The following is a 60948-nucleotide window of genomic DNA, read 5'->3' as shown; positions in this document are numbered from 1 at the left end:
TACCGGTTGACTTCTCACACAAGCTTTTATCTAGAAATCATTAATATTCTTCTTCAAAACCACTAATAACAATATGTCAAGACTCAAAACAGCATCTTCTAAAAGCATCTGACATTATACTATGGATCAAGATCCAGATGGCTGGACTAGTCCAAACTCCAAACATTAGCCAAGCTGAATATGGCCTGATTTGCCGCTTGTGGAGGGGCTGAGCTGCATCATTAATTCGCTCTCTTCCTTCACTGAATCACCAGATCAGGTTAGTTTGGAGATTATTACACCAATGCAGCTAGCCTGATCTGGTCATTCAGTGAAGGAAGAGAGCGAATTAATGATGCAGCTCAAACCAGATTTCCCATGTAGAGAGCGAAGTAATGATGGGACCAAGTACATAGTGAACGAGACGAAGGAAGCCGGAGTACGCCAGGTGGTGATGGCATCATTGATCGGGGCGGTTGGGGTTGCAAAGGAGGAAGAAGAAGAAGGAGGAGGAGGAGGAGAAGGGACGGTGATGGGGTGAGTGCCATTTAGTTTATTTGCCATCAGGGTTTTTTACAATTGCCACTCCGAAAGGGCATTTTTGTCCTAAAAATTTTGTGACAACAGCATAGTATCACTACTAATCCCCTCAGTTACGGGTCTGTAACGGTGCGGGTCACTTAGTGATTAGTATGCAACAGGGGAGAGTAGCAGTTATTTGAAAGTTTTTGAGAGGGTACTAGTAGATATGAAAGTTTTTGGAATGGTAATTATTAAAAACCCAAAATTTATTGGTGAGGGATCGTTGGTTGACACACGATTTCAAATTAGGGCTTGCTTTTGGGGGCATTTTGGACACAAGGGCACGAGTTTAAGGTCATCTCAGACATTCCTTTAGTTGCACCGTCAACCAACAAAATTTTCTACGATTTTATTTGTCAAAAAAATCATTGGTCGACAATGCAAAATGGAATATTTTTTAGTTGTAACTTGTAGCACAATAAACCGTGTAGGTAGAAACTTAGAATAATTACCCTCGCCTTTATTTATGAATGTCCAAAATACCCTCAAACTTGTGACTTTGATCTAAATTGCCATTAAAAGTAAGATGAGATGCTCAACGTGGATTCATGGTTGTGGTCATGTATTAAAATCCTCTGTAGTACCGACAGGGTGGTGGTGCATATTTGGCGGCACAGCAGAGGCCATGTGTACCATCACCTGGCCTTTGCTGTACCGTCGAATGTGCACCGCTGCCCCACCGGTATTGCAGAGGATCCTGGTCCCTTGGTCGTGATTGTGCCGGTCAACAATTATAAAACTTTCTATGTTGCTTTTGTTCAAATTAATTCACCTCACTACATACCTAACCAAACAGACTCTTAGGGACCAAAGTATCTTTTTTTTCCTCGATTGTTAGACCTCATTTTTCAGAAAAAAAAATAAAATAAAAATTAGGACCTCATATCTAAAACATTGGACCAAATGTATCCATAGGGAAAATCTATCCTGTGAAGCGTTACAAATTTACTTAATGAGGCAACCGGTGACCGGGCCCACCCAAAGAGAATCCAACGACCCTTAGAATCCCATCTCTACATCCGTTGCTTCAAATAAACTACGACATTCTTATGTGCTCTACACAGTTATTTCCCCTCCAAATGGTCCAATGAAACAAAACGTTTCAGCTTCATGAACCCTCCATAAGAATTTTCGCCTGGAGCTTCTGTGTCTCCCCTCTCTCAATGGCTTTCTCTGCGAACTTTCACATTCACTGCCCATCGCTTTGTCGTCTGCCCACGAATTCTTCTTCTGCTTTGCCTCGATCGTCGTCTTCAATTTCGTTTAGATCTTCACCCGTACATCTCAATCGTGGGAAACCCATCTCGATTCGATCAAGTTCTGTCACAGGTAGTGATTGGTCCTTTTTTTTTTCCCATCCCCTTCTCTTTTCTTGGTTGATTCTTAAACATGTTTTCATCATTTATTTGTTATATTATGGGAGAGTTTCCTTTGGCAACCTTCTTTTTAGTGTTTGTGGCGCCTGATGATATGCTCATGTTCTGTTTGATATTATACCCGTGTTATAGCTCTTGATTCTGCTCAGACTAGTTGTTTCCAAAATCAAAACCCGGTTTAACTTTTTATATTTGTGCTTTCTCTGCTATTATGACGTACTAATTGGCTTGCAGTATTTTTTTATAGTATTGGTTGCTTATTCAGGAGAATTGGCAATCTTATTATGTAGTCATATATAAGGGGTTGAAGGCTCTTGAGTGTACTTAGATGCGTTAGATTCCATCGTTTCATAATTTGTTTGACTTTTGATTGCTATTCTATCTATTGTTAAAGATCAGATTCATAGGCTGTTCGCAAAAACCAGTATATAATCAGTCAAGAGTTTCTAAATTAGCCTTAGTTCTGTGATGATCCTCGTTCTTATATGTTCATTCTGTATCTTTGTATAAAGTTTTGGAAGTAAGAAATTATCATGGCAGAAGTTGCCTGCTGTGTTTCTGTTGGGCAGATAGCACGCATAAAGAGGGTTGGAACCTGGAACTTGATTTGTGCATCGTTTTGAATCAGTGTAGGTTAAACTAGATTCTCGTGTCTAGTTTGAGCATGAATCCCCCTCCCGTATGGCATAAAAAAAGCTCTCTTGTGTGGCCATTTATTAATAAAAGACCTGAAACTTTAGCAATTGACATTGCTGGAGTAAACAACTCCTACAAGGTAAGGTCCAGAATCTCATCACTGATGACAGTAACTGGTCAATTATCTAAGCGATATTGATTGGCCACTGCATCCTTAAGGCCTGAACATGGTTGAAGGGGAGGGTTTCATATGCAATGGGAAATAGAGCATGCTAGAAAATATTTTTCCTTTGCTTGTAATAGCCATCCTTTTTTTTTTTTTTTCATCTATCACCAATTCCTTTGCCAAATTTAGTCATCATTGCACAAATGGACTCCGTCGTGTTCTTTCTTCCTAGTGTTTGTCTGTGTTTCTCTTGCTTTTTTGTCTCTGTGCTTGTTTACTACTGCTTGAGCTTTAAATTTCCTGCTACATTTTGAGGAAAACCAGAAGTCATAGTTTTCTGAGAATTTTCCCTCAACTTTCCTGAGAAAAGAACCTTTAGCATACTCACAATTACCTATTTGAATGTTTCAGCCCCATCAACCGCTGGGGGGCTAACACCTGCAGTTTCCCTGACAGACAAAGCGCTGAAGCATTTGAATAAGATGAGGTCTGAGCGGAATGAAGATTTATGCTTAAGAGTTGGAGTCAAACAGGGTGGATGTTCTGGCATGTCTTACACAATGGAGTTTGAGAAGAGAGAAAATGCAAGACCAGATGACTCAGTCATCGAATACGACGGATTTGTTATTGGTAGGGATCTATGTTTGTTTCATTATCTTTTCCTCTTGATGGATCTTAAGTAGTAAAATCGGTACTGAAATCAATAAATTTCCATAGCCACTTAAATTTCATAGCCTCCATGTACTGATTTTATTTGCTTTTGTGGTTCAGTACATATAACACACAGGAGCTTTCGAATTTAAAGCTAGATATGTACTGCTCAAGTATCAAGAAACAAGCATGTCAGTCCAAATGTTCAAGAGTGTTCTGTTTTTTTTTTTTTTTTTTGGGGTTGTCTAAGGGAGACAGAGACCTCCAAGTATAAATTGTTTACACAGAAATTGTCATTGCTCACTAATTATATCTATCAAGCACACAAGAGATTCATTTAGGTCCACTAAAAACACTGGTTGAATTTCACTTCTAATATCTGAATCTAAATTTGGTATTCCATTCTAGTGCAAGATAGACCTACCAAATGGTGCACTTGAAAGAAGTTTAGCTTTATCAATTTTTGTTAAGAACATATAATTGCCTCAACAATATCATAATTAATTGATAAGAGAAATCTAAGCTGTAAAAATTGCCTAAAAAATATAATAATATTGATAAGAGAAATCTAAGCTATTGCTTCTGGTGGCCTTAACATCATAGGACTCCCCTCTTATGTTGATTACTGTGCTATAGGGTAGTAGCATCACAGTCCATGTACTCCTTTTGTTCTTCAAAGATTGTCCACTTTGAAAAAACATATTTTAAGGTATTGTAGTTAATAGTTAATACTTGAATTCCCCACTTTCTTTAAGTTATTTTCCTTGTTTGCACCTCTTATACAATTTTTTTTTTCATGAATCATGCTTGTAGAGGTCAAACCAGGTGTTCCCCAAGTGCCATGCTCTAGTCCTATTCACCATTTAAGGATAGGGCATCATATTGTGATGGGGGAAATATGTGGCTTTGGTATGTGTTGAGAACTGGAAGAAGTCACTTGGGATTAACTTTATTGTTTACAAATGAGAATTTACATAGAATATTTTAGGAGATTTTGATTGAAGGGGATGGGAAGATGCTTCCAAATGCAATAAAATTCTCTTAATTTGGTTCGTAAACTGAAAAGGCTGTAGGTGTAGGCCTTAGACTGGTTACTACCATAAACAACACCACTCAGGAAATGGTATCAGCATGCATTAAGGTAATTTGCGGCCTATGAGGGGTCACTGAAAGCAAGTACAACATGCTAATGTTTGAACTCTGATGATGCAAATGTCATCTATGGTAAATCCATTGGAGAGCTATGAAATTCAAGATTAGTTTCTTTTGAGCAGTCAACTCTGAGTGTTTCATGGGAAGAATGTGCAATTTTGGTATTGGCTACATTGCATGAACACTTCATTGTACTAGATTTTTATGATCCTAATCACTCTCTGACACTTATGTTGTCTCTTATTCTTCACAGTGAAATACTTAAAAACAATACATGATAGTGGAACAGCAGATATTTGTCTGTAAAATTCTTAAACTGGTCCTTTGATTGGTTTATATTGACCGATATGAAAATAGTAAAAATATATATAGTTCACTGTTGCAAGTTTAAGATTTAATCTGTGATTTTCGATGCGATTTATTTATTCTCCCCCCCCCCCCCGGCCCAAATTCTTTTTGATATTACGTTGTTATTAATTAGGGTCCCCTGTCGTTTGAATAAAAACTCTCCATTGCTTGTATGGTGGTAGTGCAGTCTCTGATTCTACCTGTTAAATGTGCAGTCCATTTTTCTGAGTTGGAAGGTTTACATAAGCCTCATTATCTTTAATTTGTGATTTTTCTACTTTGCAGTTTGTGATCCCAAGAGCCTCCTTTTCATGTATGGAATGCAACTGGACTTCAGTGATGCACTTATTGGCGGAGGATTCTTATTTAAGAACCCCAATGCCACACAAACTTGTGGTTGTGGTATTTCGTTTGCCGCAGAGATGTAAAATCGTATACACTGAACCTAATTATCATACAGTGGTTATGCTTTTGTAAATTAGATTTCAATGATATATCCTTGTTTCATATGTTAAATTTGGAATTAAGATATGGAATGATATTTGTGAAACTCTTTTCACAAATCCACTTATGAATCAAAATGTATGGTTGTCTTTGGTGATTTTGTGGCTCAGTTTTCCCCCTCCCCCCTCCCCCCTCCCCCCTTTTATTAAGCAGCTCATGGTAAGGATTAAACCTAAAATGTCCATTCCATTAGGGCTTGAAGCGGTTGCAAATGATCAAATGTATGAAATTTTTACTACGGCACGGGCTGCTATACCAGAGATCAAACAAAAAAGAATGGTGATTGGATTGATGATAAAATAGAATCTTGGGTCACAAATTGTGATCCAATTGATGATGAATAATGAGAATTTTTGGTTCGTTTCTCCACCTTACTAACAGGAAAAAGAATGGTTCAAATCCTATCAAGTTTGGCTCATAGTTGATGGGCCTATTTCCTGCCATGTGATCATTTAATACCGCTACGGATCGACCGATTCTGTTGATCCGATACTGATTCTTAAAGCCATACTATGGATTGCTCACGTTTTGGGATTATAGTCTAAGGTCATGTTGTGTTGGTTATTCAGTGTAAATGCCGTTCCATCCCAAAGTATTCATCCTGATATATGTGAGATATGTCGGTTCTAAGGAAGAGTATTGGCTTGACCTCAGAGCTGGACCTTCAACCAGTGACCATTGAAGGGGATGAGACAACTTGATTTCTTCCTCCAATGGTGATAATGTAGAGTGGTTGAAATTTGCAAAAGACCAATGGACCATGCCCCATTTCTCAGTCCACAATGTACATCATCTCTTGTCAAATGAGGCTATTTCCTCAAGGATTAAGTTGTCCTTCACCTATGGGAACATAGAATTCCTTTGACATTAGTGATGTGATCCTATGATTGGATTCCTATCCACCCCACATTGTATGAGGTTGAAATTATCTTTCCCATGCTAATCAAAGGGTTAGACCTCCATGATGAGAAGATATTCTCCTCACCATTGGTGAATAATAACTGAATCCTTTCCTCCAAGTCTCTTAGGGGACTGCCCTTTCTCTCCTATTTCTGATGAAATCTTCCTTGAGTTATACCTATTTCGGCAACCCGTCATCCCTTGCACCTCTATCAACTATCTATATTCTTTTAATGATCTATTTTGCAACATCGCCAATTCTGTTAAAACTAAAACTTTAACATGTAGGAACCTTAGGCTCCGTTTGTTTGCAAGGGAAATTAAAGGGAAGGGAAGAAAAAAATATTAAATCTAAAATAGAAACTTTTATAATCATTACCTCATGTGATTGTAAATTTTTTAAATTTCTCATCATTTTTAATAATGATACATTTTACATGTAATTTTTATTTTACATTTTAAATCAAAGAGATTTTTTTTTTGTTTTTTGGGTTTACAACCAAAGAAAATTGGATGCAAAGTAAGGTGGAATTTAATAACCAAATATGAAATAATTTGGAGTTAGTGATAATGTCACATGGAATAATTATTATAAAAATTTCTTTTTAAGTATGAAAATTTTACTTCCCTTCTCTTTAATTTCCCTTAGAATCAAATGGAGCCCGCGGGTTTACTTGTCCATAAAATTGTAATCCAATCCAATTTATCACATGATAGAAGTAGGCATTAGATGGATTTTTGAATTTTAGCACCAATAAAAAAGAAATAAAAAATATAATTGTGGCAATAAGGTCAGGGTTAGGGTGAAACATAGTATTCGAGATAGGAGGTTGGAGCCTACTTGTGGGCAAATTTGGGCTCCACGCCTCCACCAGGCTTGCCAAGTGTCTTCTATAAAGGCATGGTGCAGACAACAGTTTACAACCTGATACAAGGTTAGGGTTAGATGATATAGTGGATTTAACCACTTTGGACATAGAGTATTTTACCAGTTGCGTTGGTGGCACTTTTAAAGGTAAACATCATTTGATGGGCAACACCGCAGCAACAGGCACAAATTTCTCATTTCCCCGAATCATTGACTTGATTTAATAATCTTGTCCCTTCGTTTTATCTTCTTTATCTCTATCGTAGATTAAGAAATTGAAATCAAAATTAATCGTTTAAAATCAAATCGAATTAACAGTTTTGTTTTGGTTTCAAAATCTGGTATCTTTCATCGGTTAGTTTGGTTTCGGTTTCATAATTGAAACTGTTAGTCGAACCGTCGAATTACCCATTTTTTGAATTGTATAAAAAATCTAATAAATTATATTATTTTTTTAATAATGTTTTAATTATCATAGATGATAAATATTATTTTATTTTAATATTTGAAAAAAAAATTTAAAGGATTATGACTATAACAAACAAAGGGTTCTTAATTTCTTATGTTGTACAGATGTAAAAGTTTTGCACAAACACCTAAAATATGACGTAACTTGAGTATAAATTGGAGTTAAAAATCAAATCAAAATGTTGGTTCGATTTTGATTAAAAATACATGCTCTTATTCGATTTTCACATGTTGTATCTAAATCAAAATCAAACCAAAAACCAAAACTGAACCAATTGACACCCTTATCGTACATGCATTGTGATTAGGGTTTGGTTGATAAAGAGGATCTAACTACTCTAGCTACATTTTTTTTCTTCACACCTTCAAAGTTAAACCATCAAAAAGCTAAATCATCTCAGGATGGATAAACATTTGGTCTCTTGGATATTTGGTGTGATTTTAATTACCTGTTATTTTATTTGGACGGCAAGGAATCATGGTGTTTATGGTGTACATTTGCCTGATCCCTTTTGGGTGCTCCAATGCACTCAAAAATGGATCGTTGATCAGAATTTACTCCCCCCCTCTCTTTCTTCTCCGGTTGTAATAGATGACATTGGACCTATCTCCATTAGTGCTTATGACTTTAAATTACCCTTGCTCAATTTCCCTGTTCTGATTTGTGCAGGATACTGTCTTACGGGGCTAAACCTAGCAGGATGGTCCTATTTCTTTTTGATAAATGGCAGAATTAAGTTTTTTGATACAGGAACTCTGCAAGCCATGGACGAGTTAACAACAATCATTTTTGCGAGCCGTAGAGGTATCGACCACGCTGCCAGCATTGGGTTGAATATTAAGAAAGTTTGGAGTAACAACCAGTTCGTTATTGATGCTCTTCCATCTCCTACCAAATGCTTATGACCGTGGACCCTATTTATAGACTGTTTATATATATCTGACCACACACAGGATGTGAATATTGTTAAGGATGACAACTAGTTTTGTATTACTCTAGCTAGGAATATGGCTAAGAATGCTGTATATGTACACTCTGGTAACTTGTAGTTTTATTTTTCTCTCATAAAACGAAAAAGCTAAATCATTTTCGACCCCCCCCCCCCCCAAAAAAAAGGCTAAATCATTGACCCGATTAAGTGATCTTGTCCGTTCATTTATTTTCTTATTCTTGATCGTTGATCTGATTGTCAAAGTCAACAACTTCTCCAAGTCGTAGGGGCATAACGGGACTTTTGTATGGAGTGGTGATTCTATGTTTCGTCGGGTACATCAAGGGCGGAAGCACTACGCTTACAATACAAGCCCTCTCAGTAACTATCACAGGCAAAAACTCATCGGACCAAAACCTATCTCGTCTCAAAGATCGAAGCAGAGAAGTTCCGATCATGGCGTTAGCTTCTCGTCTCTTATCGAGATCCAGACAGGTACCTTCTTATTTTCAGATCGACTGAGTGAGCATCCCTCTACTTCTTCGTTGTTGTTATTGCTTCCGAGTTCTTGTTCGTGATTCTATTTTATTCTTTCCTTTTGCGTGTTCCTTGGCGTGAATTTTCAAAACCTCGTATCACAAAATAAAGTGCAATTTTGAAGTTTGGATTTTTTATCCGTCATGAGATTGTATCTCTCTCGGAAAGCATTTTGAAACTTGAAAATGTGGGTGATCAGAACTTTCTTTTCCCTTTTTCTCTTGCGGTAGGGTTTGTGGTCTCTCTGTTTTTTATTTTTCAATAGTTTGGATGGAAAATACAGTATTTATCTTTTCATTTTTTAATTGTTTTGTAAAAATTGTTAGGTGACCAATTGGATCTTGTTAACATTGTTCACCAGAAAATGATGAACTTGTTGGGACACGAACACAAGGAGTTAGAATTTTATTTTTTTTTTAAATTTTATAATATAGATATTTGTGGCACCTGAAAATCACAATTCTAATAGCATTCTTATGCTATAGAAATAAAACAAAAACCCAAATTTCTGGTAAGAATGATAGCAGGAGACGAGATTTTCATGTTGCCGCTTAAAAGTGAAATGTGTTGTCTGTGGGAAACTTGAGTACTGTTTTACCATATATTTAGAAGGAATAAGTGGTACGATACACTTATTTGAAACATAATATCTGCCCCTTGCCATCTCACCAGCTAGTTCAGTCCTTCCGGATTATCACACTTCTCACCTGAGATTCTTGGGTTGTTTTTACGTTAAAAAAAAACCAACAAAATGATTGGAAAAACAAACATCCACATTATTCATCTTTTGGCTCCCCATTCACAGTACCTTGAGGATTCCCAGTAGTGTCATGACATGCTTTTGTCTGAGATGCTTCCAGCTGTCATGGTTTTCTCCTCCCAACATGGTGAGACCCATAGATTCATGGGCAGCAGGTGCCTTTCGTGAGAGAGGCCATGCCTTTTGGAGTTTGCTGCACTTCACATTGTGTTGGATGTTTGGAAGGAGAGAACGTCTGAAAGGTTTTAAGAGAGGTATATGAAGTGGGTTTGTTGAGACAGGAGAGTATCCTTTTTTTTTTTTGGCCTTTTGCCTACCTTTTTAACTGGTTTTGAAGATCGGATTGATATATTTTTCTATGTATAACCTATCTCTATGATTCTATCTATAGTGCTCTCTTGTGATCCTCTCCATTTGTTTTTACCTGCTTTGATGATGTTTAAATTCTTCATCTTTCTTGATTCCACTTTGATGATGCGTAACTCTTCTTCTTTTTTAGTTCTTTGAGGACTTGTTTCTTTTTCTCTTTTGGCATCACTGGTTATGTCTCTTATGATTTTGTAATGTTACAGCTCTATGCTGGTCAGATAATATTACAACAGGAGCATGGTGTTCCAGTTCGCTTCTTTGCTAAGGAAGCTGCGCCCGCAGCACTCAAGGGAGATGGTGAGTGAGTTGATGGATTCCTTTTTGTTTTAGCATCTCAGAACTTCATTGTAAGATAGTAGTTTATGCCCCCATAAATCTGCCACTATAACTTGGTCTGACTTGTTCAATCATTGTTTCTAAAGTCAGCAAGGATTAAGTCTGCAATGCCCATGTCATTCACCCTGAAAATAATGTTTGTTTCAAGTTTGAATTTCCAAATTTTTTTCTGCGTAAGATTATTCTCAGGGAGGTGAAAATGTGTTTTTGTGCGCTCTCTCTCTCTCTCTCTCTGTGGCAAGCCAACTGCAAAAGTTTCGACAATATACTACTGATTAAATTTACTAATTTTATTTAATTCAAACCTTTTTTTTTTATAAAATTTTTCAGCTGGATTTAGCTGGCTATGATTACATTTTCTGTCTCAGCATTGAATGGTAAAGGCGGCGGTCTTTCTCTGAGTGTCTCGTCTCTTTTTCTAATTATTCTCATATATGTTTGGGGTTTTTTGAAAAATAGATAATGATTCATTTTAGATCAATAGATGGTAGTGATGCCTGTATTCATGATGTCATTACATTTCATACATTCACCATGATCTTTATTTGTTCTTTGGAAAGTTTCACTTGTAATTTTATCTTCTTTTCATTCGGGTGCATTCATTGATTTAATTTGTGGTCGTACTTTATTAGCAAATTTATGGTTGCTTGTTTATTTATCTGCTGTCAAAGAAATTGAATTTTTAGGTTTTTTCCCCTATTCAATAATAGATGTTTGTTTGTCATCCCCCCTCCCCCTTTTTGATGATTTATTGTACTGACAACTGGGTCTGCATTTGTGTTGATAGAGATGTTGAAGAACATATTTCTTGAGGTAAAGAACAAATTTGAGACAGCCCTTGGGATTCTTCGTAAAGAGAAGATCACCATAGATCCAGATGATCCTGCTGCAGTGTCTCACTATGCAAAAGTCATGAAGACCATTAGAGAAAAGTAAGCATTTCAGTATTTTTCTAGTAGTTATGTTGCTTGAACATATTATTTTTTGGGTCCAAAGAGATGATCTGTCTCTCTCTCTCTCTCTCTCTCGTGCGAGTGTGCTTCCCTTCCTCCCTCCCTCTCCCTGCCAAGCATACTCACATTGAGGATCAACTTTAACTAAGGATCAATTTTAACTATAAAAGGCTAGTCATATGATTTCCATTTCAAGCGGTATGGGATTGATTGAGATTACCTATAAAAGATTAGTTTCATGATAGAGAGGAGCAAAACCAAGGCGATTGGGCTTTGTTAGGAAACTAAGAGACCAGATGGTCATTGTATTCAAGCCTCTACATGATAGTTCCTAATGTCCCTCGGTAATGCTTTAGATAACATGCTAGAGAATGTGAGAAAATTTTAGTCTGGAGACTAGAACCTAATGCATTTGGGAGTAAAGAACGGAGCCTGTTTTGATGTTATGAGAAAACTGAACCAAACCCAAAAAAACAGGCTCTTCTTCTCTTGCTGGAATTCTGCATCAAGTTTACTCCTATTTTATTATGGACATTGTGAGATTCAGATTTTTAGTGTAAGTGCCCATTATCTCGCGTTCGAATTCATTTCCCTATTGCCAGAAAAGTGCCCATCTGCCATTAAATTTTTTGTTCAATTTGATGGAAGTTACGTTCTCTTACTTGGATTAATCAAGTTCTTAAATATTAGTACAAAAAGTCAGATTTATGTTAGTGTCTTTCAGCTTTCTGGAGCAACCAAACAGCCCAGGGGCAACTCACTTTCACAAAGTGTACTTTTCTCATTTTATTCGCCACCAGGTAGTGCCTTAGGTAGGTATTAGTATCTAGTTAGCATTTAGTGTTATTTTTGGGTACTGATTTTTGTCTAATGTTATGAATGTTATCATATGGAGAACAAAGTATCAGTTTGGTTCTTCTATGTAATGAAGCTGTTGTGTGATCCGCCTATTTCACTTGTTATCCTTATCTGAATTACCACCTTTGCATTATATTACATGGCAATATGGAATTGATGCATTTTGGTGTTTTATCTTATTTGCACATGCAGGGCAGACTTGTTCTCAGAATCTCAACGGATTCAGTACACCGTTCAGACACTGACTAAAGATATTCCAGATGCTCGAACATATCTCCTGACATTGAAGAATATAAGAATCAAGTATGTGCTGATCCTATTTTATCTATTAAAAAATTATAATCCTATTTGCCTTTTGATTTTCATAGAGCATAATTGGATGTCAATAGTTGTAATATATTTGATCCCCGTAATCTGTATGCCAAAGGATATTTGAAAGATATCCGATTGGCTTGAGTTATTTCTACATTATGCTTTTCTTCTGCCTGAAGAATTATTGGGCAGCCCTTTTTAAATCAGTTTCCATTTTTTTGACGGGAATGTGTACCAATGTCCACTTACCCTTCCATGCTGGATTGTAGCAGCTGTGGAATCATATTTTGCTCCTTTGTGGAGCCCAATTCACTACTCCTCAGTAATATTCATGGATATGCATTTTTTACAGGAGAGGCCTCACTGATGAACTTGGTGCAGAGGCTATGATGATGGATGCCCTGGAGAAAGTAGAGAATGAAATAAAGAAACCACTTATGAGGTCTGACAAGAAGGGAATGGCTCTTCTTATGGCCGAGTTCGATAAGGTCAATAAGAAGTAAGTTTCATTCCAGTAGTTGAATCTTAATTTTCTACCTCGTTTGGTGATTCTTGTGTCACCCGAGAAGTTAAATCCTAATTTTGATTTTAGTGATTACTCAATTTATGAACTTAAATGCAGCAATTCCATCCCTGAGCATGGTGCATAATCTCGGATTGGATTGGCCGATATTGGCCAGATCGGTATCTGCCGAGGTCTCCTGAATCTCGACCGATCTGATACTGATCCACTTGTAAGAATAGAGGGTAACAAAGTAATAAAAACTGATTTTTGAGCAGGGGTAAATCTGTCCAATCTGGCCTGATTCTGGGTGATCCGGATCGTTATCGATTACCAACAACGACAACCATGTCCCTGAGTGGATTGTGGGATATTGAACACCAATATCCAAAAGAATACATCATCCTGTGGTTAGAGTTCACACCTATAGAAAATTTGGTTATGTTGGGGGACTTTTTGCATCAAATGCTGGAGTGGGATATTCCATGTGGATTAACAAGGATGTGGTAGAATAGAGCGATTTATCAAGATGTGCATTGAAGTTGGAGTGAAGGTTTTATTGATTTGTGTAATTTGAGAAAGTTTAGAAGTGGTGGTTGGGTGGGAGGGGAGAGGCAGTTGGAATCCTGTGCCACTCACAAATATCTTCTAGACCTTTTGTCATGTCCAAGTGTTTTGTTATGGGCATTTTTTTATTTTGATAGTATAATTAAGTCCTTTGTTTTTTGACATAGCTTAGCTGGCACTGGATTCCATTTAATTGATGGGTCAAGTAAGATCAAGTGTTGCCAAATTCCCTAGTGATGTAAATTCTACCATCCCCAAATAGGCCGTTCTGGTGGTTGAGAAAAACCAGTCTAATTGTTAGGGGCCCACTTCGAAGTTACCTTCATATTTTAGATCTTATACAACATTTGCATTGTGTATTTGAACTTTCGCGATGATGACTTTGGTGCTGTCGTTGTTGCCTTGTACATCATCTAGGACTTGGGAATGAATACTGATGCATTCTTCGTGATACCCTTTCATTAATTACTTATTTAATTAATCAGGCTCGGCATTCGAAGGGAAGAGTTGCCTAAATATGAGGAACAATTGGAACTCAAAATTTCAAAAGCTCAGTTGGAGGAGCTGAAGAAGGATGCTCTTGAAGCGATGGAAACTCAGAAAAAACGGTATGTTTCTGGTGCCTCCACGCCTCATTATTCTTTCTTTATGCATATTTCTTTCCTGACATTGTGCTAATAGCTGTGAAGTAATTGAAGCAGTGATGGGTCTAGTAATTAAATTTCATTCCCACCTCACAATGCTAGTTCCCTTTAACCACTAGCTGCGCAATATTATGTACTTCAATGTGAATCCATATGACACGGAAACTCTTTTGTTTCTTGTATGCTATTGTTTCCAAATTAGCAACATGTGCTCTCTCTTTCTCCAACAATTACTGTGAGTTCGTTAGATATGTTCTTATGTTATGACTCACATGTCTTTGTTTATTTCAGGGAGGAGTTCAAAGACGAGAAGATGGCTGATGTGAAGTCGTTAGACATCCGAAACTTCATCTGAAAATAAACTACTCCCCACATTGTTTCCATAATATCCTCAAAATTTCTTGTCCTACTTTGTTGGGAGGTTTTTGCTGCATGTTTGTTCAGCTAGAAAGTCTGATACAGCGGACTACTTGGGTCTCCACATTTAAGACTTAACATGGTTTCCCCTTGAATAAGTATCAATTTGGCAAAGCTGAGAATAGGGAATTCATAGAATTGCTTTGTTTTTATTTCCAGATTTCTGGTTTGACATGTTTATTGAGGCAGGCAAGAGTGGGAATAACACTTAAAACTTGCACATCTTTGTTTTTTTTTCTTCTTCTTAATCCCTGTGGTCGGGTGATGGTTAAAATGAATAGATTGAAAGCAGCATGAAGTGAAATGCAGATTATTTTATAATGTAAGCAGAGACTAGATAGTCTGTGGGGCCTGTGTTAATCTCGAAGCAGGGTAATGTGTCGTTGTGTATTTATGTAAACGATTGAGAAAGTATGATAATTGAAATAATCCCAGGAGGATGTTTATGCTTATGAAATCAATCAGGGATCAACTCTGAAGAAACTTGAAAAGATTTTAGTGTTAAGTGGGGTTGTGGATGAAATATGATTGATATCACCTCTGCCCAGTAGTGTATAGTATGTAAAGAATAAGTGCAGTTCAATACCATAAACCAAAGAGAGTAGGTATGAGGCAAACGGTCATTCTGACCTATACTGTATCGGTACAGGGTAAGAATTTTGAGGGGTAAAATGGTCCGATCTGGCCCAAAGCAGTTGATTTGTATCACTATTGGTATGGGCTTAGACTAATACAGAAACCAATACTGATACAACCGACTGGAGGAGGAAAGGCAGAATTACTCTTGCTTCAGATGGAGTTTCATGTCAAAGAAGGTTCTGATGATACAATAGTGAAGGCAAATTCAGTTATGACTTGCTTAGGTGGTATGAAATGACAATGACCCATGGAGATATGCGCGCCCATAGGCACATATGACTGAACTTATAGTTTTGCCACTGACAAATTTTATTGGATTGGTCTAAAATTTGACATGTGAGCAACAGACATTGATATTTTCCTCACTTCTTGCGTACAAAGTTTCGGTCCAGTGAAACCATCTGAGCTCTTCCGTGGTGAAATCAGAAGATAATTGAGAAAAACCAGGAGGAATATGTAGAAAACTGTGTTTTGTGACTAGTAGAATGATCATTCTTTAACGTAGTGAGGTTATATAAATAAAAAAAATGCGTTACACGGGGTAGGGGGGGAAAGGCTTCGTGTAACCGGGGTTTTCCCTTGGGCTTCAACCGTAAACCTGGGCGAGTTAGCTAATCGTGTAATTTTCCCAAAAAAAAATATATCCTCCATTTCTTAAAATCCCAAACCGAAAATATAGGAAATCTCACCTTTCCAGTCCGCGTGATGAGCAATCTTCTTCTCTCTCTAAAAGCTTGAATCAGCTGTCCATTTTGAACTCAAACTCCCCACCTTCAAGTGGCCCTGTCTGACCCCACCTCAACTCAGTTAGGCCGGCCCATCACATATCTATTTCTACCCCTCCCATCCCTAATAGGCAAACCCAAGCTCAACCCGAACCCATATCCTCACAACGCACCCCTACTCACCCGTACCAAATGGTCCAAATCCACATCATTCCTATCTCATCAAACCCTGTTAATGCAACTCACTCTCAACACATTACAAGCTCTCTAACTCCTCTCCATTTGCCTCAACAATCATCTTCTCATTTGAACCCGTCCCATTTACCTCAACTTATATGTAGTAGCATTAGCACAGTTTTTGGATTTTTAGCGATGGTAAAATATACTGTGGCTAAAGCCTTTTTTTTTTCTAGTAGTGAATTGTTAGACAATAGAAGAAGGGGGAAGGGGGAAGGGGGGAGGGGGAGGGGGGAGGGGGGAGGGGGGGGGGGAATCAAATAAACTGATGAAAATCATGAAACCGTGAAACACTCGGAACTAATTATAAAGTACTACAACAGAAATATATTAGCAAAATCCAATACAGGAATAATTACATTGATCTGAAAGCATAGGCAAGGAAAAGCAATGCCAGAATGAAATTATCCCGATCCCCAAACACCATTGTTCCAAAACTGGATCTCGTATCTTTCGCTAATTCAATTATAACCTAAATATTTTGCATCAGACAATAACACTAATAGTGCCTCTGCGCCTCTCCTTTATCCTAAGGTGTTTGGCTGTAGCAGGCCAACGTGGCACAAATGAAGGCCAACACTGGTGTATCTGCTCTTATCAATCAACTCATTAGCGGAACAGTCCAAAGATTTAAGGTTTCTTCTTTTTGTTTGATCTGAACCCACTGTCATTCTTCCCTCTCTTCTTTCCACTATCACTTTCTTTCTGCTTTACATGCTTCTCCATTTTATTTCTACTGGATTTGATGCTAATAAGACCACTTGAGGGTATCTTCCCTGCCCCATTTGGCAGAGCATTCTCAAAATCAGTATCTCTGTCCGCAATAGCATACTGTTGTAGAAACTCCGGATTCAATAAATTCTCGGTTTCAGCTTGCATCTTGGCCTACATATGGTCTTAAAATAAGATTGACACAAAAGAGAAGACGGAACAAAAGAACAGATAAAAGCATGCAAAATGGTGTAAGAAACATAAAACACACCTTTACTTGCTTCGCTGCATCATTAAGATCATCATCGACTGACACATCATGAGGTAACATAACAACCTGAACATAAAATTGAATAATTATACTTGGAATTAAATAAAAATTTCCACACCTAGCCCTCCCAACCTACCAAAATGTTTCAATACGAGCAAACAATGAGAACGCAATCTGCCTAAAATAAGGAATCAGCTAAGTAGGTCAGCATGTATGGATGAACAAATTTGAAAAACGATACAATCCATCATCTGTTGTACTAGAACATCATTGCAGCATTATAGGACTCCAAAGAACTGTGACAATGGATAACCTGAAATGCAACTTCCAAGACTCTCAAGTGACAAGCCTTTTCAGTGTCCATAGGATTGACATAGATTGGAGATGAACAAATTGGCTTGCAGAAATCTGTGATCATGATGGCTTTGGAAATCACACAACCCCCACCCCAAAAAAGATTGGTTGCCCATCTTTATTTATTTATTTTGTGGGGATTAGGGGAAGGGGACTAACAATTGTGGTAAAATAATGATTCATTATCAATTGATTAGTGTCAAGTGAAAGCATTAGTGAAGTATTACACAAACAAATATTAGGATGCGCTAACACTTCAAAAGGAGAACTAGCAGGGGTGAGTTTAGCAACTTTTTCTTGATTAGTGTTCTCCAGTAACTACTCTGGGATATTTAACATCAAATAGCTTGGACTGCAGGCTTGACTGGTAGTCGAAGAAACATAGCTTTCACTGCAATTTATAAGCTTTAGAGAAAAAAAGTGACACAAGCAAGCAATGGCATCATCCATGGCAATGTTAGTCAGTGCTCCCATTTTTCGTATACTTAAAGGGATAGAAAAAATAGTACAGATGCATATAAGAACACCAATGGAATTGTTACAATTCTGAAAAATGCATTCAGTTAAAGTAGGAGATGTATCCTAATTTTAGAAAAAAAAGTTACCCAAGATGTCTAAATCACGATGTTGGACAACTGAGGTAATGGGATGGCTTATCATACTCAATTAGCCTCAGTTCAATAATTTCAATCCACTTATTATATTCATACAGTAATTCCAGGAAGATAACAAATGGGTTTCATGGTCACCACTTCTTTACTTACTTCTTTAATTCGAGGCAGAGTTGACTTAATCTCCTCAGATGCAATACTGTCTAGATACTTGTGTAACTTTTTCATTGCTTTTATGAACAGTGATAATATCTGCTGCCTTTCCAACTTCATCTGTCCCTGAAAAAACAAATTAGAAATATGTGTTAAGAGTACTTCAGATGCGGATATGGGGTTCCAAAACCCGACTCGGATCGCTTATGGGCCCACCAAATTAACATAAGTCCAAATAATAAAAGGGCAATGGCAATCTGGTAGTAACCAGAATTTTCTAAGGGTTAAATTGGTAGGTAGAGAAGAGAGGACTTGATAGGGATTAGTATTTATTTGTCAAGGACATACTTGGAAGCAAATATAAAACATGGGACAGAACAGAATTATCTTAAAAAAAGGGTGAAACGTGGGAAACAAAGTTAGAAATAAAGTTTATTAGAATCGTGGAGTAGAGAACAGGGGAGCTGAAGCTTGAAATACACCAATGCAACCAAATCTGGCACAAGTTGCAGAACTAGATTTGGTGAGTCGATTTTTTACAACAGGAGAAGATCAAAGACCTGAAACTTGGGGGCTAGGATCGATTCTGGTGTAGTAATCTACGCCCAAAATATGAAAAGGAACAGAAGGAAGGTAGGGGAGATCAATGACGGTCTCCCTCAGCCTTTAGGTGTCAGTAGTTGCAGGATTTTGGTAGAACAGAGAATAACAGGGAGGGAGAGGAGAGAAATAAGAGAAGAAGAAGAGAGAAGATCAGAGGAGAGAGATAAGCACAGCTCACAGCAGCCCAAAATTACTTTCATTCAAAAACCTGTCTATAAGATGGTTACACAAGAATATATAAAGACTCAACAACCACAATCCTTTTCAAAGTCTAACTCAGAATTTGACTCTATCTTGGACTCAACTGAAACAAGCTCTAACTCTATCTAAAACAGAAAACAAATTCAAATCTAATTGGACTTTACCTACCTACTACATCTCTTGACACGAACAAAATAAAGGAAAGAAAAATTACTAACAATCCCTAATTAATCCAACGTCTAACTGCGTCAACTTCACTGGCTGGTTTGCATGACACCCACAAGTTTGCTTAGTAAACTTGCAAAGAAATCTATATGATCAAGGAATCTTCCACATGGCTTACTTGGCAGCCTCAAAAAGGCCCATATGTTCGATGATTTACCTTGTACTCATGGTCAATTTCAGTATAAAGGTTCTTCACCATATTGAAAAATAAAGCCCATCTTCTTTGGCAACTTTAATTAACAAAATTGTTACAGGACAAAGTGAAGTGGACGAGCCTTGGCACAATGGTTAAGTTGCGCTATTGCAACCTGTTGGTTGCAGGTTCCCAACTTGGAAACAGCCTCTCCTGTGAAGCAGGGGGTAAGGCTGCATACAATTGCCCCTTGCAAACCCTGCAGTAGCAGGAGCGGGAGCCTTGTGCACTGGGTAGCTCTTTTTTTTTTTTACAGTACAAAGTGAAACATGCAATGACTGGTAGGCCATATAACTAATGTAGACTATGAAACTTGAAAATGTGACTTATCAGATGGTCCCCTATCTAATAGCAAATCATCTGGAAAATACTTTTTTTTTTTTTTTTGGTATAGATCATCTGGACAATCAATTAGATAGGGGAACCTTGATTTGGCACATGTCAAGCTTTTGAGTCCACATCAAATTGTTCACCCACGAGGTAGTCTGGAACTTGGTTTTCCTCATAATTTCTGCCCTCAACTTTAAATTTTAATTGAAGAAATGGCTTGAGAACGGGACTTTATTTTACCACAAAGCATAATGCTTCGGCGCTTACCACACAAAGAGAAAGTGGCACAGCAAAAATTATGGTCTCATTTGGGCTGCCAACAAAGCAGCCATGTAGAAGACTCATCTACTTGAGTTTTTAGTTATGTGTACCATCTAGCAAACCCAATCCCTATATACTTTCTAAGAAGGAATCAAATCATGATAATTTACTAACAGAGTATTTCAATCAAACATTAGTAGGATGCAAACAGACCTCCAAATAAGTTACATTTTGACTCTGCAATCCCATGCATAGTAAAACAGAAGCCTGAGCATACGATAAAGTAACTGGAAGCTTCTCTTGGAAATACTGATGAGCAACAAGTGGTAAAAGGTCTAGGATCTACAAAATACAAAACCTCTGTCATTCTTAAGAAATCAATAAAAGTCATTAAAAAATGACATGCAACACCTTTCCGTTCTTTCTTTCTTCCTTTCTTTTGTCTCAGTGTATTTCAATCAAATATCTTGAACATACTGAATATTAGATCTCTCAAGTATGCATACTTATCAGTATTTCTAAACTTCATGTGTCTTAAAAATGAGAAAAGGAAAAATAAGAAAGCAGAATTTACTCCAGAAATCACATTAGGATGCATCTCAATAAGCAAGGGAAACTTACCCAAAAAACCACATTCGGAGTATATCTCCATGATCTTGCTACTATACTTATACACAAACCTCACGCATCATATATTGCACAAGCACACCAAGAGGATGAAATAAATTAGCCTCAAATTAATTTCAGATCCATCAAGATCCAAATTTGATGTTAGAAACAAGTTATCTGTAGTCCCCTTCTGGTGTGCTGACTTTCCTAGGAATAGGCTTATTGTTGTTTCCTAGGGCCTCCCCCTCTGTCTTTTGTGAGGGTGGGGCTTTGTTTTTGCTGTTTTGTTTGTTTGTTTTTCTCCCCCCCCTTTCTTGGGGAGTCTCTGTTTTTCTCTCCTTTTTGGCTATGAATTTTTTATTCAAACCCCCCCCCAAAAAAAAAGATCCATATTTCTTCAAAGAAATCAATACCATGTTTGCCCCGCTGTCCTCTTTAAACACAATAACCTTAGGCCAAATGAATCTTTTGTACATGAGGTATTTATTTAATTTCTTTTTTGAAAACATGACTAGCATGTTAATGGCTGAACATCCCTTGAATAGAGTGTTTTGTTTGCCTAAGGTATGCCTATTACCCTGGAAAAGTGGTCTGAGACACAGACAAACTACAGCAACTGCCACTCTGCCTTTTAAGTTGGGGAAGGATGCTAATGACTCAGGTGCTAATTGGAAGATGCAGTTATGGGCAGAACATAGTTGTCAACAAGGTTCGAAAACTCGTTTCATTTTGTCGTTTCTGTCAAACTAAAACGAGAGAAATACCAAATATTCGCCGAAAGTGTTTTTTTTTTCCCATGATTTTAGCTTGGTCATTTCAGGGGGCAAACCAAAATGAGAGATATTTTGGCGAAACAAAGCTTATTTCGTTTCGCCCCTTGTTTCGTCTCGGAAATGTTGAAACTACCGAATTATAAACGAAATTCGGACAGTTTTCGAACCATGGTTGTCAAGGCGGCTAGGGCTGTGTATGGCAACATTTCTATTCCAAATTAGTATTTCTGAGTCAGTAATACTTTTTTGTGTTTCTGTTCATTTGGAATAGTTCTGTATCCAAAAAATGTTGTATGGTAAAACTGAAAAAAAAAATCTTTGCCACTAAAAAAGAACAAAAACACGTACAGAATTCATATTAACAGAAGTATATCTTCTGTTCTGTGGTGGTGGTGGCAGTAGAGAGAGTAGGGTTTATTGGGTTGGTTTTTGTTACTAATTTGTGCTTCAGTTTTTCATAAACAACATCAAATCAATTTCTCCAATAACCAACAAACACACCTGACGTCACATACATGTTCTGCTCCAAATTTATTCAAAAAACAAAAACAAAAACAAAAAATCAACAGAACTGTTTCTTTTCAGCGGCCATACAGACCCAATGCGGTGGAGGTGGGGAAAACCAAGGCAACACCAACAAGGTGCCTAGGCACTGCCTTGACAACTATGGGCCAGAAACAGTCAGTACCTTCGTAGAAGGGGAAAGGTTCACTTGTGTTTTCCACAACTATAGCTTCAAGTACACAAAAAATAAATAAAAAAGGCCCTGAAAAAAATAGCAGAACCAGATAATGTGGTCTTTAGAAGAGCAAAGGTGGAAGTCTTTTTATGGGCTTCCAATTGCAAACATTTTTGAGATACCTCACCTCCAGTCATTTGACGAAACTGGGAAGCATACTCTTTGTTAATAGAGCTTAACTTAATCATTTCCCTATGTGTACACTCTATAAGGGCTTTTATAAAGCATAGTGAACCTTTCTTAGTCATTTCAGGTCTGTATGGCAACGTACACAACCTTATTTGACTTTTTTTTTTGAAAACTCAATGAGAATAATTAATAACATTGCAACACTATTTACCATTTATGATTTTATGAACGTATGTTCCACCAATTTTTCAGTAATTAAAATTATCTTTACATTCAAAAGAAAGAAGCATTAGCATCTCAAGTTCTCAACTTACATTCAGATAGATGAAAAAAATCAAGTGTCAATCTTACCATATGGAAATCTACGAGATTGTTTGTATAAGCTTCCAGTCGTTTCATATCATGAGGGGACATAATTTCACCCAGCGACCTTACAAATTCAATTGAAGTGGATACCCCAGGATCCTTCTCTGTGAAGTTGATCTTTGGATCCAAGATGCTAAAACATTACACTCAAAATTAGTAGGTACGATACAAATAACATCTGAAGAAGGGAAAGTTCCAGACACTGACCTCATTGCAAGTTTGTACTCCATCGTTCTAAAACTAGAACCCAGTAGTCTGGTAAACCTTCGACGGAAATCTGGAAATAGTCCATGAAACAAATTAGTTTAAGCAACCCAATGGCAAAAACTGGCAATAGAAACCAAATTTGTTCCTCTCCAGAATGGACTCACCCTGATAAAATGGACCAAAAAAGCCCCACTGATCTGAGCCACTAACTTCTATGTCATCATTGTTCAAAGGCTTCAAAATCATGCAGGAGTGCTCACCAGTCACAGTACTCTGTTACATCAGAATAGAACATCTCAATCACAACTTTTAAAGAGAATATCACCAAAACCACTATCTAGTGAAAGACAAACTAATTCTTTCCCCTTGACAAAACAAGTATGATTATCTTAACTGGGATCTGGCCAATGTAGAAAGGTGCAAACTTGTGTTTTCTCCAAAAACGAAAAAGATCCATGGTAAGTCCAAAAGAGACACCAATATAATGGAGCTTTTCAGGTTGTCGTTCACGAAGATGGACGAGCAGAGGCGGAAGATTCACTCTTGGCTTTATATTTTCTTCTAGCAATGAAACCTGGAAAGAAATAATTCCTTGTGGTAAGAATTCAACCAGAAGTTCTAAAAAAATAGATCTACTTTGTAGAACAATAAAGATCCAATTAACCAGCATTGGTCTTAGATCCCCCCAACCCCCCCCCCCCCCCAAAAAAAAAGGGGGGGGGAATTAAGGCAAAAAAGGAAGGGGATTTGGATACCAAAATCAAGATCTTTGACAGTTTTCCAAGCCCTATGAAGGCCCATAGTTGTTGAAGTTCGGAAGGTGCCTAATCGTGCAATAGCAAACAGATATGAATTCAAAACATATACTGGCCATACTATAATCATAGTTGTGTAGGCATCCAGGCGCCTTGGTCAACTTGGGCGCCTAGGCGGGCGGCTTATTGGTGTCGCCTTGCTTTTGGACCCTCTCCAATGCCTTGGGTCGCCTATACACTGTGACAACTATGACTATAATTGATTTACTAATTTTGCAACAGCTTCTTCTGCACAAAACACATCTAAAAGCAAACTTTTACAGTCTAAGTAGACCAATGTTCTAGAACCAGTGTTCTTGAAGTGTCATGCAAGCTTAGCGTAGGCATTAGCAGCATAGACTGACTGATTCATGCATAAGTCCAGGACTACCAGCAAGTTGGTCAGAGGTGAGCACTCAATGACTTTAGTTGCTAGCCAACCTAGTCGACTGACATCATCAGGTCTACCAAAGGGAATAAAAGCTCGCTTCCATTAACGCTCTTTTGGCATCACAAGTCAGCTGAAGCCTGAAGGGAATATAAATGAAATCTCATCAGAATTACGGTTTTGGTTTTACAGTCAATGTGGAGAAGGGGTACATGTTCAGGCTCCAGTCATTTGACAATAATATTTCTTTTGTTGTCAAGAGGTCATCACCTAGGCATTGACTAGTCAATACATTGCATCAAGAGGCTGATGCAGCCAGATATTGGCTTGACAATTTGATAACCTTGTTCAGAACCTGATCTGATGGTCAACTCAGACTACACAGTCAACATGGCAGGTTGATCCAGTCCAGTTGAACTGCAGCTAGGCAAGTCGACTTAGTGATATCACCTAGCTACAAATGCAGAATGAAACTGGAAGATATAATTCTCCAAGTCAAGACTAAATGGTTGCATCAAGTTGACCAGTCAGTTCAGTGGTTTGATTGGGTTTTGACACATATCTGGGTCAGCAATCAGATTAATTTGTTAGGGTCGCAGCCAGCAGGTTACCCAACACTCAGGCCTCTTCAAGATGTAGAAATTTCTGTGAACTAAACTTCACTGGAATGATGTAAACTAGAAAATTTCATGTTCCATTGATTCTTATTCATAAAATTCACAACACTCAGGCCTCTTCAAGATGCAGAACTTTTTGTGAACTAAACTTCACTGGAAAGATGTAAACTAGAAATTTTCACATTCCATCAATTCTTATTCATAAAATGCACCTTCTCTGCTGCTTCTGTAACTCTGACATGAAACTTGTCAACAACACTTTCAGCATCGTTCTCAGATATAGGAGTAAACTGTCCTTCATAGTACCTGTAGATAGTAAAACTATGAATGCCCTCTTTTCCAAAACAATGCAAGGTAAAGGTGTAATATGTATGTAAGAGGAGAAAAAACACATCTGTTATTTTAATTTATCCTTGCTTCTCTGGTGCAGGAAACTTCAACAAATTTAATTGTTAGAAATGGATAGTAAATGCATACATAAATTATTTTAACCTCCTCCTACAAATTTGTACTTTGACATGAACTAGCAGATATGTGAACTGTGTTCTGTAGCCCAAAGAGCAAATATGAGATCACTATCACCCATCCAAAAAAAATGTGATCATCATATGCAAAGTGAGGGTTATAAACATCCCTAGACCTAATTGAATCCATCATAAGTCCTTAACTGTGCCTATTGGATATAATAATAAAAGGATCTGGAGTTGAGAAGGCACCTTGTCAGAAGTTCCACAGCGGTTGAACCATATCCAAGCTACAAGAAATCAGAAAAGGTTTACAAGCTTGAAAAAGGATATTTAAGAACACAATAGAGAAAACAGAAAATCTACCCGCATTGCACTTGGGTGGACAGCAATACGCACAATCCGAGCACCTGAAAGGCTTGGAAAAACTGTGTCCTGAAACTGTTCACTAAATTTCCATGGTATTTGATCACCGAAGGGTTGATGACCATCACTTAAACTTTTCATCGCGGACTTACGAGATATCTGCCCTTCAAGGCAGACCTGCATAAAAGATGATAAAAACACTATATAAATACTACACAAATATAAATAAATAAATTGAAAAATCTGAAGGTCTCTTATAGTGTTCATGTCTCATAAGCAGTTGAAACATTATATAAATTGCAAAATAATAATACGAAAAGAAAAAAAAAATGTAACACAAGCAAGGGTGGGTGAGGGAAGAAAAAGGAATAGCACAATAGATAGGTACTAGATCTGAATAGTAAGGTTAATCACCTATTGAGATTTACAAGATATAACTGTTCTCCCTTACATCTGACTTAAATTGCTTTACATTTTTAGTAGTCACGATGGGCATAAGGTGAAGCAGCTTCCATATCTATAATCAAGTCGTGTGCAAAACAAAAGAGGTGACCTCCATACATACTATGATACAAGGTTCTAAATCTCAGTTTCAAGGCCGGTTTCAACCAGCCAGGAAACCGAGATTTCCCAGGTTCCGGTCAAAACCTGGTATTTGTTTTTGGCAAAACTCGACATGTCATGGACTGGTCCAAACTGGTCCAAACTACCGGAAATGGGCTGGTAGAAACTGGTCCAAATTTCTGAAATATTTTCGAAACCTGGTCGATGCAGTAGTACATATAGGTTTCGTCTCGGAAACTTGGGAAACCAAGATCTTGAACCATTCTATGATACATGGATGGATGTCCAGGTCCAAAGTGTAGTGTCATTTATCATTCTCTGTAATGAATCCAAAATACGGTTTCACTTGCGCTCGCTTTTTGTGGGTTCCTAAAAGCCTTGATGATAGGTTTCAGAACTCCAGAAATATCTAGAACCACAGTGAAGTACAGAACCAGATTTTATGAGAAAATAAACTTTCAAACCAAGATTCTGATCTAGACAGGAATAACTCCTCAAAATATGTCAGACATCTGATGGTCAGATCTGGAGTTATAGGATTAGCCTATTAACAACAGGATTCAAGAATTAGGGTTCCAACACAACAGTGAAGTTGGAGTTTAAAGATCTAAACCAGCAACTAACAAAGGATCAGAACAGCAATCAGGTATCAGTAAAGGGTGTACCCAGTCACGGGAGGGTCATAATGTACGCAGCCTTACCCCTGTTTCGCAGAGAGGCTGTTTCCAGAAACTCGAACTCATGACCACTTGGTCACAATGGAGCAACCTAACCGTTGCACCAAGGTCCACCCTCAATCAGGTATCAGTAATAAGAGCAAAGTATCAATCTGAAACAAGAACAAAATCTGATATTCAAAGAAAGATAGAACCAAGAATCCAACCTAAAGTTGAATCAGCAACAAATCAAATTTTGAAACAGTGAATTAGTAAAGCATGAGATGCAGTTACTGTATGTGTAACCAGATCTGAATTCTATGGAGTATTGATGAAGGAAAGTTCAGATTTAACCAGGTATGACATACATATAAACTGAGAAGAAATTCTGTTTATTAACCTGATTGAGGAAGAAGTATATGGACCAAGCTTCTCACCTGAAACTAGATTGGAATCTCACCAACCTACCTTAGCATCTCATTAAGGGTTGCTTCTGCATCTCACAGAAGCTATCCTGAATCACAGTTGAGGATGGCTGATCAGCGAGGCGTAGCCTCTGAGAGGATTTTGAAAGACATAAGAATTTTGATCCAAACAGAATATGGAGGCAAAAAGCCAACTTTGATTCATCAAATTCCTGTGCCTTAATGGCTGGTTACTTAAATATATATATACTCTCAAAATATGACTAGAAATAAGACTAGAAATAGCCTAAACCAACTAGTCATAGTTATCAAGGCAGCAAGGTGACCATGGCATTGGAGAGGGTCTAAAACCAAGGCGGCAAGGCGCCCGCCTAGGCACCCAAGGAGCCTGGATGTCTTGGCGTTGCCTAGGCGACGCCTTGGCGACACCTTGATAACTATGCAACTAGTAATCAAACCACCTACTTAATTGACCAATAAAAGGCTTAAAACAACTCAAAAACCTCCAGCTATGTTTGGAGTTTGTAAAACAATTTATAACAGGATTTGGCTTGTAGATTCCTAATCCAGCCTGAACTAAGGCACATAAAATAATCAAAATAGGGGGAAAAACTGAATACAGAAATCTACTTGAATAGAAATCCACAGTAGACTAGGATTTGGATTCCCAGTGAGACTAGGAATTCTGAAATTCTTGAAACCGCAAGCTATTATTCATCTCCTAGCATTGCTACTGGAGCCTAGATACTGCATCACTTTGGTTGTAGATCCTGGATTTTATTCTAGCACCACCCTTAATAAAAGTCTCTCATATATAAGACCCAAATTGTGGAGAGAAGAAAGTGATGAAAATTCAAACAGCAAGATTTCATGAAGAGCACGAAGTGCCAAGAGCGGCAACAAAACAGGCATGCTACCCACTACTCTTTTGTCTCTGTTAACTTCCTGCTGCAACACAAAAGGATGTTGCCTGCACTTTTTTTCACTTTTTCGTTCATTTTCTTTCCCCCAGCCAATGGATAATCCCATTCATTGATAAATGATAACAACAAATTTTGTAAGAGTACTCGTGGAGGGACAAATCTCCTTGATTTAATGGTTCATCTCAAAATTCGGAGGCAATCCAATGGCCAGATGGTGAGTTATAGTAAATTTCCAAAATAGTGATCCTCAGTCCTAAAATTCCTTGTGCAGAACAATAGGTTGATTATGCTGTGATCAGAAGTCTAATATGCTGAAGAGTCCAGAAACTGATTTGGTAGCTTCTAATAATAGAAGGTGAGGAAGAAGGCAACAATTCTGCAGTCAAAACAAGCCTAAGTAACCCATGGCAGCAAGGTGTTCTCCTTCAATTAGGGACCATTGAATCTCCTAGAAAAGGTGTCTGTGATGCTGGTCTGCAACTTTGAATGATGACTGAACTCAAATGGGAATATTAGCAACCAGAATAGACCGTATTAATAAAGAAACTGAAGTAGTAAAAATTTTACAAATCACAAGATGTCTGAACCAGGGCTGGAATGAAGACTGAACTTGAAGATGAAGAACTGGGAAAGAATAAAAGATATGTTGTCTCCCACCAACTAGAAGATGGCCTCTCACCAATCTCCACCTTAGAATCTCAACAAGAGCTGCTGTCTCTAACAGCATGAATCCATCTCACACTCGCATACAATCACACATGCACATAGCAATATTCTGTAGGCTGTAAATTCATGGGCAATTATGGAGGCCTCCTCTTTATTTATATAAGTGTAGCACTACTACAAAATTAGTAACTCTCTATTTTTTAGGGAGAGTTACTAAAACAGAAGATGGAAAGAAAATAGAAACTTCAACATAATAACCTTCAACATAATAACCACATTACTAGCTAAGAGAATAGAAATAGAAACTATAGGATCACAATAAAAAATAGAAACTATGGCTAGAATCTCCTAGTCAAAATTCTCCAGGCCGCTGTACTGCTGGGGCCTTCTAGAAACCCCTCCACACAGTTGGCTGGTTCTAAAATAGACCCATATGAAACCCCCCAAAAAAAACAAACCAAGTTAACTCAGGTCTGGACCTGGTTTAGCCTTTGTTCCTGCAGAAATATTTCTGCTGGAACCTCTGCTTCACATCATATAGTCTATATTCTATGTAGAATTAGTAAATCATATATACACTCAAAAATTGTAGTGGTGCTACTAACTAAAGTTGATATCCCGTAGCTATCATATGCTGTATCAGAGAGTCTATGATATAGCTCAAGAATATTCTCAATTCTTTTGCCCACTGGAAAGGTGTTCTACCAATTGATTTCTGGACAACTAATAGGAGAAGAAAGGCCTTGTAGAATCTTTCATATCATTAAAGAGGTTACAGTTTGGCTTTCTTCCGGGATCTCTCTCATTCTCAAAGCTGCATGATCTAACAACTATATAGCACTATGGCAGATCCACATGCGAACGATGTGGTTTTTAATGTTTTCTTGTACTAAGAGTATAGGTGCTAAATTACAATGGGATTATAAGTCTGTCCAATTGCCACTTTACACGGATCAGATGAAGTCATAATATCAAGAATATTACAAAAAGCAATTCAGGAGTTCTACAGTGATTACAGATTGCAACACATGCGAGATTGGTAGCTGTTAAGGTTTAAGACTTAAGAGAAGGAAGAATTATCTGAAAAGAGAATTGTTTGAGAGGAAATATAGATTATAGATACAGACCTGGATAACACATAAAATATCAGGAAGGTGATTCTTCGACTCATCAACAGGGCCTGCACATAAGGTGACAATTAGAGTTCATTCAAGTGAAACACTGTTTATACAAAGCAAATAAATTTTGGAACAAACATACCAAGTAACACAAATAAGTGATGTGCAGGAGCATCAGCCATTAATTGTAAATCATTCGGAGAATTTTTGTAATGAGAAGCAACATAAAGGGCCATCATTCTCTGCAGGGATTAAAAAGCAGAAGAGGCAACTATAAGTTAATGAATGAAAAAAAATTGAATATATAAAAGGCTCAACAACAAATGACTACAATATTACCTGCAAAAATAACTCACTGTCTTTGTGATAGGAGAAGAGTGTATCTCTCTTTACATAATACAGATCACACTCACTTGGAGGCGGCAACCTACAAGAAATAGAGGAAATATAAAGATAACAGTAATAGCACAATCTTCTATCAGATTTCTACAAATTGGACAGGAGTTGACAGTTGGATCATTGGGGTTTTATGGCTGTATCGACCTTTATAGATCAGCATTTCAACAAGAATTACCAACAGGCAGTTGAACCACTGTCAGGCCAAGTGCATGGCTCTCAAAAAGAGGGGGTGGAGGAAAGAAAAGAAAACCTAAATATGCTCCTAAATAGATTGTAATATAGACGTCAATACTGGGCAACAGCTATACTTGTGAATCCTAAATTTACAGCCATGGTCTCGATTGTTTTGGACTGTGCAGGAAAAATGTTCACAGAAGCATGGAGCTTGTCAAAATGTGCACAGAAGCATGAAGCATTGTCTGGTCAGCCATGGTGGTTGACTTCAGACCACCATGTCAAAATGTTCACCTTATGGTCCAGTTTTAAAATATTGCTTCTACAAATCCTCAATATTTGAATTCTAACCTGCTGATATTAGGGATGGAGCTTGTAACATCCAAACAAAGTAAACCATGTAGCCAAGATTCAATTGGATCACCAGAAGCATATCTGATTGCCTCACTCAGTTCAACCTTCTTGAAAACCCTCCCTACATCCAAACATAATAAGATAACTGTGTAAAATTTAAGGACAATGTTACAAAAGAAATACATAATTCGGTTAGACATAATATTAAAAAAAAGGGTCCAAAACTGTAAATATTGATTTTGAGCTAATGCAGTGACATAAAGATGATTGATCTGATATGCTCCCAATGTTGAATAATTTTATTAAGGGAAACAACGGGAAGAGGCAGCTAAAAATATAAGATATCTTAGACAAGACCCTTCTATGACTGCCTTATACTACTACAATGACTACTACAAATGTGTGGACATGGAGCCTGTTGCGACAGTGAAAAGAATTAGTTGGCAACCACAGGCTGCTAAGAAGAAGCAGCAAAATTGCACCAATAATAGAATTTAAGTCAATCTAGGCCTTATTTACAGTTGTGGATCTCTTAATCAAAATGGTTCTCAAAACAAAGCAAGCTGAAAATAACTTTCATACCAGATTGAGTACCATCAATACTCTTAGTATTCATCTGGCTCTGCTCTTCCAATTGTTGTAGAAGCTTCAATGATAAGGAGCGACCGGTACCTTCATAGCTTTGAACATAAAACACATTCAACGGTTAATAGAAATGAAGATCAAAATAGACGATCAAGACATCCGCAATAGAAGATAACTGGAAACATATTAATATGATTACAAGTACAATGCAAGTTATCTATGGGGAAAGAGATGTTTTTCTACATATCACATATACTAGATGAAAGAAATCAGTGAGATCAAATCATACCCATTCACAGTGGATGAGAGGAAGACCAAATATGGGCCAAGTAAAGACTTTACAACTGGCAATGGAATAGCTGCTGCTTCATCAACAACTAACAGTTCAACTTGGGAAAGCTTTTCATGTTCATGTGGCTGCAGATACTGTTAGGAGAAAGATAGTGATTAAACAAGAAAGAAGGGACAGGAAAGAACATTAACCAAAAAATAGACCTATAATGTTCACCCCACCCCACCCCAAAAAAAAATAGATAAAAGGAAAAAGTGTTAACAAGAATATGTTTCTCATGCAGTCAGCCAACCTAGATCCCAAATTAGGAATCAAAGATCAGATCAGCAGCTCCAAAAAGCCAGATCTGAACTATTTTCTGATAAAACAGGTTAAAAATGCTTGCTGATTTGTTGATTTCAGCAGCCTGTATGGGGAAAGAAATAAAGAATGAAGAAAGAGAAGAGATAAGGGGCTGTTCTGGGACTGAACGGTACCCTTGAATAGTGACTTGGAGAAAACAGAAGGAGGAGAAGAGTTCACAGCTCACACACGCTTAGATAAATAACTCATACTCAGTCGTGCGAGATAAGCCATAGCCTATTTGTAGATAGATTTCAATTATTGTATGTGACATTATGATATTAAATCATGAAATATGTAGAACAATCATAATCATGTTAAGCGAAATTAAGTAATTTCTGTTTACCTGGATTGTTTGCCTGTGCTGTTTGTAGATGTTTATCCTCACAGTTGCCTTCTTGAACTCAGGATTGGTGCTTTTCACCACATCATAATCTAGATGCTCCTGCAAATAAATAAAATTTGAAATAAGAAGGATGAGAAGCAAACCGGCTAGTGAACAAAAATATAATATTTCTTCTTGAAACATAGACATTAAACACACAAACTATTCATTGACCATACTTCGGAAATTTTCTTGTTTTGAAATATCTTTGACTATTATTTTGTATATTTTTTAAATCAAATAATTTTAAACTCAAATTTTTGTTATCAAGTTATAACGCAATTCTTCCTATAACACTTGTGTTTCTACATTGTATTTATATCCTAATGTACTTAATCCTACCAGCTGTGATGTAACGAGGAGTGATATGATCTCGATTGAAGGAGCTAAAAGAGCTAGGGGCAGGCCTAAAATGACCATAGGAGAAGTTGTGAGGAAGGACATGCATAGTTTAGGTCTTGTACCTAGTATGACCTCGGATAGAGCTTACTGGAGAGCTAGGATCCAGGTAGCAGACCCCATCTAGCTGAGATTCTCCTGACTTACTGGGCTGTGCCTCTTTCTTCTTACTTTCATCTTTCATTTTTCTTTTACTTTCCACCTTTAATTTGTCTTTTTCATTTTTTTTTTTCCATTACTCATCTTATCCCTCATTCCTCTTTTCCCCCTCTCTCCATTTCAGCCCCCCACCCCCCTTGTTTAGACCTCAGTTTCACACTGAGTTTGTTGTTGTTGTTGTACTTAATCCTAACATTGCCTACTAGACAGATAAGACTTAGCCTACTCAACACCGCAAAAACTGCCAATATAGTTCAAAGCTGGGGTGTTTACCTTATATCCAAGAGTCTCAAACCCTTTACAAACGAACTCAAACAGAGTTTTCAAGTTCTCGGGGCTGGGTGCAGTTACAAAAATATTTGAATACCTAAAAGAAAATGAAACACGATCATTAACCAAGGAAAAGAAAAAAGAAAAAGAAGTTACACTAAACATTGTTAACTCAAGCATATTACCCAGCAGCAACAGCTCCCGCAACTGCCAAGCCAAGTGCGGCTGATTTTCCACGTCCACGTCCAGCAAGTAAGGCAACAGTACTACGAAGTGTCTTATCCAGAATTGTATCAAGGAATGTAATTACAGCTTTTCCCTTCAACACAAAATATCTATCAGGTGAAACTTGAAAAGTTCTCCAAACCGCAGCTAACATGATTAAGATTATAAGAGTTTCATTTATTTCAAAGAATGGCAATCTATACCTGATCTAATGTACAACATTTCTTAATCAGAGGACCAACAAGAGGATCGTTGTTTAGTTGTTCCTTCAAGTTTTTCAAGTCTCGTTCCGCTTCAGAAAGCCCCTCTGAGTCCTTCAAATCAGAAAAAAAAACAGATAGATACCTAATCGTCAACTGTCCTATGAACCAAGAAAAATAGAAAAGCATCTTTTCCTAATCAGTTAATAAAGGCCAAAAGAAAGCAATTTCCAACATGGCATCAAAATAGAAGATATAAATTACAAAACATATCTAAATCTAAAATATTTCCAGTCAATTCAGCTACTTAAGATAAAAGATTACCTCCATAACTGGTACAGGTGTAATTGACCTTATATGAGATGAAATTGGTAAAATATTTAGCTCATCATCCATTACAACACATGTTTTGCATGATGCAAGAGATAACAAAAAACGTTCATTAAAGCGTCCAGCTGCCTCGGAATGAGATTCGGTACGAAATCTCCCATGAACATCCTGAAGTCAGCAAGGAAATTTAATCAGGGAGCTAGAAATACATCACATTAATAAAAGCATGGCCACAGATAATAAACACAATGATCAGAATAACAACCAAAAAGGTTTTGCAGTAAAACAGGGATACGAGACGAACCATAACCATGGTGTAGAGACTGGTTAGTGAGGATAAAGAACGAAGTAACAATAGAATCAGTCCACCTCCCCCCACTGTTTCTATTGTTCTTGCCAGCAGATTCGGAGTCAGTGCTTCAAAATCCTAAATAAATAGTGATAAAAAGAATAGCGAAAAATTTTGATATAAGGTAAGATACCACATGACACTGATAAAATAATGAGTAATCTTAGAATAATGATGATGTGTCAAAATCAAAATGCAGACTATGCGTTACCTGTAGAATGCACATGCCAAATGTATTTCCAAGAATCCTTTCTGAATCTTTGTACAAGCAATATCTTATTCCTCCACTTTCAAGAAAAAGTGAAAAAGGATCAACCTTCTCCGGATCCAGTAGCCCCCTTTGCATTAACTTTTTAACCTGTTTTGAACGCTTTTTCTTGTGACTACAACCACCATAAAATTAGTCAATCATGAATATTCATTCAGAAGGTCTTTCGCAGTAATCTGCACACACAAGCCCCCTAAAGCAGCACCAAGTGCCCACACCCAAAGGAAAAAAGAAGAAGAAGAAACAACCCTGAAATTATGGCTTAGTTAGGGAGCTGTAGCTTAGGTTTGTTTTTCTTTTAGCTTATTTGTAAACTTGTAGTCATTCCCTTCCACGATTTATGAAGGAGGGATTTAGTTTGAATTAGGATTTGGCCTATGGCCATATTATAAATAAAAGGAAATCGTGGGAGGCTCCCCACAGTTTATGAATTAAAAAAAATACAGAATTTTGCTGCCGCCATTGTTGTTGCTACTGCTCTTTGTGAGATTGTATCCTTGTGGTTCTATCAAGGTGGAAAGGGTAGGGGGATTTCCTACAACTCCTTGCGCCGTAACTGCCGAGAGGATCTCTAAGTTTGAAGGTGGTTCTATCCTTCTACGTTCTCAGTTGCTGCCATTGAAGAACCTGCAATTTCAGTAAGTTTTGTTCAGTCATTCCCTTCTTCTTCTAATCCTCCAACCCAAACCTACCCCATCCCAATCGATTCCCATAAACCCTAGGTCATCTAAGCTTCACCCAACCTTCATCCATTATCAGATTTCAACCAAATTCAGACCACAGCTCCCTCATACCATCTCTTATACTAGACCTAGCCCACAACCCCTTCCCTCCTTTAAAACCTAAATTCTCCTAACCTCCATTAAAGCCCCACAAAACCTAAATTTTTCATAGCCTAATCTAGCCAACAGAACCAGCCCAAACTTGGTTCGAACCTCCCTCCCACTGTCCCCTACACTCGATCCAAAGCCCTGCCCCAAAATCCCATCCCAAACCCTAATTTCATTCCATTTTCTATTTCCAAAACCCAAAACCCTAACCCTAAATTTTCTGAAATTTAAAATCTTTCTTAAACCTAACCAAACCTAGCTCATTAAACTCCCTAAAGCCTGCCTAGTTTATCATATAAACTACATTCTCATTACCCTACCCTAAACCCGAGAAATTGACCTAAAACCCTAATTCTGCCCATTCGAACCAGCAGCCCCCTTTTAGATCCTGTTGCTTGGCCTCTAGTAGGATTCTTTGCCTATCTACATTACCCCACCCCACCCCCCCAACAAAAAAAGAGGAGGGGGGGGGGGGGGCAAACTCAAGAAGGATAAGGATGAACCATAGTCCATTTGAATTGATCAAAGTAGAAGTGTTTTAAGACACTCATTAGAACTGCTGACAAGCCTAAGCTTCACTGTAGAAACAGCTTAGATGAACTGCTCCATGGGAAGTGAAGGGACTCTTCCGTAGCCTTAGTGACCTCCATTGCTCCATCAAACGCAATGAGAGTGTGTTGTTCAAATTTTATCCCGTATGATGTATACGGTACAGTGAGTTGAAAATTTTATGTTTTGGAAAGAATGTAAGTGGAAACATTAAGCAATCAATGAGATAAGCAAATACTAATGGAATTTGGATGCAACTCGGACCTGCTAAGGTCTAATTTATCCTTGTAGCACCATAGAACAGTAGGCCGAGACTTCACGACGGACTTGCTGAGCATGTGGTGAAGATTAACTACCTGAACGAAAACAATTAATTTCCCAATAAGATGAGTTGATTCTTCAATGTTTTTGGGGAGATTGAATCGACAAAGAAAGGAAGCAATAGAAAAAGATGGACCTGGTCGCGATACTTATCGCCGACGATGACGAACATTGACCGGTGCCGTGTCTTGACGCCATTCTCGATCAGAGTTCTGATTCGCTCGTCAACCTTCTTCCTCATTTGTCGACCTCTTTATCTTTCTCTTTCTCTCGGGTTTACAAAAATTGAGAAGCTGAACTCCTCCCTTCTGGTTTTACTCTCTGCTGTGCTACTGTTCTCCAGTCTCCACTTCTCTTCTCCTCTTCTCCACTTCTCCACTTCTCCTCTTCACCCTTTGAGAAGTTATAAAAATGGCGGTTGTTTCGTGGGTGGTGTTACGAGCTTACGATATGCGAACCTACGGTTTTAGGGCAAATGCTTTTCAAATATCGAAACAATCAAACCCGGTTCATAGTAGATACAGCCATACAGGGATGTACAGCCAGGGGGCGGCTGGGCGGGGAATGAACCATATTTGAAGAGGGAAATTGATAAAAATAAATTATATTATATTAAACAAAAGGGTAAAAGGATAAACATCCTCTCCTATTCTTTAATCTGGCAATACCACCTTCTTTGCACGACATGTGAATTTTTATAGTCCAACTATTGTAAGAACGTTGTTCGATATTTGAGATGAAAACCCATTTTTAGATCGGGTAGGACAAGAACCCGCCCCAACCCCTCTTTCATGTCTCTAGTGATGAGAGACTAAATCAACCAAGCACCAAACTCTCATGCACCCTTCTCTGCTCTGCGATTTGTTCTTGGCACACCACTCTTTATCTACATTGTCTCTCCTTTTCTTGCTTCTCTTTTGGTCTCATTGCCTCTGGTTTTTTGGTTCCCCTTAATACATCATGGAAGCTGTCCAAGACCCTATTTCTTCTCCTCCATGGTATGTTTATCCTTCTTCTTCTTCTCATTCTCTTTCTTCTCCTTTTGGGACCTAAGTTTCACTTTCGAGTTCGATTCCTCTGCACATACTAACGGGTGAACGTACATATGAGAGCCAATCACCTGTCCTATTTTTGCCATTTACAAAGAGAAGAGGGGTTTTTATGAAAATGAAATTAAAAAGTGATTGGCTCAAAGATGTACGTTCACCTTCACATGTTGGTACGTGTAGTTGATCCATTCTCCATGGAGACAATGTGGGAATATTCACTCGAGAATGTCTTGTTCTTATTCGCCTAATTAATAGGGCTCTCTTCTTCATTGGCTCTATCGAAACACATGGGTTAGCGACTTTAGAAGATGCATCACAAAACAATTTAGGTCCAAGTTGGGTTTATGTCCAATCGGGTTCACGGTTTAACATTGCCATGGATTTGGGCATGCTTGCCCATTCCCACCCCACTAACCCAAAAAGGGCAAAAGAACCAATAGAGCAAAAGAAAAAGAAACGGAAGAAGTTCCGTAATTAACGCAAACATTAAAAAAAAACACGAAGAAACAAATATAACAAAGATGATAAAGATTTAATGTGGTTCACGCGATTAATATGATGTGCTACGGGCAAAGTTAAAGAACATAAAAACCAAAAAGCTTACGCTTTTTGTTTTGTTTTGTTTTTTGTTTTTTGGGAAAATTTCATGGACACCCCCTAAAAGTATGTGATATCTCATAAATGTATCATATTTGATCAAAATGTCACAGACACCCCAAAAGTTAAGCACAGTTAGTATCCAAAGGTGAAATATCCATTTTACCCCTTAATTATTTAAATAAAAAATAGATAAATTACATCTAACTTTGACAAATGACGTTGGAGGTGCCTTATTAAGGTTAGTCCTACTCCAAACTCCTACCACCACCACTTCCACCGCCAGCGCCTTTTTGGTTTTGTAAAATAGTCATTGAACGAAGGATTTGAAACCCTAAAATTTTAGACTTGTTTTAGGATTTGAAAGCCTAAAATACAGCTTACAGCTTTTCATATCAATCTTCTTCTTTCAAGTCGAATTCCGTTCACTACTGTTCTGATCTTCTGAATCTAATATTGATCTTATCTTCTGAACCTGATCTAGCTTTTACTTACTCTCATCAATCTCGATTTAGGGCTAAAAAGGCAAGGTATAAACCGAGCATAGTACCAAGTTCAAGAAATCCGTGGAAAAGCATGCAATGATCTTTCCAGCTATTTTGAATTTTTTTTTCTCTGTTCACTACTTAGCTTCTTCTTCATCAGGAAGAGAAACTTCTTGAAAAGATTGGACATTCTTAACTGAAAAGGAACAAAACCAAGCGAAAGAAGACGAAGAAGATAACTGGAAGTTACAGGGCAGAAATTGCAAATTTAAGCAAAGAAAAACAGATTCTCCGAGAATTTAGAGGTGAAAAGAGGAAATAAAAGGAGAGATCCCGAAAAGAAGATTTAAGAAGAAGATAAGAAAAAACAGACACAAGAGAGAAAAGAAAGAAATGAACTAAAATAAAAAAATTTAAATAAAAGAGAAGAGAACGCAAAAGAGGAAATCTCTAAATAGGGATTTTATCGACAAACAGATGCTCTCTTCAATCTCGATTTAGGGTTTGGTTGCACCAGCGGCCTTTCACCGATACGAGAGATGGAAGCAGAGCAAAGGGGAGCTCTGAGAGGAAGAAGACGATGGAGAACCCAAGATCGGTTCGGTCCTTTTGGTCTGATCGAACCGGTCTGTGTTGGTTTGACAGGAGAACCCATTGTTTAATACCTTAAGGGTATTATGGGAAGTTCACTTATGGTAAGGGTAATTTCACCATTTAAAAAGAGTTAACAGACACTTAACTGCAGAGACTAACTGAGTGGACTAAGTTGATACAAATTCATAAAAATAGGGGGTGTCTGTGACATTTTGATCAAATATGGTAAGTTTTTGAGATATTGGATACTTTTAGGGGGTGTCCGTGAAATTTTCCGTTGTTTTTTTGTTTTTTAAATTGGAAGTTTATATATACAATTCTTTTAAGGGGGGTGGATTGGGGAGGGGGAAAAGTAACAGCTACTCAAGACCTCCTGGTGAGCATGGGCAGAATTAGCATGTAATATACCATAGCTCACCAAATGCGCTAGGCAGCTGTTGTTATCACACATTTTTCTTGGTTACACAATATATACAACGATAAGACAAAAACTTTTAAGTCAGATCCTACCTGATCAATTTGAAATGAGATCAAAACCCTATATTTCACGACAAAAGCTTCAATGCCTTCATGCATGCTATTTATTGTTGGTCAAGTACAACTCATACATCTGTTTCTATCAAAAAGATCTTATGGATGGGATGGTGAGTGCTAATGAAGGGGGATCCAAAACTTCTACGGTGCGCTGCCCGTAGCAGTCTGTGCGACGCAGATACAAAGCGGGCATGTAATGATTGCCTTACCCCCGCTCGGGCAAAGCGTTTGGGCAGGGGTAAGTCAGTCAATACGCGTCGTCTTATGTCTGTGCAACACAGACCGCTACAGGCAGCGCGCCGTAGAAGATCTGTGTTGCTCTATAATATTAAATCATATTGAATTTCATGGTAAGTCCCGTTGCTTATATTAACAATGTACGTTTGTTGATAATATATATATTTTTTTCCTGCTTTTGGAGTATAAAACACCATAGACTTTAAAGATTCATACATAATTGCCTAAACATATGTGATTTTTTCATTTCATTTCCTCTTTTTCAAAAGGATTGATCTTCTGACTTTATCTAATTAAGGGGAATGTGAAGAACTTTATTAAAGGATAATAAAGCTTTCTTATTTTGAGGCTACTCAAAATTATATTACTGTAAATGTGTTGAATAATATTGATTAGGATAATGCTCTTTAGGCATTAATATATATATTTTTTTGATAAGGAAAAAAAAACTTTTACTGATTAGAGAGAATATTTACAACCATCATCACAGCAAGAGATATGTAATGTAGACTCATAAAAACTTCTAAAACAGTTTACAAAAGATAAACTAGATTCAATCTTAAAGGAGAGGCCAGTAGATTTAGCAGAAATCTTCAAAAGAGTATCAAGGATCTCAAGGGGCCAAGGGAAAAGAGATGGAGTTGGAAGAAGTCCAGGTAGCATATTATTAGAGCACCAAACTTCTTTCAGCTTCAACCCTCTCAAGGCAGCAAAATCGAGATCATTGAGAATTGCGGTGAGCTCGGGTTCCAAAAAATGTGTATTTTTACTTTGACCAGCTGAAAGAAAGAGAACCTTGCCGTCAATCAAAAAACCAAAGACCCAGCCCTGCTTACCTAAACCGTTGGATCCAAACCCTGCACAGAGCAACACAGAAAAGTTTAACAAAGGTAAATTATAGCTAGAAAAAGATATATTAGACAAATCGATAGTATTCAATGGAGAAGAACAGGCACCACAAGAATTCATGAAGGGGGGGGGGATGTTTAAGTCCCTCAACCACTGGTTTATTCTACAAATAGTCTGTCCAGGGTTGGGACGCACATCTTTAAAAAGAAAATTGTTGCGAACCTACCAAATAACATAACAGGAAATACTACAAACAAAAAAGAACCAGACTAAAGAGGGCTTGTCAAACTGTTGGTCCAACAAAGTGGAGATGCAGAAATGTCTGAGATAAGAAAATGAAATGAATTCAGTCCTCAGACCCAAAGGACCAGTTGCCCATATTTAGGCATTAATATTTATTGTGACCTTTTACCTTAATCACATCAATCAATCACTAAGCCAATGGCAATTGATTTAATATCATTCGATAGAGGTCCTTGCACCAATATTATTGGTAAAATTTTAGCCCTCAGTAGGGAAAGTAAAACAAAGTTTGATCTAAAATAAAAAAATGTGGAGTGATTTATTTTTCCCAACATTATCATTACGATTGTCACGTCACGTCTTTAGGGATTTTTTACCTTTTGATTGGGGTATTGCTAAGGGTGTCAAAGTGTATACGAAATCGAATACCAAATTCATAATCGAGTCGAATTAATTTAGTTTGGATTCGGATTGAACAAGATTGATTTTTATTCGGTTCAATTTGGATATGATTTTGATGTAAAAACCGTTGATTCTAACTGAAACCAAACCGAATGACTGAACCTAAATCCCTAAATTTTTTAGCTTTACAATTTTACATTTGACAGTTTGACCTTTTGGCTCTAGGCTTTATTCCTTCATTCCTTTACTGCCTTTAGAGTTGATTCTTTACCTTTCAAGTTCCAATCTTTTATAATTTTTAAAAGGTTTTACTATCTTTACGAATCTTCATCTCTCTTAAGTCCCAAGTTCCAACTCTCAACTTTGCAGTCTGCATCCATCTAAATCTCACCTTCTTGATTTTACTGTCTCTAAGACTCTTCATCTCTCCCAAGTCCCAAGTGCCAACATCTAAGTCTCACCTTGAATGGAACCGTATTCTAAAGCCGTATCTAGACCCGAATTGGAACCGTATTCTATAACTGAATTGGCACCGTAAACGAATCAAACCAAACATGTTCGGATTTGGCTCCAATTCTAGAACCGAATCGATTCTTGGTTCAATTTTAGATTACACTATCACTTCATAAAACCAAACTGAACCAAAAGCGAATCGATTGACACCCTAGGTATTGCAGTCATTTCACATGAAATCTATATGGAACCAATGTTCTCTGTGGAAATAAACCAGCACCTTTGTTAGAGTTAGAAATTAGTAAAGAACAAAAGATTTAGAGAAAGAAAACAAAAAAGCTAACTGATGGTGACCCTGCTATCGCGAGAATTAAGAAGAGCAAGTTGATTGAAAGATGAAAGTTGAACACCTTTTCTTCACGACCGAGTGGTATAGATAGATTGAAAAAAAAATAAAGTGTGAGCAGTGTGAAGGGTTTAAAAAAATTAAAGTGTGAATGATATGTGTATAAATTTATAATTTATGGACAAGAAAATGTTAACCGGTCATGTAACTCCTGCACCAATGAGTGGGCAAAGAGGCATTGGTTCGGATGGGACTTTTGATTTCACTTGGGGTTGAACATGACTGATTAGTATTCTTCTTATAAGCTGAAAAGCTCAGCTCAAACCCTGTTTGGATTCATGGCGGATTCGGTTTGATCGGGTCAAATTGACACCCGTTATTTAGTGAAGACAGGACAATCAAACCCATGACACCTGCCTGCACTCTACTGGCAGTGTATCAATCAACTAAACTAGTCACTAACACTTGTCTTCAACAGTGTGACAAGCAAGAAAATAAATAAATAAAAGGATAGAAGAGGGGCTTGGAGGGAATAAACGGAAAAAGCTAGGAAAAGGAAAAGATTCCTACTTTGGGGTTTTTTCTTTAATTGCTCCCTCTCCATTTGAGCCATCTTTAATTTCTCTTCATTTGGTTAGAAATAAGGCTAGGCTCATACATACTTACCCCAAATCCTTCCACTTCACTATAACAACGAAATAAATAAATATCAAAGTTGGATACGGAAGTGGAAACTTGTCGGTGTCTCTCTACAATAATGGAAGCAGGAAAGAAGCCTTATTTGGCTGCAATTTTCATACAATTCATATATGCTGGTATGTTTATGATCTCTAAGGCTGCATTCAATGGAGGAATGGACGATTTCGTCTTTGTCTTTTATAGACAAGCTGCTGGGCTGCTGCCACTATCTTCTTAGTCCCTCTCCCCTTTATCTTTGAAAGGTAAAAAAAATGGTTACATATGATGCCTCAGCTCCTCGTCATTCTTTTTCTTCTTCTTTGAAGATAAAAGTTTTACAATTTGAGATTATCTTTTGGTGTCTAGGAAAACTGCACCACCACTGTCATTCAAGGTCTTCCGCAAGATTTTCACACTTTCTTTGTGTGGGTAATGTTTTGATTTAACATTTCATTTCAACTTGCTTTAATATATAAATGGTTCCCCAAATCCCTACCTCCCCCCCCCCTCCCCAAACCTTCCTTCTCTTTCTCCATTTTCAAGTTTATTCTGATGTAAATTAAAAAAAAAGATTTGTGACTTTTGAGTAGTGATGGGATATGGTTGGATTTCATGATAACTTCATGTTCGAATATCTACAATGTTGCTCTCATTTACACCTCGGCAACGTTGGCAGCTGCAACTCCAAACACCCGATCTGTCATCACCTTCTTCTTGGCTGTTCTACTTAGGTATGTGTTGCGTCAAGAACTGGTCAGGAGCGAGCTGTTCCTGCAAAAGAACAATTAGCAAGGAACTCCGGGCTGAGCCAGTTTTGCCACTCCGATGCCTAAGTTAGAACTCTTAGCAACAGATAGAATTCATATGATTGTGGAAGGAGTTTACCCAGTTATTTATAGATGGCGAGTGTTCTATATGCAGTGACGTGTCCAATTAGGAAAGGAAACTATCCGGCGTGGGGATAGATGATTGGGAGTGATTTCAGGGATAACGCTGATCCCCTTATCCCATTACGCCTTATTAGGCGGGAAGCCCGATGATTTCAGGCCGTTATGGCTCTTCCGTTCTCTCGACGGAGTCCATTGTAATCGTGCCTTTGTCTGATTCAAATATGGCACTCGGGTCGGTCCTCTGGTGGTCAGCCCGGTCGTATAGGGGACAGCTGTAGTGCTGATCTGAGCATGCCTCGCGAATCGAGCGACCTGGTTGACCCCGACAGCTTAGTTCCTCACAGCCTCGTGCTAACGGATCGGTTAGGGGCATTTGTAAATACGTCCGTCCTCGCTCTTAGTCCAGACTCAGTTCGATCTCGCTCTACGCGACCCCGATCCAGGTGTTGTACACGTGTCATCCTTCCATTGGTTGGTGATATTAAGTCATGTCAGTATGGTTTTGGCTGTTAAACATTTTCCTTCTTTTTCTACTCTCTTCCTCTGCTATATATGAATATGATCTGGGTTAATTTACATGGAAAGGGATGAGACGATTTGCAGTTAATGGCCTACCTCCAAGCCGTACTTTAATGGAAGCTTCAGGAACCTAAATTTCCATAATGCCATTCCATGCTCCTCCATAGACTCAGAAGTAGATCTAATAATTCCATAATAATGAAAGGAATAAGATGGCTAAAGTTAATTTGGGTCGTATACCACATAAACCTGACCCGATTTATCTTCACCCATTCAGTATGGCTTTGAATTTAGCCCGAATAATATCCTGGCCCAACATAGGTCCAAAAAGTTGAGGGCCAAGCACGACCCTAAACTGATATAAGTTAGGGCCGATCTGGCCTTATAGTCAACTGGTCTATTTTGGTCCACCCGAACTATATGAGCAATACTTTATACATAATTTAAGATTTTTCATGGTTCACTTACAATTATCTCTCTACATATATATGTTACAGGATGGAAGCTGTGAGTTTTAGGACCCTTTCGGGAAATATGAAAAGTTTAGGTGTCATACTTTGCACGGCTGGTGCTGAGACTCTCGCCTTCTACAAGGACCCACATGAAAAACCCTTAACCCATTTGCATTTGTTGGGAAATCATAATCAACAAGTTAATCTAGTTACTGTCCATACAACAAAGACATGGATAAAAGGTGTCTTTATAAGGCTCTCTTCCACACTTTATGGGGTTTCTGTCTCTCTCTCTCCATATATTTAGTTAAGCTTGAGAAGGTGATGACTGATTGAAGCTTGACAACTTGATTGGAAACAGGGTCTTGTTTTAAAAAGCTACCCATCAAAGTTATGTGACCCTTGAATGCCCAAAAACCATTCCTATTCCTACAACTCATTAATTATCTAAAGTTAAAATAAAAGAGGAACTAAATCCTACTTGTTCTCAAAGTCAAAACCTAAAAAGTTATCATCATGAGTTGACTAAAATCACTAACTAAAAACCTAAACCAAACACAACAACTCCTAAACTAGTAATACACGTTGAATAAGAAAATGTAAACAAAGGAAGGACCACAGACTAATAACCATTGGCTTGCATCACTGTGGAGTGCAAACTATAGATGCCCCTGCATCGGATCCCTTTGTTGAAAATAGCTTGACCTGGAGTTTTGAAATTGGTAGCAACACTTAATCAGCTATAATTCTCACAATATCACTTTATATGAGACTTTTTCCTCCCCTTGACTAGGAAATATGAGCTCCAATATAAGAAGCTTTCCCTGTTCTTGCTTCTCAACAAACAGTTAAGTAGGAAATATGAACTCTAATATAAGATGTTTTCTATGCTTTCAGAGAAGAATTTACATGCTGAAAATTATGTTGAAGTTTTCCAAAGCAGTCTTCCATCTTGCAAAGAGACCTGCTCTAATGGCATACCCAATGCATAAGGCTCCCGCCACTGCAGGGTCTGGGGAGAGTCATAATGTATGCAGCCTTACCCATGCTTCACAGAGAGTCTGTTCCCCGACTAGAATCCGCAACCACTAGGTCGCAATGGAGCAACCTTACTGTTGTGGCAAGGTTCACCCTCCAAAGAGACCTGCTACATTATCAAGAAATTACTGAATTTCAACAACTATTTGAGAGGAATAAGAATAGATCCTTTGGCTCTGAGACGAAAAGTGTAGGCTTTATAATTTAAATTCATGATACTTATCCAATTCATACACCCCACCGTAATTACATTTATCCAAGAAATAATATCTATTATTGGTTAAAACATGAAGATCCCTTCCACAATCTAACTGTTGCCCCATTTCTAAAAGATCCCTCCCATGATCTTTGGTTGGAACACGAAAATCCATTCAATGATACTTATCCACTTCATACACCCCACTGTGATTACAGTTATCCAAGAAATAATTTCTATTTTTGCTTAAAACAAAAAGATCCATCACATGATCTCATTGTTATTTCTATTTTGGTTGGAACACGAAGATCCATTCCAAGATCTAATTGTTGCCACAATTCCAAAAGCCTATTTCTGTGACCCATAAAATTTTTGAAAATCAAATGTGATATTTTCAACATTCAGCATATTCTCCAGGTACTACTTGCACCTTAAATTCCTTTGAAAGCTTTTCGTCAAATGCTAAAAATTGAAATTACACAAAAGTAAAATCTTTCAAATGAGCAGAAATTACTGAAGACATTTGGGCCTCTTTATAAAGAAACCATTCTCTCATCAACGATGGAAAAAATACTACCTCTTCTGCTATTTTTCAGATATCCCAAGACAAAATTCTACACAAATTACAAAAAAAAAATGTATATTATTATGCAGTATAATTTAAATGAGGCAGTAATGAGACACTGAAATTCTCATGGCTAGAAACCTAAAAAACGAGAAAAATAAGTAGATCAAAGGTTCACAGTCATAGGCTCTTCAGATTTCAGGAGGGGTACTGGTGGTGGTGATGATGATGCCTTCCTTTTCACATTTGCAGTTTTAGCACCGTCACAACTTGATACAGCTTGGTCCGCATCTCCATCATTACTTTCAACACTGTTTACACCATCATCGGCCTCAGACGAAAGCTGAACAACACTCGGCATAACCAAAAGCAAGTAACAAAGATCTCTTTGTTTAATAAAATCTTTATCTACATTGCTTTTTGTCAAACTTCTAATCCAAGAAGTAGCATTGATTCCTTTTGGGTATGTTTCCAAAATGGAAATCAATGCTTCTTCTGACATAACCTCTTCCATCTCTAAGAAAGGGTCTTCCTACACCTTGGGCTCTCTCCACGAGCCAGTGCAGTCCATTGCAAGACTACTGTTACGACACTGCAAAGAACTTTAGGTGCAGAATTTTTGCATGCAAGCGATATATTGTAATTGTTTAACCTTAGCTTATGCAACGCCGATGAGAAATCCCCATCCCCTGAAATAAGAAAGATATGTGCAGGGGGAGGGTTTTGAGAAACCCAATGCACAAGATCGATGAGCAGAGATCGATCCGCTGCGTTATTCCTACCTATAATGGAAAAGTCATTTACGGATGAGTATACTGAATAACAAAAATTTAACTTGAAACTTTACAGAAATTTATAGAAGAGTATACTATTTAATATATAAACTCAGAAATTTAACTTACTGTTGTGAGGAATGCGTTTAAGTCACACCCCAGTGGAAGAGAGACCCGCTTGAATCGATTTTAGAATATGCATGAGATCTCCAAAGGCCGTGATAGTGACAAGACCCTTAATTCCTATACCTCTAAGGGCATACATAATTATCTGGGTAAATCAATATGTCATCGCCGCAGAAGGAAGGGAATAATTTTCTAAGTCCCACCAGATGGAGACTTTCACCCTATCTTTATCATATCGGGAAGACGATGAACAATAATGTTCAAGGGTTCTTACAGTAATAAAAAACTCATATGAAATTGTTGTCTCATCCCTAATGAGAACACACGTTGAAGCATCAACATGGATGAATTTTTTATTTCATGGGGATGAGGCAATAATTTCGTGTACCCATGCGACTAGATGCATGCTGCACGAAACCTAGCAGAGATCTTCCTCCTTGTTTAAAAAGGCAAGAGATCACTGTTAGTTGTGTAGACAGCTTCCACCAACGCGGGGCTAATGAAAGCGCATCGAGATGCAGTTTTTTATTTCATAGGAGGTAAGCCGGTAAGGTAGTCCTTTTAAACACTCCCCAACGTACATTCTCATTGGGGATGAGGCAGTAATTTCGTATGAGTTTTTGAGGACAGCAGGAACCCTTGAACAGTGTTGTTCATCATCTTCCCGATATGATAAAGATAGGGTGAAAGTTTCCATCTGGTGAGACTTAGAAAATCGTTCCCTTCCTTCTGGGGCGAAAGCATATCGATTTACCCAAATAATTATGTCTGTCCTCAGAGGTATAGGAATTAAAGGTCCTATCATTATCACGACCTTTGGAAATCTCATCCATATTCCAAGACCGATTCAAGAGGGTCTCTCTTCAACTAGGATGTGCTTAAACAAATTCCTCACAACGGTTAGTATCAAGTTAAATTTCTGAGTTTATATATTAAATATTATACTCTTCTATAAATTTCTGTAAAGTTTCAAGTTAAATATTTGTTATTCAGTATATTCATCCGTAAATGACTTTTCCATTGTAGGTAGGAATAACACAGCGGATCTATCTCTGCTCATCGATCTTGTGCATTGGGTGCCTCAAAACCCTCCCTCTGCACATATCGTTCTTATTTAAGGGGATGGGGATTTCTCATCGGCGTTGCACAATCTAAGGTTAAACAATTATAATATATTGCTTGCATGCAAAAACTCTGCACCAAGAGTTCTTTGCAGTGTCGTAATAGTAGTCTGACCATGGACTGCACTGGCTAGTGGAGAAAGCCCAAGGAATAGGAAGACCTTTTCTTAGAGATGGAAGAGGTTATGCTAGAAGAAGCATTGAGTTCCATTTTGGAAACATACCCAAAAGGAATCAATGCTACTTCTTGGACTAGAAGTTTGACAAAAAACAATGTAGATAAAGATTTTATTAAACAAAGAGATCTTTGTTACTTGCTTTTGGCTATGCCGAGTGTTGTTCAGCTTTCGTCTGAGGCCGATGACGGTGTAAACAATGCTGAAAGTAATGATGGAGATGCGGACCAAGCTGTATCAAGTTGTGACGGTGCTAAAACTGCAAATGTGAAAAGGAAGGCATCATCATCACCACCACCAGCACCCCTCCTGAAATCTGAAGAGCCTATGACTATGAACCTTTGACCTACTTATTTTTCTCGTTTTTTAGGTTTCTAGCCATGAGAATTTCAGTGTCTCATTACTGCCTCATTTAAATTATACTGCATAATAATATACATTTTTTTTTAATAATTTGTGTAGAATTTTGTCTTGGGATGTCTGAAAAATAGCAGAAGAGGTAGTATTTTTTCCATCGTTGATGAGAGAATGGTTTCTTTATAAAGAGGCCCAAATGCCTGCAGTAATTTCTGCTCATTTGAAAGATTTTACTTTTGTGTAATTTCAATTTTCAGCATTTGACGAAAAGCTTTCAAAGGAATTTAAGGTGCAAGTAGTACCTGGAGAATATGCTGAATGTTGAGAATATCACATTTGATTTTCAAAAATTTTATGGGTCACAAAAATAGGCTTTTGGAATTGTGGCAACAATTAGATCATGGAATGGATCTTCGTGTTCCAACTAAAATAGAAATAACAATGAGATCATGTGATGGATCTTTTTGTTTTAAGCAAAAATAGAAATTATTTCTTGGATAACTGTAATCACAGTGGGGTGTATGAAGTGGATAAGTATCATGGAATGGATCTTCGTGTTCCAACCAAAGATCATGGGAGGGATCTTTTAGAAATGGGGCAACAGTTAGATTGTGGAAGGGATCTTCGTGTTTCAACCAATAATAGATATTATTTCTTAGATAAATGTAATTACGGTGGGGTGTATGAATTGGATAAGTATCATGAATTCAAATTAAAAAGCCTACACTCTTCGTCTCAGAACCAAAGGATCTATTCTTATTCCTCTTAAATAGTTGCTGAAATTCAGTAATTTCTTGATAATGGAGCAGGTCTCTTTGGAGGGTGAACCTTGCCACAACAGTAAGGTTGCTCCATTGCGACCTAGTGGTTGTGGATTCTAGTCGGGGAACAGACTCTCCGTGAAGCATGGGTAAGGTTGCATACATTATGACTCTCCCCAGACCCCACAGTGGCAGGAGCCTTGTGCATTGGGTATGCCATTAGAGCAGGTCTCTTTGCAAGATGGAAGACTGCTTTGAAAAACTTCAACATAATTTTCAGCATGTAAATTCTTCCCTGAAAGCATAGAAAGCATCTTATATTAGAGTTCATATTTCCTACTCAACTGTTTGTTGAGAACTAAGAACAGGGAAAGCTTCTTATATTGGAGCTCATATTTCCTAGTCAAGGGGAGGAAAAAGTCTCATATAAAGTGCTATTGTGAGAATTATAGCTGATTAAGTGTTGCTGCCAATTTCAAAACTCTAGGTCAAGCTATTTTCAACAAAGGGATCCGATGCAGGGGCATCTATAGTTTGCACTCCACAGTGATGCAAACCAAAGGTTATTAGCCTGTGGTCCTTCCTTTGAATACATTTTCTTATTCAGCGTGTATTACGAGTTTAGGAGTTGTGTTTGGTTTAGGTTTTTAGTTAGTGATTTCAGTCAACTCATGATGATAACTTTTTAGGTTTTGACTTTGAGAACAAGTAGGATTTAGTTCCTCTTTTATTTTAACTTTAGATAATTAATGCGTTGTATCAAGTAGGAATAGAAATGGTTTTTGGGCATTCAAGGGTCACATAATTTTGATGGGTAGCTTTTCAAAATAAGACCCTGTTTCCAATCAAGTTGTCAAGCTTCAATCAGTCATCACCTTCTCAAGCTTAACTAAGAGAGAGAGAGAGAGAGAGAGAGAGAGAGAGAGAGAGATAAACCCCATAAAGTGTTGGAAGAGAGCCTTATAAAGACACCCTTTATCTATGTCTTTGTTGTATGGACAGTAACTAGATTAACTTGTTGATTATGATTTCCCAACAAATGCAAATGGATTAAGGGTTTTACATGTGGGTCCTTGTAGAAGGTGAGAGTCCTAGCACCAGCCGTGCAGAGTATGACACCTAAACTTTTCATATTTCCCGAAAGGGTCCTAAAACTAATAGCTTCCATCCTGTAACATATATATGTAGAGAGATAATTGTAAGTGAACCATGAAAAATCTTGAATTATGTATAAAGTATTGCTCATATAGTTCGGGTGGGCCAAAATAGACCAGTTGACTATAAGGCCAGACCGGCCCTAACTTGTATCAGTTTAGGGTCGTGCTTGGCCCTCAACTTTTTGGACCTATGTTGGGCCAGGATATTATTCGGGCTAAATTCAGAGCCATACTGAATGGGTGAAGATAAATCGGGTCAGGTTTATGTGGTATACGACCCAAACTAACTTTAGCCATCTTATTCCTTTCATTATTAGGGAATTATTAGATCTACTTCTAAATCTATGGAGGAGCATGGAATGGCATTATGGAAATTTAGGTTCCTGAAGCTTCCATTACAGTACGGCTTGGAGGTAGGCCATTAACTACAAATCGTCTCATCCCTTTCCATGTAAATTAACCCAGATCATATTCATATATAGCAGAGGAAGAGAGTAGAAAAAGAAGGAAAATGTTTAACAGCCAAAACCATACTGACATGACTTAATATCACCAACCAATGGAAGGATGCCACGTGTACAACATCTGGATCGGGGTCGCGTAGAGCGAGATCGAACTAAGTCTGGACTAAGAGCGAGGACGGACGTATTCACAGATGCCCCTGACCGATCCGTTAGCACGAGGTTGTGAGGAACTAAGTTGCCGGGGTCAACCAGGTCGCTCCATTAGCGAGGCATGCTCATATCAGCACTACAACTGTCCCCTATAAGACCGGGCTGACCACTAGAGGTCCGACCCGAGTGCCATATTTGAATCAGACAAAGGCACGATTACGATGGACTCCGCCGAGAGAACGGAAGAGCCATAACGGCCTGAAATCATCGGGCTTCCCGCCTAAAAAGGCGTAATGGGATAAGGGGATCAGCCTTATCCCTGAAATCACTCCCAATCATCTATCCCCACGCCGGATAGTTTCCTTTCCTAATTGGACACGTCACTGCATATAGAACACTCGACATCTATAAATAACTGGGTAAACTCCTTCCACAATCATATGAATTCTATCAATTCTATCTGTTGCTAAGAGTTCTGACTTAGGCATCGGAGTGGCAAAATTGACTTAGCCCAGAGTTCCTTGCTAATTGTTCTTTTGCAGGAACAACTCACTCCCTACCAGTTCTTGACGCAACACATACCTAAGTAGAACAGCCAAGAAGAAGGTGATGACAAATCGGATGTTTATGATCTCTAAGGCTGCATTCAATGGAGGAATGGACGATTTCGTCTTTGTCTTTTATGGACAAGCTGCTGGGCTGCTGCCACTATCTTCTTAGTCCCTCTCGCCCTTATCTTTGAAAGGTTAAAAAAAATGGTTACATATGATGCCTCAGCTCCTTGTCACTCTTTTTCTTCTTCTTTGAAGATAAAAGTTTTACAATTTGATATTATCTTTTGGTGTCTAGGAAAACTGCACTACCACTGTCATTCAAGGTCTTCCGGAAGATTTTCACACTTTCTTTGTGTGGGTAATGTTTTGATTTAACATTTTATTTCAACTTGCTTTAATATATAAATGGTTCCCCAATCCCTTTCTATAAAATTTCGAGTTAAATTTCTGAGTATATATATTAAATAGTATACTCTTTTATAAATTTCTCTAAAGTTTCAAGTTAAATTTTTGTTACTCAGTATACTCATCCGTAAATGGCTTTTCCATTGTAGATGGGAATAACACAGCGGATCGGTCTCTGCTCATCGATCTTATGCATTGAATGTCTCAAATTCTCCCCTTGCACACATCTTTCTTATTTCAGGAAACGAGGATTTGTTATTGGCGTTGCACAAGCTAAGGTTAAACAATTACAATATATTGCTTGCATGCAAAGACTCTGCACTAAGAGTTCTTTGCAGTACCGCAACAGTAGTCTGGCCATGGATTACACTGGCTAGTGGAGAGAGCCCAAGGGTAGGCATTATAACCAACCTCTAGATGGTCCCTCTGGTTCTTGATATGAGTACTGTGATGGGCCACTGGAGGACCATTTCTTAGAAATGGAAGAGGTTATGCCAGAAGAAGCATTGATTTCCATTTTGAAAACATACCCAAAAGGAATCAATGCTACTTCTTGTACTAGAACTTTGACAAAAAACAACGTAGATAAAGATTTTATTAAAGAGATCTTTGTCACTCATATCCTTTACTTACTTTGCTTCCAAGTATATCTTTTGTGAATAATTACAATTCCTTTCATGTCCCATTGTGAATAATTGCAAGGGTGAAGACAACATGAATGATTGAAGATTACCTCATGTCACACCCCCATCCCTGAACCACGGGGAATGCAACTGGAGCGTACCAATACGCTCTCTAACCACCAGAATCACTGATGCAGTACCCAAGACTAACTCATTCACAACGACAAATAATAGGTAAAAGGAAAGGATTAATATTAATAACATCGAGTTAGCGAAGCTAGGTGATAGCATATAAAATATTGTCTATTCAAATTTACCCCTTCATATCAATGGGTTCTAATCGGGATCTATGTATTATCACTGTATAATAAATACACTTATCAAGAAAGGAATAAAAGAATACACCTTTGAATCGGAAAATAGTTTATCAAAGTGTAACAAAAGATGGCCACCACCAAGAATCACTGTTCCTCATGGAACACATCTCACACGATAGCACTCCGGTCCATGATCCTCATACTCCAAGTCCACCACTCTTCATGACCTTCATCAGAGTCTTGAACTCCGTGCCGTCATGCTCGAATGTACCGCATCAACTAAAAATATGTTTCCTCGAGGAGTGAGCTCCAAGCGAGCCCAATGAGTGGCTAAGCCACACAAGCATACACAATAATAATAATGAATGGGGTTGATTGCAAACCATACATGATGGACGGATACCAAGGTGTCCCATACCACCAAGGTAGACCGTACATCACATACAATTTACAATCATGCTACATGAATGAATGATGATGTATAGTTTTATTGTTATCCACCTAACACACAACTAAGTCGTATAGTACTATAGCAACACCTTAGGTAGCATCCCGACATCGGTACCATAAACGGATGGTATACCGGCGATGACAAACCCGAGAGTTCGCTGAAGCCTTCTGCAGGTCTCCACCAAGAGATATCGCAAACCCCGAGTCAAATCCCGTCCTGGCGTTCGCCCAAAATACGGTTGACGCCCGAACTTCCGGTGGGTATACCCGAATAACGGTCGAAACCCACGTTTGACCGACACCTAACCCCTTGCCTGTAAGGGTCATAGTCTTGGGTAAACATTTATCCTAGCAAATTCACCTATTGTATGAGTGAGGACGCATGTGCATAGGCCGAGGCCGAGTCCATAGATACCGAAATACGATCGGCCGGGCTATCCTCTCGCCCCTCTAGCCCATACGTGCGTATACAAGTACGAGATGTGAATACCGAAGGCAGCTCGGTCGGTCACCATCCGGTTTCCACCTAATGCAATGGACAACTCTAATGCAATTTCAAGTACGGCAATCTCAAGCCCAAGACCCACCCAAGCACTTGGATCCCGCTCAAGCCTAGATCTACATGCTATGAGTGAGTCCATATTATGGAATCCCAGGTCCAAGACCAACCGGCACCCGAGTCCCATAATCGCTTATCCAATACCATTCGCACCATAGTGCAATAAAATAAATAATATCGCAAGACAAGAATGTAAAGTCCTATCAACATCTAAACATTTATATCGTCCTATATCTTACTAATAATTATATATTATAGCACACATGCATGAATGACATTCGCAAGACATGACACACAAACATTCCATAAATTAAGACGTTTGCTTAACTCACTCACCGATTCTCGGTCAATCGTTAGTACGGAGCTCTTCAAATCGGCGTTCGATGCCAAGTACACTGCCCCACGTACTAATACGCCCGAGCCGGTCGGTCAACCTAAAGAGAGTGTACGTGGGGAGAGATTAGTGCCTTAGGGCTAGAAGAGTTGGGCCCCACAAGTTATCAAACAAGGCTAAAATAGGGGACCGGCACATACAGAAGGCTATATCATGTGCTGTCCATGTGCCTGTCCCTCTCGGACTTTCCCACCCGGCGATCTAGGTTCTCGGGGCTGGCACTTGCATGTGCCTATCCATATGCCTGTCCCTCTCGGACCTCCCACCGCGAGATCTTTCTCGGGACGCACTTGCATGGCTCGTCCATGTGCTGTCCCTCTCGGACCTCCCACCGCGAGATCTTTCTCGGGACGCACTTGCATGTGCTGTCCATGTGCCTGTCCCTCTCGAGACTTCCCACCGGCGATCTAGTTTCTCAGGGTGCACTTGCATGTGCCTGTCCATGTGCGCCTCTTCTTGTTCATGCCATTCCGAGAATGGTTTTGCGGCCCCAAAGTCTTGGGCTAAAATGGGGTATTCTTAGGGGTTTTTAGGGGTCTCTTTGGCCATGAGAACAACTCCAACCAAGGTGCCATAGCACACACCCAACATGGGTTTGTAAACCTCATGATCAATTAGGTTTTCCTCCATTAAAATAAATATGGAAAGAAAACTCATGGGTTTGGGTATTGGGGTTTTGAAAGGGTCTTTAATCAATGTTATTAACAACCCACAAACCACACCTCTATGGTCTTCCATGAGGGTTGGTGAAACCCATAAATGGAGGTGAATCCCCAACTTAGGGTTCATAAATGGAGAAAGGGTGAAAGGGGGTTCAAGGTAGGATTAGGTGTCTTTATAACTAAGCTTCAAAGATTTACCATTAATGGCTCATAATTCCAACCCTAGGTCTATAAATTAGGAAGTGATAGAGAGAGAGAGAGAGAGAGAGAGAGAGAATGAGAATGCTCACCAATGTAGGAGAGCAAGCTTGAGTTCCACCTCTCTCCTTTCTTCTTCTTCTTTCTTCTCCTTCTTCCTTCTTCTTCTTCTTCTTTTTCTTCTTCTTCTTTCTTTCCTTCTCTCCTTTCCTCTCCACGATTTAGGTTTTCTATTGTGAGGTGAATAGTGGATTGACCCCTATTTACCTCACTTTAGTCTTAAGTCATGTTTGGTTGTCTTAGGTCTTTAGGTCCATTTTAAGTTATTGGGCCCATTATACTACTAGGCCCATAATATGATTAGAAGGGACATCAGGTCCTAAGCCCATTCTAGTATTTATACTCATGAGTTATTAGGATATTAACTTACTCCCAATCATCTGTAAGTGGGAACGGGTACACGGCGAGGGTCAGGATCCTGGAATGAGGAAATTCTAAGAATGCACCTCGAAGACAAACTTTCCCTATCTCTCGTCGATGTACCTATCCTCAACGACTTCTCCAGAGTCACGGCCAACAATCTTGTGGGATGGCTTGAGTATCATGGCCCACGATTCACGAGCGTACTCGCTCCCGTCTACATAAAAGGTTCAAACCAGACGGTGGTCGACCGGGTTTTAAACCGGGTTTTGGGCACTGATTTAACATCCTCCCCACCTTATAAGAATTTCGTCTCGAAATTGAGACGTACCTAGGTATCTCGCATAGGTGAGGATACTTCGATCGCACTTCACCTTCTCATTAACGAGATGCCCCTTTAATCAATGAGATTGCCCCACCGAACTTTATCAAAAGTTACATCGATTGTGAGGATTGTTGTCCTTATAATCAAAGTTCTCTTCGTAGCTCTTTATGTGTCAGTCCATGACAAGTCGATGTGGCTTTTAGTCTTGACAATATCAATGTAGGGGTGTACTTTCTCACGTCATTACGTAAAATACATTAACACCTTTGCCCTCTTTGTCGGCTAAGCAAATTACTCCCTTAGTTGGCGATACTTGCAAGAAAACATAATCGGCATAGCTCTTCCATTTAGATTAAGTCGCCATGATTCGGTCCCTTATCAAATCTACTTTTCCACAAGTGGCTTGTATCAATTCGCACTAATATTCTTTGCTAATCAGCCTTCCTCCCAATATAGTGGTGTTCGGAAATTTCTATTGTCTCGTGCTTTGAACGGTGTCATACCTATAGTAGTTTGGTAGCCGTTGTTGTAAACAAACACTACGAGTGAGATGTGCTCATCCCGACTACCCTTCATATCAATGACACAAGCCCTGAGCACGTCCTCTAGGGTCCGAATAGTCCTCTCTCGACTTACCATTAGTTTGTGGATGGAGAACTGTGCTAAAATTCAGCAAGTGTACCCATAGCCTTCCGAAAACCGCCACAGACTTCAATGCAAACTCAGGATCACGATTAGAAATGATATCCACTGGATCTCCATGTAAGTGAGTCACATTATCCATGTATAGCTTATTCAACTTGTCTATTGATAGATCTCCTTTATTAGGATAAATGTGCTAACTTGCTAAGCTGGCCAACAATGACCCAAACACCTCAATACATTTAGCTATACCGGCAATTTAGTGACAAAATCCATAATGATGTATTTCCACTCTCGTTCGGAATAGGAAGTGATTACAATAGTCCATATGGTCATTGCCTCTCCATGCCACTTAACTCGCTCACCATTGGGTACGCATAACCTATCCCCGAACCGAAGGATGTTATTTCCGTATAAGGTAAAATCGATTCCTCCCGCATCTCTTCCCAATGTCATCTATCAATTCTCGTAACTCCGCATCGGTATGTTGGACTTCCTTAATCTTCTCCGCCAATGAGGGTTGTACTGCGTGAGCGGCAAATAACATAGTAGCATCATCAATCAACACTTCACCCCATTCTTCTCTGGCTTCCTCTATAAGCCTCTCATTGATCGTTAGAGCGGCAAGGAAGGGTTTGTGATTTCCTACTAAGTGCATCCGCCACCACACCGGCTTTGCTTAAATGGTATTGGATAGTGCCTGGATAGAGGGGTTAAAACTATGCTCAACTTCCGCTCCGGACTCGCTTAGTTATTTAGCTTAAACTAAGTTGTATTGATTTGTCCTCTAATAGTATCCACCTTACATAATGGTATAAATCAATCCGGTTTAGTTAATATAAAGTCTAGTGTATATAAGGACCCAAAGGAAAATCAAACTTTGAGCTTATACTTCTAGAAATAGAGAGATGCAACTATTTCCATATACTTCGTCCAATATCGTACTCCTAAAATTTTGGGTTGAATGACACAAGGCTGTTCTACTTTGCTTACCTGGCTTTTCTATGAGGACTTTCACTTCCGATCCTCCAATACCTAACTCACTTTAGAATGAATTGAATATTGATGGAATCCCTACTGCTCACTCCCAATAACGGAGGGGACATTCGGTGACCCATTACTCCACTCATATCTATTGTTGAGCAAAGTTTTATCGAATCATTCAGCCCAATTCCTTTTTGTTCTCGACGCACTTGGCTACACTAACACCCGATATAGTATCTGTTCATCAACTTAAATTGCTAGATCTATCATTCTCTTCCAACTACATGATATAATCCATACCTCCTAGCATCCGTCCTAAATTATCCTTTCTAGATATCCATCGGTTCGTGGGTGTATAGACATATCGAGATTTAACTACGTGCCTATATATATATTTTTTCACCGTCCCTTCGTAATCTAGACACAATTCGGGGTTTCCCATCGGACAAGGTCCCCGAACGTACTGTGCCCATACACCAAGCCAATCCCAAGATTCCCAGTGAGATTTACCAACAAGTCCTAAAAATGGCTCTCCCGAGAGACATGTAGGGCCATAGGCTTACCCAAGGGTACTTAGGACCAACACTCAAAATTTCTAGGTGGTTCCCAAAGAAAGCCCGGCACCACCGAGGCCACGAGAAAAATGAAAGATAATTTCCACCTAATCATTAGCCTACGTAACAAGTCCTCGCAAGAGTCTCTCACCGATGCCTAGCTTACGCAAGTTGGAATTACAACTAACAATCGTGGGTGACTAAATTGAGTCGTCAACTCTAAAATCAATAATACATGCACAGTGATAGGTATAGACATAAGGTACCGATGCAATGAAATTTACCTTATTGTCATGCTAACAATGTAAGAAAAATAATGAATGCTAAGCGTTAGTGAGTTAGGTAAGGTACTTGCCACTACGCCCGATGATGACTCGCCTCATCTCGCAGGCATGTTGAATACACTCCTGGGTTGCATGGGACCGATGGCCTCGCAGTTTGACACATACACGGCTTCATCGTACGAGCAAGTCTTGGACATATGCCCCGCTTGTGCAGCTTGTAGCAACGAATGCCTAGGTGATGGGTTTGAGGTGTTTGTGAAAAGGCCTGGTGAGCTTTTCTTTGTATAAATTAGCTATTTGCTAATCCATCTCAATGTGTAAGCTTCTTCCCGTTCCTACACTTGCTTATGGTATGATTCTCTATTCAAAATGTTATTCGTAATGTGCCTAACCACAACATTTTTCTTTTTGGTAGACCAAGAGCCCAGCTTCTTGATTGGTATTGGTGTATCTTGAAGTCGTTGGGCTTATGCAACAACAATCCTATGATGTATAAATTTTCCTAATATATACAATAGCTCTTTATGGTTAGGCTAATCCCAATTATCATTATATTTTACATCATTGTTCATGACTTTACCCTCATAAACTTAAGTGTATATCCTTTTTTTTTTTTTACTCCTAGGGTTTAGTATGTAGTTTCTCATCATTTCTTCATTTCTAAACTGGTTTATGTTCTATCGGTAAAATTTATATATTCTCCTTGTTCTATCAATTCTTGTTTGTGGATAAGGTTTTTAATATTTAACCCTAATTTAGAGTAAATCGGTCGTGTGAACACCGAGTTAGTCCAGAGGTAGAGCATCGCGCTCCGATACCAAGTCACACACCCCATCCCCGAACCACGGAGAATGCAACCGGAGCGTACTAATACGCCTCTAACCACCGAATCACCGATGCAGCACTCCAAGACTAACTCATTCACAACGACAAATAATAGGTAAAAGGAAAGGATTAATATTAATAACATCGAGTTAGCGTGAAGCTAGGTGATAGCATATAAAATATTGTCTATTCAAATTTACCCCTTCATATCAATGGGTTCTAATCGGATCTATGTATTATCACTATATAATAAATACACTTATCAAGAAAGGAATAAAAGAATACACCTTTGAATCGAAAATAGTTTATCAAAGTGTAACAAAAGATGGCCACACCAAGAATCACTGCTCCCTCATGGAACACATCTCACAAGAGCACTCCTGGCCATGATCCTCATACTCCGAAGTCCACCACTCTTCATGACCTTCATCAGAGTCTTGAACTCCGTGCGTCATGCTCGAATGTACCGCATCAACTAAAAATATGTTTCTCGAGGAGTGAGCTCCAATCGAGCCCAATGAGTGGCTAAGCCACACAAGCATACACAATAATAATAATGAATGGGGTTGATCGCAAAACCATATATGATGGACGGATACCAAGGTGTCCCATACCACCAAGGTAGACCGTACATCACATACAATTTACAATCATGCTACATGAATGAATGATGATGTATAGTTTTATTGTTATCCACCTAACACACAACTAAGTCGTGTATAGTACTATAGCAACACCTTAGGTAGCATCCCGACATCGGTACCATAAACGATGGTATACCGGCGATGACAAACCCGAGTTGCGCTCGAAGCCTCATGCACTGCTCCACCAAGAGATATACGCAAACCCCGAGTCAAATCCGCCCTGGCGTCGCCCAAAATACGGTTGGCGCCGAACTTCCCGGTGGGTATACCCGAATAACTGGCCGGAACTCCACTGGATTTGACCGACACCTAACCCTCACTCAAGGGGTC

General features: G+C 38.5%; 3 protein-coding genes and 1 pseudogene across 3 annotated transcripts; 3 read left to right on the top strand and 1 right to left on the bottom strand.

The window, feature by feature from the left end:
* Positions 1-1633: 1633 nt before the first annotated feature.
* Positions 1634-5494, top strand: LOC122641133 (iron-sulfur assembly protein IscA, chloroplastic). Its single transcript, XM_043834463.1, has 3 exons — positions 1634-1890; positions 3151-3369; positions 5176-5494. The coding sequence occupies exons 1-3, from the start codon at positions 1725-1727 to the stop codon at positions 5316-5318; spliced, it is 528 nt and encodes a 175-aa protein (XP_043690398.1). The 5' UTR covers positions 1634-1724; the 3' UTR covers positions 5319-5494.
* Positions 5495-8901: 3407 nt separating this feature from the next.
* On the top strand, positions 8902-15048 carry LOC122641116 (probable ATP synthase 24 kDa subunit, mitochondrial). The gene is made up of 7 exons (XM_043834440.1): positions 8902-9057; positions 10432-10525; positions 11352-11496; positions 12568-12678; positions 13040-13186; positions 14242-14364; positions 14692-15048. The coding sequence occupies exons 1-7, from the start codon at positions 9019-9021 to the stop codon at positions 14753-14755; spliced, it is 723 nt and encodes a 240-aa protein (XP_043690375.1). The 5' UTR covers positions 8902-9018; the 3' UTR covers positions 14756-15048.
* A 1705-nt stretch (positions 15049-16753) lies between these two features.
* Positions 16754-36879, bottom strand: LOC122641099 (RNA cytidine acetyltransferase 1). Its single transcript, XM_043834419.1, has 26 exons — positions 36703-36879; positions 36510-36601; positions 34810-34981; positions 34554-34676; positions 34244-34417; positions 33923-34033; positions 33680-33813; positions 33498-33591; positions 32628-32726; positions 31937-32073; positions 31645-31742; positions 31060-31183; positions 30475-30562; positions 30278-30377; positions 30145-30197; positions 25784-25960; positions 25670-25707; positions 25166-25259; positions 23549-23728; positions 23319-23427; positions 23155-23224; positions 22933-23080; positions 20545-20673; positions 18519-18644; positions 17401-17466; positions 16754-17303 (listed from the first exon to the last, which is right to left on the bottom strand). The coding sequence occupies exons 1-26, from the start codon at positions 36805-36807 to the stop codon at positions 17049-17051; spliced, it is 3096 nt and encodes a 1031-aa protein (XP_043690354.1). The 5' UTR covers positions 36808-36879; the 3' UTR covers positions 16754-17048.
* Positions 36880-43084: 6205 nt separating this feature from the next.
* LOC122643680 lies at positions 43085-45201 on the top strand (annotated as a pseudogene).
* Positions 45202-60948: the final 15747 nt, after the last annotated feature.

The sequence above is a fragment of the Telopea speciosissima genome, chromosome 1 (genome assembly GCF_018873765.1).
Source record: "Telopea speciosissima isolate NSW1024214 ecotype Mountain lineage chromosome 1, Tspe_v1, whole genome shotgun sequence".
Lineage (NCBI taxonomy): Eukaryota > Viridiplantae > Streptophyta > Magnoliopsida > Proteales > Proteaceae > Telopea > Telopea speciosissima.
The sequence above is the reverse complement of the archived record's forward strand: the minus strand, read 5'-3'. Positions and strand labels throughout refer to the sequence as shown.

Bases quoted from the DNA above. Each gene is read 5' to 3' on its own strand.
- LOC122641133 (XM_043834463.1), top strand. From the start codon at position 1,725: ATGGCTTTCTCTGCGAACTTTCACATTCACTGCCCATCGCTTTGTCGT. The intron at 1,891-3,150 runs GTAGTGATTGGT...TGAATGTTTCAG, and splicing joins TCGATCAAGTTCTGTCACAG to CCCCATCAACCGCTGGGGGG. The intron at 3,370-5,175 runs GTAGGGATCTAT...TCTACTTTGCAG, and splicing joins ATACGACGGATTTGTTATTG to TTTGTGATCCCAAGAGCCTC.
- LOC122641099 (XM_043834419.1), bottom strand. From the start codon at position 36,807: ATGAGGAAGAAGGTTGACGAGCGAATCAGAACTCTGATCGAGAATGGC. The intron at 34,677-34,809 runs GTAACGCATAGT...CTATTTATTTAG, and splicing joins TTGGCATGTGCATTCTACAG to GATTTTGAAGCACTGACTCC. The intron at 17,467-18,518 runs GTAAGTAAAGAA...TTTTATGTTCAG, and splicing joins CTCTGCCTCGAATTAAAGAA to GTTGTTATGTTACCTCATGA.
- LOC122641116 (XM_043834440.1), top strand. From the start codon at position 9,019: ATGGCGTTAGCTTCTCGTCTCTTATCGAGATCCAGACAG. The intron at 10,526-11,351 runs GTGAGTGAGTTG...TTGTGTTGATAG, and splicing joins CGCAGCACTCAAGGGAGATG to AGATGTTGAAGAACATATTT. The intron at 14,365-14,691 runs GTATGTTTCTGG...TGTTTATTTCAG, and splicing joins ATGGAAACTCAGAAAAAACG to GGAGGAGTTCAAAGACGAGA.